Source organism: Gymnogyps californianus, chromosome 21 (genome assembly GCF_018139145.2).
Source record: "Gymnogyps californianus isolate 813 chromosome 21, ASM1813914v2, whole genome shotgun sequence".
Taxonomy (NCBI): domain Eukaryota; kingdom Metazoa; phylum Chordata; class Aves; order Accipitriformes; family Cathartidae; genus Gymnogyps; species Gymnogyps californianus.
The window spans coordinates 6,613,311-6,684,611 of NC_059491.1; the positions used below are offsets into that span (position 1 = coordinate 6,613,311).

General features: G+C 39.2%; 6 protein-coding genes and 1 pseudogene across 6 annotated transcripts in view; 6 read left to right on the forward strand and 1 right to left on the reverse strand.

Moving 5' to 3' along the window:
* The first annotated feature begins 1,280 nt into the window (after positions 1-1,280).
* Positions 1,281-8,667, forward strand: LOC127024692 (arylacetamide deacetylase-like 4). Its single transcript, XM_050909314.1, has 4 exons — positions 1,281-1,436; positions 5,789-6,005; positions 6,803-6,866; positions 7,890-8,667. The coding sequence occupies exons 1-4, from the start codon at positions 1,281-1,283 to the stop codon at positions 8,665-8,667; spliced, it is 1,215 nt and encodes a 404-aa protein (XP_050765271.1).
* A 6,422-nt stretch (positions 8,668-15,089) lies between these two features.
* LOC127024690 (arylacetamide deacetylase-like 4) lies at positions 15,090-20,369 on the forward strand. Its single transcript, XM_050909312.1, has 4 exons — positions 15,090-15,272; positions 15,656-15,872; positions 19,197-19,260; positions 19,595-20,369. The coding sequence occupies exons 1-4, from the start codon at positions 15,090-15,092 to the stop codon at positions 20,367-20,369; spliced, it is 1,239 nt and encodes a 412-aa protein (XP_050765269.1).
* A 2,908-nt stretch (positions 20,370-23,277) lies between these two features.
* LOC127024691 (arylacetamide deacetylase-like 4) lies at positions 23,278-27,867 on the forward strand. The gene is made up of 4 exons (XM_050909313.1): positions 23,278-23,454; positions 25,630-25,846; positions 26,254-26,317; positions 27,093-27,867. Exons 1-4 carry the CDS (start codon positions 23,278-23,280, stop codon positions 27,865-27,867), a joined length of 1,233 nt encoding a protein of 410 aa, XP_050765270.1.
* A 1,338-nt stretch (positions 27,868-29,205) lies between these two features.
* On the forward strand, positions 29,206-32,403 carry LOC127024695 (arylacetamide deacetylase-like 4; annotated as a pseudogene).
* A 1,565-nt stretch (positions 32,404-33,968) lies between these two features.
* Positions 33,969-38,332, forward strand: LOC127024819 (arylacetamide deacetylase-like 4). Its single transcript, XM_050909509.1, has 4 exons — positions 33,969-34,136; positions 36,143-36,359; positions 36,561-36,624; positions 37,321-38,332. The coding sequence occupies exons 1-4, from the start codon at positions 33,969-33,971 to the stop codon at positions 38,093-38,095; spliced, it is 1,224 nt and encodes a 407-aa protein (XP_050765466.1). The 3' UTR covers positions 38,096-38,332.
* A 266-nt stretch (positions 38,333-38,598) lies between these two features.
* Positions 38,599-41,991, forward strand: CFAP107 (cilia and flagella associated protein 107). The gene is made up of 5 exons (XM_050909662.1): positions 38,599-38,670; positions 38,755-38,895; positions 39,924-40,037; positions 40,924-41,101; positions 41,726-41,991. The coding sequence occupies exons 1-5, from the start codon at positions 38,599-38,601 to the stop codon at positions 41,989-41,991; spliced, it is 771 nt and encodes a 256-aa protein (XP_050765619.1).
* Positions 41,992-67,279: 25,288 nt separating this feature from the next.
* LRRC38 (leucine rich repeat containing 38) overlaps positions 67,280-71,301 on the reverse strand; it is a 14,494-nt gene continuing 10,472 nt past the window's right edge. The window contains 1 exon segment of the mRNA XM_050909596.1: positions 67,280-67,882. Within this exon segment, the coding sequence (XP_050765553.1) occupies positions 67,629-67,882 (254 nt within the window). The 3' untranslated portion in view covers positions 67,280-67,628.

Below are 71,301 nucleotides of genomic sequence, written 5' to 3' on the forward strand. Positions count from 1 at the left end.
ATTCTAAACAATTAACAAACAGTTTCTAAAGTCAGGAATCAAGTCTGAGGTCTTCTTTCCTATGCAGGTCATGGATTGTGCATTCTAAAGCTCTTAAACGCATTCTCTGCGTTTAAGTTTCGTTTTAATATACATGTCAAGGTCAGCTTATCCCTTGCACTCTTTTTTTTTTTTTTTTTAAGGAAAAATTTTACATACTCATTTTACTCATACTGCTATTTTACAGAGTGAGAATCTGTTGCCTTCACGGTTTGAGCAGGCTGGTAAAAAGACACTGTTCCCAAAGGTGACATCATATGAGCTGAAAAAGCTTTGCTTTACAGATTTTTTTGTTTCAGGTTAAATCTTATCCTAATGATTTGTGTACTGAAAAATATGTTAGTTCCAGAGGAAGGCACAGATCCTAAAGCTCACCACAGAGTACACAGAAAAGAGCAGGCTGCTGATGTCTAGTCATTGCTACCAGCACTGAAACCATGAAGCCCAAGTCTAGTTTTCATCGTATTTCTACCTGGAATGACACCTGTAAGTAATATATTCATGAGAAGACAGAGACTGCAGTACTGTAAGGCTCAACCAAGAGGCCCTTAAAAAACAAACACAAACCAAACAAACTTAACAGTTGGTACAGGCTTTTACCTGCTGGAGAAAAGCTATCAAGGAGGATGAAGCAAGATGCAAAGCACTGACACTTCAGGCTGCAGCTGCTTCTGGTTCCATTAGACTCAAAGATGCAACGGCATAGCAGTGTACAAAATCAGTCATCAAAGGTGATGAAACATGTTTGCGACACTGAAACCTCAATTTCATTAAAAGTCTGAAGCAGCAAGGTGTGGAGGCACAATAAATCAAGAAACTGAGCAGCTCTGAAGATGATTACTAAGAAATCCTGTTCCACAGGAACTCAGAAATAATACAGACTTGACTGTATTCAAGAAATAGGGAGAGACACAACAAGTTTTTGTCTTCTCATAACACTGATGCCACAAATGGTATATCAAGCACTGGTTCTATGGTGATGGGCACAGACTCAAAACATGTTAGCTGCAAATACGAAAAACTGCTTATGCAAGCCTCTCCCACAACTAATTGTTACTGTCTGTTTAATTGTACGGATTGCCACATGTTTTCATCTTCCTATTGGCATTTTTAAAAGCTGGATGATGGGATATGAAGAGAATTGTTAATCCTGCGCCTTTACCTTCAGAAATCCTTCAGAAGTCAGAGGGGGAAGGAAGCCACACCTGGTTCCTCCATTTGGCTGCTAACAGTACAGTGAGATGGAAATACTCCTAGCGATTTTTCTTGCTGTTTTAACCGTCTTTGTGGCAATGGCATTCTATTATGAACACCCTAAGGCAGAAATCCCTCATGGATTTAGTCAGCGTCAAAAGCTTTACATTTTTCATTACGTCCTGAACTTCGTGTTTGGGCTGGTAAGTAAAACTTGATTAAAACTGAAGTTTTAAATTTTATTTCTGATAGAGGGGTAATGGATTAGTGAGGGTTTTTTAGAATAAATTTTTAAATATATTGCAAATATGCAACTGGATTAATTTGGTGATGTGAGCACCACTGCAGATACCTTCAGCTCAGCTGGGTATAATAGACTCTACTGCTTGCTATACAGCACCAAAGGTAACAATATGGAAAAATAAAATTCTGCAGAATGTGTAATTCCCATTTTTTTCTGATGGCCTATGTTTTAGTTTTTTAATCCTGTTGCCTCAATGCAGTGCTGGAAGGCTTAAGAAGCTTACTGCACTATATATGTGGAACTTCTGCTCTGTATAACACAGTGCTTATTTAGAGAATGAGCAACTAAACGACGTCTGTGACCTCAGTTCTCTTCTACAACTGTATCGCTCTAGTTGTGAGCCATCTGAAAGACAGCTGCCACCTTCATCTTTTGCCTTTCAATATGACTTTCTGGTTTGAGATAGTACACATAATATTAAAGCTGTCTTTCTGTGTCATTGTTTTTGGGCACATTTTTGGTCCTCCCTTGTTTTTCGTTCCTGTTTCTCTTCAAAACTAAAATGCGATTTCCACTTGTCTTTCTGTTTTATCAATTATCCTTTCCTGAATTAATTGTTGCCGCTGTCATTTTAAAAACACTTCTTCTGTGATGCCTAAATCAAGCTTCTTTTCTTTTAGTTGTTTAAATTGTGAAAAAACCCTTCCGTTTCTTTGGCTTGTGCATTACATTTCACTTCGATTGCATGTTCTAATGTTATTATTTCTTCCTCCCTTTCCCTGCTACATTGCTTATTAAGTTTTGTTTGAAGTCAGCCAGTAAGCTCCTAAGAACATGACTCATCATGTCTCTTGAGAAGTGTCCCACCCAGGCCTGAACACTGCTACGATAGCAAAGCAATGCAATAAAACAGGATAGTAATTGAAGTCAAATTAAATTTTCTTACATCAACTACACAATGTGTGGACTTCCACATTTTCAAAACACCGTATGAATACTCTTTATCCATCAGACAAAGTTTTATCTTTCTGTAATTCATATGTAAAAAGCTAAACAGCAGAATTTAGAAATTTACTGGTGATTAATGTAGTTTTTAACTTCTGATCTTATAATTTTGTATCCTTTCTGCTGGCCAGTGAGAGGCCAAGCAACAGCACTGTACCACATCACCTCAAAGGAGCAGAAAGATAAGAATATTAATGTATGGTTATACAAAAGTTTAAATGCAGGTAAAGTCCAAGTCATGTAGCAACTCCTGGTATTGCTGTTAGCCCAATTACTTATGCCAAAGTAGCCAAATCCTTTCAAGGGATGACAACCCATGATGCCAAAACTGCAGGGAAAATTAGAGTTTACTAGCATATCCAGTCTTCAGCTGGGACAAAAGATGCATGTGAAGTCACTGGAGACAAACCAGTTTGAAGTAGTTGTGCCCAAGCTAATAGATATTATGAAGAAATGCTTGCATTCACCTATGAGGATATACTTAAATAAAACCAGCTACATCTTAATGTTAATAAAACTTCTTCATTGAAAAATCTATTAACTTATCTTTATTTTTCATCTAATATTCAGTCTATAAGAAGAAAAATTGACATATCAGTAAAGGTAAACAATAGCCAGGGGACTTATGACTGATCCTGTCTGGGAAACAGAGGGGCTGATTAAATTATGCTACCTACTGTGCTAATAGTTCTGTAAGCTTCTTGTACCCAGTTTATTCTAGTAATGATTTAGGTAGAAGGGCTGGCACAAAGTGCAATTCAGATGAGTGCTGGGGTGTACACAATAGGCCTTTGTACCTGTGTAAAGAGGACAAAGGACCTTAACACCACGGATAGCACAGCTCTGTCACATCCCTCCCACAGACATTTCTGTATGCATGTTGATGCAGGCCTTAGTTCTTCGCTTGAACATGTATCTGAACTCCCACTTCTAAGCTAACTCAGCTGTTACACAGCTTTTCTCCTGGTGCATGGAAATCTCCAGGTCAGCTGTTGCCAGTGGGATCAGTTTTTCAGTATTTCACTGTGAATGCCAGACACTGTTGCACTTAGTGTGACTGCAGAGGCTGAGTTAGACAATGCTTCAAATGAGGTCGCAGTTGTCTAGTCCCATACTTTGACTGTCTTACGCTACCTGTAAGTCTTTATTAATTTTCAAGCTGTCACGTCAGCTATAGTGTTAGAAGATCCTTAATCAATATGTAACCAAACTGTCCAATTACTGGTCTACAAATTATACTACTAAGCAACCGCACTTATTTACAAATGTCAAAATGTAGGTCATGTTTGACTGACTTGTGTAATCACCTGCAAAAGAACAAGCTGTATGAACATGAAGATCCTGAAAGTAATAAAGAAATCAGTGATGCATAGTCTAGCTATACTCTAAGTGTACCTTTATGTACACATAGCCCAGTCTTGCAGCTGTCATGCAAGTGATCACTTTTTTCCAGAAACTGCAGGCCAAAAACCGATACCTCACTGTGAGGGAGCATATATACTGAAAAAAAGGACTTGAATCAGGAAACAAAGCAAAAATGTAAATTCTGCTGGTTCTTGTAGAACTTCTATTCACAGGAACTGTACATTTTAAAACAATACAATTTAAAACAACAACACAAGATGAAAATTTCATTAGCATATTAACAGAAATAACTATGACGATTATGCGTCATAATGCTAATTACAGATGTCTGCCATAACTGTATGTTGTTGCAGTTAATCCATAGAAGATATTCACAGCTAACAGTGAAGTGACTGAGAGCAATATAAACAAATGCCAATCTCTGTGAAAGCTGACCTGTGAAACTACTGCAGGTTTAACAAAAATGAGATGTCAGACTGCCAACACTAAACACAGTGGTTGATAAGGACTCCTATTTTTTTTTAGTATTTCCAAGACAAAGATGATCTTTATATTATACACAAACAATATAGCTAATTACAGGTTTAACCTTTACTGTTACAAAAGTATTAGTGTGAGGGAACAAAATACCGGAGGGATTTGGGGTTCAAAGAAACAAAATTATTCTCCCATGGACATCATACAGGAGTTCTGTAGAAGGAATCAGTATGAGACTAAAGATGATCCTTCTTGCATATGGGATCAGCTCCTCAAATGGCCTAAAACAGGATACCCACATCAAATTTAACAGGACCACATTACTGAGCTACATGAGGTCTGTGAAATGTGAGGTGAAAGCCACAAGACTTATTGTGGGTTTTTAAGATACATGCAGCATATACCGTTGTAGATGCAATTCTTTTTGAAATACATATGCATGAATAACGGCAACACAACAAATTAAATTACTCATTAAAGAAGTCTACTGCTGAAGAAGAAAAGTACAAAATTTAATCCACTATAGTGGAAATACAGTGATACTGCCTCATATTTTTCATCTTGAGCAGGAATAGACTAGAGCAGACTACAACTGAAACAGCTTAAAGCCATCCAGATGCAATGAAGTAGACTAGCTCAGAGTGACATAAGAATCTTCAGCCTGAGTATTTAAGTAAGAATGACTGAGCTGTGAGAAGATCAAGCTAAGGTTCAAAGCTATTCTTGTTCAGGAGGCCAGCTGCGGTAGATGCTATGGAATTTTTTTTCTGCAAGTTAAAAAGTAGCGTGAGTTTGGGAAACTAAAGTATTAGCCAGGTTTCTTCATCCAAAGCTAAAGTTTAAAATGCTGTAACTACTCTCTCCTTATTTTGTTCAGGCACATGGCTACTTAAACACCTGACAAGTTGAAGTATTTGACACCTTCTTTTATCTACTATTAATAGTTTGATTTTTTTCGTACTCATAAAAACTAAAGCCAAGATTTCACCACTGAAGAATGAAATAATTTGAAAAACACCATGCTCTCATCTAACAATTCTAATATAATCTAGAAATTACCACCAAAGCTAATCCTATGTTCTGCTAGATAGTACTGGTAACATTTTTGCCAGAGATGTAAGATGGTATTAATGAGCAAAGTTACTGCTCTTCTGTGAAAGCAACTCTCAGGCGGGCTTTCCCACAAGCTCAAAGGCCTCGCTTTTGGAGAAGCATGGACACAAGGCAGCTACAGAAGATAAATTCATCCATTCCTGTCAAATCTACTGCTTTTTGAATTTCAGATTTTGGTAGGTATTACATTACAGTGAAGATGTATCCAAATCATCACCATAACTGGCCACTTCATTGTAAGAACCATCAGCAAAGCTTGAATTCACCATGAAATTTTAAATTTTTCATGATTAATCTCCAGGTAAGATGGAAATTTGCACTAATTAGTGGTTTCTTTCCTTTTATTAACAGGCAAGATTTTTGGATAAAGTAGGTATCACCTCAGAGGTCTATTTCCTCAGGGCTGTAATGGATGGAATACCACCATTAAAAGATAAACATCTTTTTATCAAGGACTTAAGGTTTGAAAAGGTTAAAGTAAGAATTTACCAGCCAAAAATATCAACCACTGGCCAAAGAAGAGGAATCCTTTATTTTCATGGAGGAGTTGGACAGTTTGGAAGCATTCGTAAGTAATATAAATAATATGAGCTGTAACTACAAATACTATGTAGTTTCTGATCTGATATGGTATTTCTTAAATGACAAGACGAGTTAGTAGGTTAAGCATTATAAGTAACAAAATTAATTTCAAGACAGCAGAATAATTTTATTTACATGCAGTAGGCATCATGTTAAATTAGCTTTATAAAGGTCATGTATCTAGAACTTTTATTCTTGATCATTTATAACACCTGTTTTCTTCCTTCTTCTCCCTCATGCTTACAAGAAAAGTTGAAAATCTCATTAGAATTTTATTTCTTATTTTAAAGAACCCAATTTGTGTTCACATGTGTGTGCAAGCTTGTGTGTATGTGTGTATACTGCTGTGTGTCTTTATAGTGGCAAAACAAGGAAAAACACGTTTTGGCATTTGAAATGGAAAGGCATAAGAGATTAGATGGTGGCTTATGCACAAGAAAAATTCTTGTGCTAGATTTAGCAGGGTTTTTTTGGTTTTGTTTTTTTAAATAACTTCTCATCTTCAATACCACTTTAGAAGTGGCAGCAGTGGTGCTTTCTATTAACTAACTTTTCAAAGGGGAGATTGAAACAATACATTGGTGTAAATTCCAGGTTTCTTACTGCCAAGAAGATTCCCACAGACATAATGAAATTGTGAGCAATGTCCAGACTAGACCACGCCACTATAAGAGAATTACAGCGTAGCATTAATCACATAATAGAGACAAGAATTTCAAAATATTTTCATTCAACTTATTTTTAAAGCAAGTTACAAATCCACTGAAATATTTTGTTTCACAGGGGCCTATGAAAGAACATGCCGCTATCTCGCTAGAAAAAGCAATTCAGTGGTTGTGTCTGTTGGGTAAGTGGACTCAATCCAGACACACAATATGATAGCCATTTGTGCCTCCTTCTAGGTTTGTAAGTCTTTAATGCATAGTCACCACAAGCCAAGTTCCTTGTAAAGTGCATACAGTACTTAAGTTTAATGATCACATGTGTTTCACCAGCACTAATCACTCTTAGGAAGAATTAGTCAACTAATCCCCACTTGCTTATTTCCAAATAAAATCCATTATAATAATTTTATAATCTGTAGCCACTGCTAAGAGGTGAGGATGTTTTTGTTTCCTAAAGTCATATCCAAACCACCTTAAGTTGAAAGCCAACACTGTGTTTGAAGTGTAACTGTTTCTGTTGCCCAGTTGCCCAGACTACTAAATACTCATTTTAGTAGTAGTTCTGAAAAACTGGGGGGGGGGATATCCACATTTAACTTGCAATCAACCTGAGATGAACATTCAAAATATTTTTCTGACGAGTTGTAATGCATTTTTAAAAGAACCAATTTCTAAAAGTTCAGAAAAATAGTTGGTGTCTTGGAAATTGATTAAAATTGCACTAATTACTATTTACATCCTAAAATACTTGAAGAACCATTAACTCTTATTGATTCTGTCTATAAAGAATTCAGCTTATCGAAAACCACTGAAAACCTTTCATATTTTCATTATCGATTTTCTATGCTCATATTCTCTAACAATTTGTTGGGAAATGTTCACTTCAATTTCCAACTAGAATTGCTGATACCTGATTCACACATACCTGTCTTGCCACCTAATTCTATAATAACGCAGCATGTGCCTTCAGTCACCTAAAAGATAGGTAAAGAAGTATTTTGCAAAGATAGGACAGTGTACTGATTCCCCCAAACATTAACAATAGTAGCAAATAATACATCACGAGCAATAATTACAATCGATTCTATTGCTGTAATTATAATCTCAGAATATCTTCCTATCTTCAGAAAGAAATATATGAATGAAAAGACAATGCGACCATTCACTAGATATGACTATGTTAAAACACTTTCACTCCTATTTAGGTATCGCTTAGCTCCTGAGCATCCATATCCAACCCAGTTTAAGGATTGTCTCACTGCCACCACACACTTTATGAGGACTGCACAAGACTATGGAGTAGACCCTTCTCGCATTATCATCTGTGGAGACAGTAGTGGAGGTACACTCACTGCTGCTGTTGCCCAAGCACTGGTGAACAGAAGAGATCTCCCAAAGCTGAGAGCACAAATCCTAATATATCCTTTTCTCCAGTGTGTGGACTTTAATTTGCCTTCTTATCAGCAGAATGAGGGAGTCCCCATTCTGTTAAAGGAACGAACCCTTGCTCTTGGTTTGAGGTATCTTAATAAAGACTTGTCAATCATGGAAGCAATATCTAAAGGCTGTCATATTCCAGAAGATTTGCAACTGAAGTATCAGAAATGGGTGAGTCCTGACTACATCCCTCATGAGTTTAAAAAAAGAGGCTACAAACCAAGTACAACACATCCATTCTCAAAAGAAGTCTATACACTGATCAAGCCTATGCTTGACAATGTTTTTGCACCACTGCTAGCTGAAGACAGTGTTATTGCTCGACTTCCTGAGGCTTTCATTTTGACCTGTGAATTTGATGTGCTCAGAGACGATGGACTGCTGTACAAGAAACGATTAGAGGATCATGGTATAAAAGTGACCTGGTGCCACCTGCAAGAGGGATTCCATGGAACAGTATACTTAGCTGTTTGTGGTGGGGTGATAGCATTCCGATCTGGAAATAAAGGCCTGGAAAACATAGTAAATTTTCTAAGATTGATGTAAAATTCCATTTCTTGCTTTCCTCTCCTGACTTCTATCTCTCATTGCTTGCAAAGATTTTTAAAAAACACCCTCAATTTTCCTTTCCTTAAATAATCTTCTTAAATTTCTGCATTGCGTCTGTCTTCTTTTTACCCAATAAATTGATTTGGTGATGGCTTTTGCTTCATTTTCTCTTACAATAGGCAAAATCAGGTGAACTTACCTTTCCTTCCTCTACCACCTCTTCAGAGTTTTCTCCTGTACCCATAAAAGATCTGGTCCCCATGGCAAGTGTTTTGCAATGCAATTTGGCTCAACAAAGTTCTGATAATATTAATACACAAACCATGATTTGAGGACAACTTGGGGCAGGTAACAGGGCATGAATCTACAGGTTAAGCGTATAATGAGCACAGTCAATGATTTATCAAAGCCTATATCTGGTGAAAGCTGCATTTGAGGCAAGCTTAAAGAGAATTGAATATAGCAGAAAAGATCCGAGCATAGACATAAAAGAAAGAAGTGGAAGGAAAGGAGAGGAGGTCAGGAAAAGGGTTAGGCTGGAACTACAGATGTTATAAAAAGTACTGGTTAAGGAATACAACATCTATTAAAAAAATCACGCATATACATTTTATATATAGATAAAGACATATGGGAATATACAGTAATATCAGTTACTTTACAAAGAGCTTGTATTAACTGTAGGCCTGCACTGTCTGAAGCAGGAAGCACCTTCTCATAGAGGAACAATGTAAAGTGGCAGTATATCACAAAGAAAAGGATTCAGGAACAGATCAGAACACTGTCAGGACCTGAAAACTAGTGAAATGCTGGAAAGTTCAGTACAGCTGGGAGGTCTTGACACTATTTGAACAGCTTTGTGTTACAGGAAGATGTTAAAAGAAATTAAGAAAGGGAAAGCAAATTGTTGTGCATCATTCCAATCACCAGATGTCAGTACACAACTGATTTTTTAATGCCAGCAGAATAACCTAGCAAACTTCTTTGTGCTCTGGGCACAGAATATGAGTACCTGAAAGACATTACAAAAGGTCAATCTGTGTTTTAGACTTAAATATTTCTACTGAACCTGTTGTTATGCCTTCATATACTAAAGCTGTATGTTTAATAACAGAGCACATTTTAAGCCATAACAATTTGAAAGTTAGATTACCTGTTCTAAACCAATCAAGTTACAGTGGTTTATTACAGAAGTCTACAACTTCAATTACCTTCTGCTTTGCTACCTTTACATTACCTCTTTGTACCACTCTAGTTAAAAGTCAATATACAACAGCAAGTATTTTGAAAAACAAGCAGGCAATTTATTAACTCTATTATTTATAAATAATATTATTTATTTAAAAGCATTTAACATTATTCTTTCCCTATGATGCACATTCTCTGTACTGCTCCTGAAATAAATAGGCATAATCCTGCAAACTATAGCTGCTTTTATTCCTGTCAATCTTCTTTCTCTGACTGTCCATTACCTCAATGATTCATTGTGTTTGCTGACTCTCTCATGATAGTGAAGAAATTGCTAACCTAAATATTTAGAGTAATGAATCTTAGACAAATCTGGCCACAGCAAATTAAGGCCAGTTGCAGTTCTTATATTTACATTCAAGCTATTTATGACTTAATAAGAATACATTTTGGTGTGGTGACCTGTCCTGAAATCCCAGGTGGATGTTCCAGAGCAGCTTATTTGTGTGGAGCAGAGTTCATCCATTCTGAGGAACAGAACTGCACAGCTACCAAGACACATATATCCAAGAACTTGTCCACATTTCAAAATGCTACATAACAAAAACCTTCTGTCGAGTCACCATTTCAAAAATGTACCTGCGCTAAATTGTACAGCACAAGATCTGAATTTCTATTGCTGAATGCTAATACATAATATTTGTCATCATTTTTATTTGATTTTTTTTTATACAGTACAGCTTTTTACTGCAGAATTTGTTAGCAGATGTTTAACCCAGGAGTCATTTGGAAGGGATAGACTTCAAAGAATAACTTAGAGGAAGAAAGGTTAAAATAAAGACTAAATGAAAGATGGTTTTCAGTCATGAGTAAGAGCAAAATGCATAGGGAGTAGCTACTAATTTGGGTGGGGAGATGGAGATAAAAAAAAGGGAGGACACCGAAAGGTAGGTAGGAGGCAGGCTAAATGAGGAAGTAGATAGATCAAGAAAATACATAGCACCTTTAAAAAACAGTATCATAGAGCACACACTAAGCTGTAATTTCTTAAAGCTTCTTATTGTCACTGTAAAGGGCATACTAAATCCATCTCACAGATCAGAAGACTAAGGCTTACACGTATGAAGAGGTCTGAGATGCTTTCAGTTATCTGTTTACATAAATACAAGAAAAGAAATGTGAACTGGAGGACAGTAAATTTCTTACATGCTCTACTTGGTAAAACCGAAGTTAGTTAAATTGCACTACCAAGTTTAACTGTCCTACTAAATTACCTGGAGTGGGAAAGAAACAAAAAAAAAGCACGCCAGGCAAATTATATTTACCAGAGTGCTTCATTTGGAAATGCACATTAAAAAAAAAAAAAAAGGAACATATCAGAAGCTATTATTTCTGCTTTTAATTCTTCTTTGGAATACACTATTTTTTCCTGTTTTCTTAGCTTTATGCCTTCCAGTTAGTTATTGAGCCTGGCTATACTTGACGGAATCAATACCTCAGTCATTATAGCTGGCTACTTTACCATGCTTTAGTTAATCCTTGTAGTATTTCCTGTATTACACATAGTAGCTCCGCAATAGTCAACTAACTATACGCTAACTGTAGGCTGTGTTTCCCAACACAGCCTACAATCAGAAGTGAAATGTTTTGCAATGTTTTAGAGAAAGACATTACAAGAAAAATAGTAACACATGACATTCGCATAACTCATTAGCACCAACTACCCTGATACTTCCGCCTTTATTAGTGTTTGGTTTGAAGGCTGCCTGCCTCTTATGCTGATAAGCAATTGATGTGAAGTTGATAAGTTTTATGCATTCTCAATCTACAAAGAGGTCTGTGATTCCACATCTACATAAGCCCTATAAAACCCGACAAGTTAAGCTGGGAGAAAAAACAGCAAAAATCATATTTCTTTGAATAGGTATTGTTATAATACTTCGCCTTCCCATCATTACTATGACCACTAGAAATATGCTGAAAAATTAAGAAAAGAGTGAGTTTTAGAGGTAACTAACTTCTTGCATAAACGGAGGCTCACTGATGAGAAAATGGGAAGAATTTACTGAATTATTGTCAATTCTGTACTCACCAACTGATATATTAAACATGTCAGTTTCCAGCAACACTAAATTCAATGAATAAAGTATCAATTTTATAAGCTCTGAGTAGCTGACTGTTTTATAAGAATAAAGAACCGTATGCGTATCCATAAGGCATATTACAATGCCAAACTCCAAGCTGCGTCAATTTTCTCCAGTTTAGTGGAATCTCTTGAATCTTCTTTAGCTAATGCAAGGCTGTTCTCATCTATGGACAGGTAAAGACTTTGTGCAAGCTGGGGTTTTGCAATGAGTTTGCTGAAAGAATAAAAGAATGGATGTAGCAAAACACATCAGCAAACACCTACAGTTTAAGGAGCCACTACTAGTAGCTTTTTATCCAAGATGGGTATCTATCTACTGCCAGAAAGAGAAAAAGCCTTTTTGTTTGCAAAGATGTAAGGTCCTCACTCCATGGAGTGGATTGAAAGGGAATAAAACATTTTTTTGACAATTTAACACCTCAAAAACAATTGGGAAAAAACAAACACCAAAAAACCCACTGACTGTTAGAAACGTGAGAGACTGACAGCGATCACAGGTATTTGTATCCATACATCTGCAGGTACAGGAACGGCTGACCAAACTGGAAATATTTGAAGCATCTCTGAACAAGCATCAGGAGAACAGTGACATGCAGCAACAGGATTATTTGAGTCACATGAGCATTTTGAAATATAAGGCACCAAATATCATGAAACAGTTGTGAATATGAGCATCCCCAGAAGGACTGAGTAGCTCTAAGACCATGGGATTTGCTCGATTCTGGAAAAACATGGAAACTGGTAACAGGACAGGGAGGAAGGACTGAGGTGCTCACATAGCATACAGTTAGAATATGCTCTAACTGAGCATACTCAGACTATGCTCTAAGAGTAAAATATTAAGATATTAAGAGATTAAGAGTAAAATATTAAGACTTATTCTGAAACTTTACTTAACCAACATTTCTTTAACAACAGAAGGGCTATGATGCATAACTGAAAGATTTTTGTTCGAACTGTCACGACTGTACAACAGATTCTTACTGAAGACAACTGCCAGGGCATAACATCAAAAAGCAAACAAACAAAAACCCCAAACTGTTCCTTTTTAAATTTATTTTTAAATAAAAAAGACAGTAAAGAAATATTCCTTCCACTCTATCAGATCCATCAAAGTTTCAAAACAGAGATGGCATCTGTGAGGTGTTTTGGTTTTGATTAAAGGTGTTTAATTATTGACTCACTGAACACTGTGAAGAAGAGACTCCTGCCAATATGGTGTCAGCAACAGCTCATACAGCTACAGCAGACATACATGTCCTCTTTGGTATGAAGCTTTCATAATCTGAACTGATCTATTCCAAATATCAGGTATTTAATTAAATTATTATTGGTTGCTCTTAAACGTTTCTTATTGCCACTGCAGTAATAAGTGCCTTTATGAGTTTGCTCTTCTTGTTTACAGGTTCTTTTGAAAGCACAGAATTTTCCTCCTCTGAGGATTCAAACATAAGAAATCATCAAGAATGCTGAAATACAATATTCAAAGCTGATCTCCATGTGTTAATTTATCTCAGGATATTTTGACTGATGGCACAGACATCAGAAATAAGCACTTAGTAAGAACTGTGTTGTTCTGCTGTTTTGCTGGGAATATATGGCAAAACAAATACTCAATAAAAAAACCCACAGGCTGTGCTATAATATCACACTACATAGAAACTATTTACAGAACTAATAACCAAAAATATCAATAGGATGACCCTTCTGTGTGGCAGGAAAAGCCCTATGGATAAACACTGATAAGCTTACGACAGAATGAGCATTGACAATGAGTATCTGGGTTTGGTTTCAACACTCTACAGTCCGACATTTGTAACTAACTATATTGCTAAATTTGTGCTCCATGTAAGGGAAAGGCGGCCCCAAATCAGCCAACCTCAGCAAAGAAAAAGCTCTTGCTGTGAACAGCTGATGATCTGCCTATTTCACAAATCTTGGTGCAAATTTACATTGCTTTATCCCACACGTTCTTATCTCCACAAGCTAAAATTGTGCAAATCAGCTGTCATGATTGCTTTGCTTTAAATACTGTGCTAATGAAGCTAAGGAATAATTCAGTTTTCAGACTGGCATTTCACTTTAAAAGCCAGGACAGGAAAAAAGTTTGGAGCTTTAACTTTAAAATTGTGTGGAAAATGAAATTCCGATAAGAAGAATACAAACCAGAAGAATTATTTCACCAAACAACTGCCACCATCTTTAATCATCCCTCACTAATACACATGTATTCATAATGCCTCTACATTGAACTACAAACAAGAATTACAATGAATATAAAAATCTGAGAGTTTAATTAGTGAAAAGCTTTTACCAGAAACAATAGTGGCTTAAATCTACAAACACACCATCATGTACCTGGAGAGACCTTAATGTATGTTAAGACTTGCACTGTCTAGCACTGATTTTACTTGTACTCCTACTCCAGGGCGAAGAACAGTTATCTATGCACAAAACATCTTGCGCAGCTAACGTAATGTAGACACACATCACATAAACAGAGCAAATCTTTCTGCCAGAGCGTACCACAGGTTATACACCGAGCAAATGTACTCTTATTTAAACCAAAATTAAAGCATGAACATGTCTGTGCATTCCACCATGAAACAAAGTTTATCAAAACAATGTGGATTTGAATATTTTTATTCTCAGCGAAGTGTATATCTCGATGACAACTTCAAGTAGCCCCACATCACTAAAATTTAACGCTACAACAGGAATGTCCATCTGTAATGATCCACAACAAACCAAACACAGACAATCTTCAAATAAGGGCCCCTCTCAATAATAATTTCTCATTGTTAGTGAAGAACTCATGATATAAATCAATTCCACATACTTTGAATTCCACCTTTTGTAAAGGGTAAAAACTTCCCTCTTCCTTTTTTTAGTATAACGAAATGTTGCCAGTAATATCATTAGCAAAAGAAGGGTGGAGAAAATTAGGGTATTGCAACATTAATAAACTTTTTATTTCTGCTTATGAACTGAGTGCTTAGTCTCCTGTGAAGACACATCAGAAACACTTGAAAAGAAGGCTTAAGACAGCATAGGTTTTTTTAGCATTCACTTCCATTGAAGTGAAATGGCATCTGTTTATACAACTTTAGCAATAATAGGAATGGTTTTAATTTCTCCTGTTATAATACCAGCACTGTTTTTAGGGGGGTTATTTTATGATTTTTTCAATTCAGAACTGCCACCTGGAATTGACCAACCTCTAAAGCTTCGTTTCTTCCATTCATTGCTGATTACAACCATGATCTTGGTAAGTTAACTTTCTTAAAACTGAGGATTTCACTTTTATTTTGGTAGGATATTTGGGAGCTGGAAGATAATGGCTTAAGAAAAAAAAGAAAAGAAGAAGCAGCAATTCACCCCCCTGAAGCCTGTAAGCATTGTTATATGACCCATATCATGTTAAATTAACTCATAAAACTGATATGACTAATCTTAAAAGCTTATTTAGATTTTTCAGTGCATCTGTCAAATTGCAGCCACTTTACATTGGAAAACTGTTTCACATGAAAATTAAAAAAAAAACCTATACGTATATTGTACCTATTGGACTGCATGTACATATAATAATGCTATCTATTCAGAAGCAAGCCTACATTACTCCTCTTCTTACGAATTCTTTCTTTTCAACAGGGAAAGATTTTGGAGAAGCTAGGGATCTGCAGTGATTTAAGCTTACTGCGAGTTGTGCTAGATGGAATACCACCATGGAGAGATTCAAAACTTCTTATCAAAGATATCAAAGTAGATGAGGTACCATTGAGGATTTATCAGCCTAAAAGGCCACCTACTGGCAAAAGAAGAGGAATACTATATTTTCATGGAGGCGCTGGCACATTTGGGAGCATTAGTAAGAAATCAGCAAGTTTTATTTTTAAAATCAAATCCAAACCTTTACATTTTTACCTTCAGACATGTATCAGTCAATATCTCACCTGTCCTTCCTAATGACAATAGCCTTTGCAATCTCAATACTAACTGCAAAGCACCTTGCGGAATTAACAGTCTAGCGCACAGTTAAGGGTAATCACATTTCTACTTCCCTTGGGCTACAGGAGAAGTTGATGAAAGCAGCTCCTAGCAGATGTGAGGCTTCTAAATCCAGAACTGTGATCCAGAAACCCCTCAATCAGCTGTCAGCTAACAGCAGAGGGACTCTGCTCCTCCTCCTGTTGAAGCTGTTCTGAGAAAGATTCAGTTTGTTGCAGCAGAGAAAGAGACACCATTAAAACAAAACACATATGCTTAGGTCACTGTGAGGGAAGTTAAGCTCACAGGATGTTCTTGTACTTTAACTAATGACTAGCTGAAAATAAGATACAGCAACAGTCCTGGAGTAAGGCTTGGAATCCATGTCTCTTCCCTCCTTCTCTGTTCTCCATCTTTTCTGGAAATGTAACTTAGAATCCTTTTAGGCTGATACGGAACTCAGCCTAGATCTGCTTTCTGGAATAATTACAGGATCATGAAAATGGCAATGCTGTTGCTAAAAAGAATACATTCTGGCTTCATTCTTTGGAACAATGCTTTGGTTACTTCTCAAGGAGAAATTTTTAGTTTTGGATCTCAACTGGACTAAAGTGTTTCCTGTAAACCTGGACAGACCCTCAAAGTGCAGAATTTAAGATATACTTCTGTGCTCAGCACTCAACTTTTGTGTAGAAACACTACAAAAGTCAGTGTTTCTCAACTCACAGTCCATGCATCAAAGGAGGTCTGAAAGATACAACATGGTCCAAGAAAGAATTTAAAGAATACACAAAAAAAAAATCTGTAAATATATTCCCATTCATGCAAACAAGGAATCAAAACGAAGGAAAATATAAACAATAAATGAGCATTAAAAATAGGACCAAATGAGGGGAGTTTGATTCTTGTGGTAACACTGCACAGAATACTTTCTTTCTTTTTCAGAAAGGGAGACAACCCTTTGATTGTCTCAGTAGCTGCTGGCTCCGCCTCCTAACTGTGCTGGATCTCCTTCTGAGCAACCAAGTCTATGTGTGCTTTGTGTGGAAGCCAAGGCACCTAACATGGAAATCTAGATTTCATTCCAGGGGTCAGACAGGGAAGTTTGTGGGTTTTGAATCCTTTACTGTTTCAAAGGGTAAGTCTCCACTAGCACAATGTTAGGCAGACTTCAGTTATCTGCAAATGAGTTTGAGAGTCTACCTAGCTTCGTTTAGCATCATGCAGAAACAATAACGTAACTTCTAGCAACTTAGGTTCCATTCTGCACTGTGGCAGAAATAATCTACCCTTGTTTTACTGCAGAGCACATTAGCCTGGGTGGAGTGATAGGCTGACACCAGCTGTGATGCTACTAGTTCTAGAGCTAGTTTGGGTGGCAGTGAGGACTCAAGAGATAAGCCTCTATGATCTAAGTGAAAGGTGAATTCCTTTCTCTGGAAGAAAAAAACACATCACAAAGTTGCATAGTTGTAGTTGTTGTTCACAACACAATTGCTGTCGCACAATCAGCACACTGAGCTAGCTATATCACATGCCATGGATTAATATAATACCCATACCTATACACTGACTGTAGTACGTGACCTTTCATTTGAATTCCCGTTGGTACTTGGTAACAGGAAAGCAAATAACATAATGACAAGTTTTTAAAAGGACTTGGGGAATCTACATACTAGTAAGCCTGAAGTCTGCAACTAGCAAATTAGCAGAAGTTACAATGAAGAACAGAATTAGTGGACAGATAAATATGACTTACTCCTTAAAATCCATACAAATGGAAGTCATGCTTCACAAATCAATGTCAGCTTTTTAAATGAGTCAGCAAATACATGAATAAAGGAGACTGAGTTGATAAAACCTACTTTGATTTCCAAAAGAGTCTCTTAAAGAGGCTACACACCCACGACACATGAGGGAAGGTCTTTCATTTGGATAAAAACTGATTAAAAGAGAGAAAAAAGATGGGTTGTGGGAGGTTCCTGTGAGATTCCCATAAGGAGGTCTGTGCTGGGACCCGTGCTAATCAATACATTCAAAAACAGAAAAGATGGTGAAAGCTGATATGATACCAAGTCCTTCAAGGTAGTAAATGGATGGCTGAAAAACTGCAGAATGTCTTTATGATAGCAAAGGATTAGACAATAAAATGACAGGTGAAATGGCGCGAGAGTCAAACAGATGAACAGAGCATCCTAACTTTATAAACAGAACAATGGACTCTAAGCAGACTACTCCCTTGCAGGAAGAAGATCTTGGGATTATGGTAGAAAATTGCCTGAAAATGTTGACTTAGTGCACAGTAGCAGTCAAAAAGCAAATAAAATGCTAGGAATTATTATTAGGAAAGGACAAAACAGGAAACTTCTTTATGCCACTGTAATAAATCCATGGTGCATCTAAATACAGTATACTGCTTATAGTTCTGGTTCTCATACCTCAAAAAGGATATAGCAGTACCGGAAAGACTCGGAGAGAGGCTGCATAGGTGAGAAAAGTGCTTCTGTACAGAGAATAAGAGAATAGACTATGACTCTTCAGGCTGGAAAAGACAGATAAAGACAGATACACTAAATGTCTACAAAATCATGAGAAGCAAGAGAAGTTAAACAGGGAATGATTATCCACCATTTCTTACAGTACAAGAGTTAAGGTCACCAAATGGACGTAGTGAATGCCAGGTACAAAATGAGCAAATAGAAATGGTTCTCTGCACCTTTGTAAGCAAGCTATGGAATTCTTCACTGCACAAAGTTAATGTTAAAATCATGGGCTCAAGAAGTGGTTCGAATAATTCAGGGAAGAAACATTAATCAAGGGCATTAAATATAAAGACACAGTTTCTGTCTCAGAGTGCCCTGAGCTGCAACTTCTTGTATGTTTCTATTCCTATACGCTTGTCCTCACCTTATGCTTCTCCTTAGACATCTTTTGTTGACTGCCAGCTGAGATGTGACACCAGCCTAGACAGACTTCTATTTTTACCTAGTATTACTATTCTTACATGCTTATATTATGCCCTAACAACCACTGACCAATAACCAGAAAATATGTTAACATGTAAAGACCGCATTGCATAGCAGAAGTTACTCATCAGTCTCATGTTGCAGTGCCTTCCACAGAGCATATGTTCAAGGATCTATGTTTTCATTTCAAAAGGATATTTGATTTTTAAAATGTCATTTCTGATAAACTTTCTCTTCAGGAGCCTTTGAAAGAATATGCCGCTATATTGCCAAAAAATGCAACTCAGTGGTTTTATCTGTTGGGTAAGTGCTACTTTTACATAGAAGCATTTATGGCAATACAGTTCACAGTTGAAACGTTTCTGAAAAATATGCTGAAAATATTTACTATTTTAGATTGTGGTCCCTATTTTTCGCTTTAGCCTTTCATTTAATTCAGAAATGTGCTTATAAGCATTCTAAAATAGCTGTAACACCATTAGTTTGTCTTTCCAATCTACACTAGTCAAAAACAAATATAATCTTCAAAATTTAGAAAAAAAGGCCTACATAACTACCATACCAGTCAATCATGAACAACGCAAATTATTTTTTTATAATTATTTTGACAATAACCACAGTATCTTTGACATTTCAGTTACCGTTTGGCTCCTGAATACCCATACCCAGGGCAATATTTTGATTGTCTCAATGCCACCTTATACTTTATGAGGAATTTAGAAGAGTATCATGTGGATCCTGCTCTCATCATCATTACTGGTGACAGCTGTGGAGCTAATTTTGCTACGGTTATTTGCCAAATACTGCTGAATAAAAGAGATCTCCCAAAAGTACGTGCTCAGGTCTTACTTTATCCAGGACTACAGGGGCTAGATTTTGATTTGCCTTCCTATCAGCAGAATGCTTCAGTCCCCCTGTTGTTTCGGAAGCTAGTTATCTACTTCTGTTTTCGTTATCTTAATAAAGAACCATCAGTTTTGGAAGATGTCCTACAAAATTGCCATGTTCCTGAGAGTATGAAACGGAAGTATAAAAAATGGGTAAGTGCTGACATTATTCCTGATGAATTTAAGATTAGAGGCTATGTACCACAGAAATCCACTTCATATAAACCTGAAGTTCATGAAGCAATCAAAGAACTTTTAGCAATAACATTTTCCCCACTTTTAGCTGAAGACTCCATTATTTGCCAGCTCCCTGAATCCTACATTGTGACCTGTGAGTTTGATGTGCTTAGGGATGATGGACTGTTATACAAGAAGCGATTAGAGGACAATGGCGTTCAAGTAACCTGGTATCATTCTGAGAGTGGCTTCCATGGAATTTTAGCCTTTTTTGGCTATGGGATTTTTTCCTTTTTATCTGGAAAAAACATAATGGATAATACTGTGAATTATATAAACAGTTTATAGAAGTATTTTTCAGAACAAAGATGCAAGTCTTACATTATCCTTGGCGAATTTGTACTTGGCAAAGCACGTAAACACTTCTGATTTATGTTTTGGATTTTGACTGCATTTTATACTTTCTAATTTCTCCTTCTGCAGTGCCTCTCAAACAAATGTTGAGATTATTTAAAGCACCACCATTCTAGAAAACATTATTATAAAACCACACCAATATGACTGAGATGCAAAAGCGAGGCACCTGGCACATACTCTTTCACCTCAACTCCAGCAATTCTAGTATCTTTGCATGACTGGCACAGATTCAAGGCAAGCAGCAAGAACATCTCTTCCTGAAGATTCTTCGACTGCCCAGAAATGCTGAAGACAAGAAGCGGGGTCTACTTTGGCCCTTGTGAGAGACAGGAGATGGTTAGGGTATTGGATGGAGAGCCGAATGACTGAGGTTCTGAGAAGTCTTATGTCAGATAGTGAAATTGCAGTTATGCATTTTAATTTCTAGGGTTAGTTTGCACAAAGACTACACTTTTCTTGAAAAAGTGTAGTCAAAAGAAAGGCTTCTGTCTGAAGCCGAAGTTCTAAACTGGAACTAGTATGGGTTTGATTTTGTTTGGAATCTGAGAAATGATGTTTTGTGTTGGAACTTGATTCTTAAACTGGAATCCCTAAACTTTAATGAGTGTGTACATGTTAGGAAAGTGCAGAGGTGAGACTTCTTTTCCTTTTTGTACTCTTTATTTTCCTTTCAAGGTTATCTTATACTCAAGACTACTTGTTATGCTACGTTTGTTGAAACAGTTCTGAAGATCACAGATGTAAGAAGGTAGAGATGCAGAACATTATATTATATAATATTATATTATATTATCACTGTAATGCTGTGGCAATTTTGTGATGCTTTCAACAACAACAAAAAAACAACTAGCACTTCAAATATTTCTGTTACAAGAGAAAGTTACATTTGCTAAACACATACTCACTGATAAACCTAAATGAACACCTCATGGTGAGAGGAACAATGCAACACTGGCAGACAGAGACCACAATCTTGCTAATTCCACCTAGTCAAATCTGTGCTGTGCACAGTAATTAATTTATCAGACAACTGGACTATTTAAGACTATTGCATATGATCACATAACTGTGGAAACACAATACAAACTGAAAGTCCAAAAACACCATTGGGTGGGCTACCTTTTTTTTTTAAATCTGGACTTGTTTTTAAACAAAATATTGCCTTCTACTTCAGAATATTTTACAATGACCATCTGCCCTATTAAAAACACTCAACTTCTCACTGGAAAAAATTAAGAAATTCCATTTTTTATAACATTTTCTAACTAAAATGACATAGTACTTTCCCCCCATTGCTTACAATTTAACTAAAAAAAAAAAAAATTATAACATGGCTGCTTAATGGAGTTAGATTTTTACGTCTTTCATTTCCCTGGGAATTTGCAATTTCAACAATGTTCTGACATCCTAGTTGTTTGAAGAGTTGCAGACGCAGATTCACAATTAATACCTCAAGCATCATTTAAACTACAGCATCTCTACATTAGCTCAATCCTGTTCTACAGCAAGAACAAGATGAAGCAGTTTGATTTGAAACTCTTTAATTGCTGATTACGTTAAGACATTTTATGCTGTACCTGTTGCACACTGAGAGTTACTGAAGTTTACCTGATAGGAGGTAACCTAATCATGAATCTAAACTCAGCCTCCTGTGTTGTTTTTTAACCACGTTCTTCTTTTAGAAGAAAACACAAATACTAAAAAAACTGAGCTTGAGGTAATGACATAATTTTATAGGTGCATCTTTCCAAAAAAACATTGGTGACAATCCATTTGGCCCTTTAGAGTGATAATCATCATATGCAGTGTCCTGGTTTTGGCTGGGATACAGTTAGTTTTCTTCTTAGTAGCTGGTACAGTGCTGTGTTTTGGATTTAGTGTGAGAATAATGCTGATAACACGCTGATGCTTTAGTTGTTGCTAAGTAGCGCTTATCCTAAGTCAAGGATTTTTCAGTTTCCCATGCTCTGCCAGCAAGCAGGTGTGCAAGAAGCTGGGAGGGAGCACGGCCAGGACAGCTGACCCAAACTAGCCAAAGGGATATTCCATACCATAGAACATCATGCCCAGTATATAAATGGGGGGGAGCTGGCTGGGAGGGGCGGATCGCTGCTCAGGCGTCGGTCAGCAGGTGGTGAGCCATTGCATTGTGCATCACTTGTCTTTTCTTGGGTGTTATTTCTTTTTGTTTGTTTGTTTTTGTTATATTCCTTTTCATTACAATTATTATTATTATATTATTATTATTATTCTTAGTTAGTAGTGTATTTTATTTTACTTTAGTTATTAAACTGTTCTTATCTCAACCCACAAGTTTTACCTTTTTTTCCTCCTGCCCACCCCACTGGGAGGGGGGAGGGGGAAGCGGCCACACAGTGCTTAGTTGCTGGCTGGGGTTAAACCACAACATGCAGGCTCCTACCTCTGCATACCCCTAGAGAAACTCTTCTTCAGAATAGTGTTTTATAGTGTCACAAACTCAAAGCACACAAATGCCCTGTGTCCATTTTCCACCTCGAATTAATTTAATATTAATGCAGTTTATTCATAACACTCTTCTCCCAGCTAAGGACTGGTTTCTTGCAAAAACTCCAAAATGCTGCTGGCATAGATCTTTTAATGAATTCAGGACTTTGACCAACTTATCTTTTGTGAAATAAAGGGAACGGGGCGAAAGAAAGTGGGAGAGGGAAAGTACCTACTAATGTATTCGTAAAAGGGGGAGAAAGGTTTTTACTAGAGCAACCTTATGACGAACAAAGAATCAGGAAGTAATAAGCCAAAGATATCTGGGAAAGTCAAATCAAAGACATTTCAGATCACTTTGCTGCTCAGCAAAATGGCAGTTGTATACACACTGCTGGTGTTATTCTTAGCAGTTTTTGTTGCTGGATTTATATTGTTGGTCATGGGGGCAATTAATTTTGATTTCTCCAACTCAGAAATTCCTCCTGGAGTGAATCAGCCAGTAAAGCTCCGAATCATTCATATAATTTTAATAAGCAGAGCTGTGGTGGTAAGTTAACCTGGTGTGATTTCTGGGGGAAGAACGGTGAACCTGTAGATTTTAAACTTAATGCAATGCTAGAACCCTGCTTGGAATTAATTTTCAGAGAGGAGAGCAGGGCATTGCTATCATGCTGCGTGTTGTATTTAGAAGCTCACCAGATTTTTTACACTACATTGCATTATTACAGTCCTGCCTAGCTCTTACATTAGGCAGTATGTAAATGCTAACGCAAGCATTTGAAAGTCTGACTGTGCTTCTACAACGAATTGTGCTAACGTAGCAATAATTTGATTAAGAACGCTTATACATGTTGGATCATTTACATTCTAGGTTCAGAATATATCAGATGTCTTTGGGCCTTGCTTTCAAGCTTTTCTTGGACTTGGGGATGAGGAGTTATGTATTTATTGTGAAGATAAAATTAGAAACTGAACATTTCAGAATTGGTTCTGGGAAGGGGGAGTTCTTGTCACACAAGTGACAAAATTAGGCAATGTTGCCCAAGAGGAGCTGAAGGAATTCCATCTCCCCTGAACACGTATTTATAACTCCTGCAGCAACTAAGCAGGCTTGTCTGATGGGAATGAGGGGTTCTGGCCAGCCCAGCTTCTTCAGGTGAACTGGTGTGTAAAAGAGTGGGAAGCTAACCAGGCCACAAGAGTTGAAGCTCTTACCAGCACTCAAGTTCTGGTGATCTCTGCTGACAAAGGATCTCACTGAATCAGGAGTATTTCCATGTAATGACATGTACAGATACTGTGATGACAGCATCTATATGACAGATGTATAGATGCTGAAGGTGTTAGAAATACATGAGATAGCAGAAGTTGTGCATCTATTTAATAAATTACTTAAACAGCTCCAAGAGGGACAAACTATTTAAAATGAAAAAAAAAAAAAAAAAAAAAAAAAAAAATCTGTCAGAAATATTCTAGATTATAGTGGACCATAATAAAGAATTCTAGCTATATATTCTCATGCTTTAGCTGCACACAAGTTGTAATTAGAAGAGATTACTTCACTTAAGCAGCTGGAAAAGCCAGTTCTCTTTTTATCATCTATACACTGCTCATTAGTACCATAAACCAGAATTGTATGCTGCAGTGTAAACAACACAGGATGAAAGAAACCAAACAAGTTGAATGTAAAGGTGAGAATATTCTTTGTTCCATTTCTGCTTGGAAAATATCAAATACAAAAGAATAAATCATTTTATCATGTTTACATACAATCAGAGACACTAAGACTAGTTTCTATAATTAATTAAAATCAGTATGTTGCAAAATGTATTAGTTTCTTCAGCCTCAAAATCAGGCATGGAGAACATTATAAATAGCTGGAGTCACTGAAGAAAAGGTCTTTCACAGGTAAATATACTGAGACTCATAACACTGTACTGACAATCCATACTAATGTGGCAGTCTAATAAGAAATATTCATAACAAAGTACTGAATATTAACAGCTCAATCCAAATCTTCATAAGGACCAAAGTACTGGTTTGGCATGACTAAATAATGTATTTCAAAACAGAGGTTATGCCTTTTTTTTTTTTATTTTGGCAAAGTTATGTTGGACCAGTAGCTCTCACTTGTATTCTTTTCATCTTCTGGTGCCTGGCATGAATATCACTACGGCATACAGAAAGAACAGAAGTTTAGGCCTACTAAATATGTCAGGATCTTCTTGTCAGTGCATCGCACACATCAGTGAAGACTTCCAAGATGAATCAAAAAGCAATTATCAAATATATTCTCAACTTAGTCAACTCTACTTTGGGCAAGTGTCCGTATCATGAAAATCAGCACCAGAACTATCATCTTTCGCTATGTTTTCACATCTTCTCAGGGGCAAGGACAGAATAACCAGTGAAAACCAAACTCATTTTCAATGTTAGGTAAAGGACCGCTCAGAAAGCAAAGGGATATATTTCACCAGTCTTTGTTAATGCTGCATTGTTTTGGGATTATGTTCGTTGGTGAACACTGCTGTTCATGTGACCTCTCATGATGCTACTGTTATTTGTTCACTTGTACTATACCTGTACAACTACTCAAATATTTTATGATTGCCCTAAAATATACAACTTAAGACATCATGAGTATACTGCCCATACAGTTCCTTTACTTCGGAAAATACAGAATCCCTTGAGTGAACTCCCTATTCTCTTTGCCTTTGAACAGGGAAAGATTTTGGAAAATATTGGCATCTGCAGCCAGGTTAGCTTTGTCCGGTACATGCAAGGTAGAAAGACTCTAGGAGTGGACCCGAAGCTCTTCATCAAGGACCTGTGGTTTGAGAAAGTGCCTGTAAGGATTTATCACCCTAAGGCTCCATCTGCCAGCCAAAGGAGAGGAGTTATGTTTTTCCATGGAGGAGGATGGGTATTTGGAAGTCTTGGTAAGATATCTAACAGAAAAAATACTATAATTTAGTTAAAGAAGTATCTACTTCAGAAATGGTAAATTTGATTGTTGCTTGATCTGTAGCAGTTACGAAGTTTGAGTATAACCAGAGATGCACTCTCCTAAGTCTTGCTGTGAGAAGAAAGTATCTGCTGTGCATTATGTGATTTTTCTTAAAGACAAGGACAATGAGATATGAGGGGAAAAAATACAGTAAGCAAATACTGAAATAGGAAGATGAGGGGGTACAAAAGATCTGAGGAGCTATGTAGGAAGGGGCAGAGAAAAGTAGAGAGTATTTTCTTCTTGCAATTCTTTGACTTATGCAATAGACAACATTAGTACTCCGGCAAAAAACCAAACCAAAACAAACTCAAACCCCACCAAATATGTTTCTTTCAGAGACCCATGAAAAGCTATGCCGCTCTATTGCCAGAGAAAGTGAATCAGTAGTTGTATCTGTTGGGTGAGTCTTTCCTCATGCTGTTTTTTAGAGATTATTTCCTATAGTGTAAATATTACTTTATAGCTTCCCTGATCATAGCAACAACCATTCTCAGAGAAATGTTTCTGTGGGACTTGTCAAGCATGCGATTTACAAATTCACTCCGCTCCTGTTTGGAGCCACTGAAGACTGACTCAGGCTAAATTTTCACTGCCGGACTACATCACAAATAATGCTTTGGGATATCTAGCTGGAAAATGAAGTCTTGAATGAATATTTTCAAATTCCAAACTCAAAACTGATAGTAAACAGATAGTGAGCCACATATTCTATTTAATCCTTATTCAAGGAAACTCTGCTTGATGCTTATAGAAGCACTACATGAATGACAAGCTAATATCATCATCAATATACTGACATAACGATTTGGATTATGAGGATATAGTTGCACTGTAACAAAGCCATAAAACAGAAGTCTTGTTATTTGTATCCGACCCATGGAAAGCTAAAGCGTAAAACGACTAAATGACTGTCAAGAAAACCTAGACATAGTTGGCAGCTGAGTACTCTTCTGTTGTTAAAGACCTGAGAAACGTCCTAAGCAGACGATATCCTAACAAGTTAACCTGCACCATCTAGTCCAACTAGCCGCAGTTTATTTATGATCCACCTGTGGAGAAAGGGAAAATTCTGAGGTAATCAGGGTATTGCTGGTGGCAGGAACCAGTATTTTCAGCAATACATTTAAAACTAATATTTCCTTCTTGTACTTTTGTTGTGTCCTTTTGTGTACTAGGTATCGTTTAGCCCCTGAACACAAATACCCTGCTGCGTATGAAGACTGTCTTCATGCCACCATACACTTCATGAAGAATATCGAGCACTATGGGGTGGATCCTGCCCGTATAATTATCTGTGGGGACAGTGCTGGGGGCAATCTAGCAGCTGCTGTTAGCCAGACCCTTGCAGGTAGATCAGACCTCCCCAGACTACGTGCTCAGATCTTGATCTACCCAGGCCTTCAGGCACTGGACTTCAATTTACCATCCTATCAGCAGAATCGGGGAGTCCCTCCCTTATTCCGAGAACGTGCCGCTTTCTACGTGTTACAGTACCTAAATGGGAATGCATCAAATCTGGAAGAGGTCTTGGAGGGTTCCCATATTCCTATAGATATTAAATTAAATTATAGGAAGTGGATGAGTCCAGATAACATCCCCGAAAAATTTAAGGTCAGAGGCTACAAACCACATGTGCTACTTGACTGTACAACCGAAGTTTATGAGACAGTAAAAAGATTCTGTGAGCCCAACCTGTGTCCACTGTTAGCTGAAGATGCTGTTATTCAGCAGCTGCCTGAGTCTTTCATCTTGACTTGTGAGTATGATGTGCTGAGGGATGACGGCTTGCTTTACAAGAAGAGGCTGGAGGACAACGGTGTTGAAGTGACCTGGTACCACCTCGAGGATGGATTCCATGGAATCATAAATTCATTTAATAGTGACTGGTTATCATTTTTGGCTGGAAAAAGGGGTCTTGACAATATTGTGAACTTTCTAAAAAGCTTATAGAAACAATTTTCTTTCCTTCTGTAAGAACTGCCAATTTTCTGTAGTCTTTTATGCTTCTAAATTCCATATAAGAGGTTTAGATAGATAGGACAATTTGTTCATAAGCAATTATGCCAGTGTGACCACTGAAAAAGATATTTCAAGAATGCTATGAAAGTTTCTTTTAGTGCTGTTTGAAGTATTCCATGTGCAGTCTGCCTATTTTAATGATCTATTTGGACTAGACACTTGCTACTCTCTCAGTGAATATTAAAGATGCAGTAAAATTTTAAATCAACATCTGGTCTGACCCCTTTTATTCAATTATGATCTATGGTTTCATTCTTCCTAGAAGGCTAAGTGTATTTTGGCAAAGGAGAAAGATACTGATATTACAATGCTATAATGCAGTGCCTGTGCTATATGCTACACGTAGCATCTGAGTCTAAGATTCCCAGTCACTGACTTGCAGAAAATTTCTATGGGCTAGATAACTGGTATTTTAGACTTGAAAAAATGAAGTCAAAACTGCAACTGTCCCCAACAGAGATACTCTATTAACAGCTTTGTGTAAATTGCAATGGAGGAAATGCTCTAAGTGTTTTCCTATGTTTATCAAACATACGAGTATGCTGAAAAACTTGTTCCTGTGCTTAAATACTCTAACAGCAAAATAAGATTGATGCATTTACTTTTGTAGAGCACACGTTAGCTTTTTTCCCCCTCATGTTAGTTCCTGTTTTCTTTTCTAAATGTCCTTGTTAAAACCATATATTCCAAACTACTCAAAGAATGTCCACAATACAGGAAGCAATATGTTGTGGCTGCAGATCAGATGCAAGAGACAATTTAATCTCCACATTAGTTGGCTCTCCTTGTAAATAGCAACCCGTCATAAACTAGAACTTCATTCAGTACTTAACTGCTATCTCAGAACAGTCATTCATATCATCCGCAATCCAAGAATACCATGCAGAATACCAGGCCCTGTATCAGTCCCACAATTAACGTGAAGCTAAACAGGAAATTAAACACATTCTCCTCTGCCTCTTCTCCAATGTGATGCATGCTGGCACCTTGCACAACATTTCCAAGGACTTTAAAGTGTGTGGCACCCGAGAGATCTGTTGTAACTTGGACTGCTCTAAGGTTTACCGTTATCTGAGAAAGTTAAATCAAAGAAAGGCGTAAAGACACCTCACCTTTACTTAAGTGAAATGGCGGGTTTTTTATATACTGCCAGTGATACTGCTGGTGATTTTTACTGCTTCATTCATACTAGCAATTATGGGAACAATTCAATCTGAGTACTCCAATTTCAGTATCCCTTCTGGAGTGAATCATCCTGGAAAGCTTCAAATTGTCTTTGCTCCTATGATTACTACATCTGCTACGGTGAGTTACCCAACCATGATTTCTGCCAGAAATGTGGTTTAGGTGTTATTTTTGTAAGGTTATATATGTAAATACCAGAATCCTGCTGGCTGCATTAAGACTTAAATGAAGGCTTTCCTTTTGGGGGGGGGCTGACTTTAGGGGACAATTTTTGTAAAATCATTTCTGTTAGACCTCAGATAGTTTCAGTCAGGTTTTCCCTATTACATAAGGATGAAGCCAACCATAAGAGTCCAAGCTTCATCAGCTGAGCTTCCCTAATTAAGTTTAAATTAATTATTTATAGAAAGTGAGATTGCTTTGATTTCCATTTTAGCGAAGCACAGATGATGTTTTTAGGCCATTCTTGGGGCTTTCCAGTAACACTGATGGAAGGCCGGGTGCTTCTTAAGCAGATAAAACCAGAGACTCACAGGAAACATCAGAGGGGAGGCTGGTATGAAACCGTATGACTTGGTGACGCTGAGATGGGAACTCCTTTGTTTATCCCCTAAGACATTTTGCCTGACAGAGTGTGAGTTGGATGCGTGGGCCTACCTGCTCAGGCGCACGGTGCCAAAGCAACCCCGCTCGCCCAGGCGCGTAGCCTCACAGGGGACCGCTACAGCTCCATCTTCTCCTGTGCCAGCTTTCTGGTGAGGACCAAACCGGAGCGGCCGCTAAAGGCGAGGGTAGAGGCGAGCGGCTCTGGAGCAGGCTGAACCCCGCCAACACGAAGCCTGGGTGCCCTCTCAGGCCTCGCAGCGGCCGGGGGAAGGCCAGGCGCCGGGTCTCCCTCACGGCAACCTGCTTGGCGTGGTGTCTCGCAGCCTTCCCCGAGGCGGCCCGCGGCTGCTGGCTGCCCCCGGGGAGGCCGCCCTCCGCTCAGCCGGGGTCTCCTCCCTCTCTTCGAACAGGGGAAGATTTTGGAAAAGACGGAGGTGTGCGGCCAGATCGCCTTCACCCGCTACCTGCACTCCGGGAGGAAGCTGGGGCCGGACCCGCAGCTCTCGCTGGGGGACGCGCGGTTCGGCCGGGTGCCGGTGAGGGTCTACCGGCCCCGCGCGCCATCTGCCGGCCTGCGGGCAGGCGCCATCTTCTTCCACGGCGGCGGCTGGCTGTACTGCAGCATCGGTAGGGCGGGCCGAAACGTTCCCCCCCCCCCCCGCCCCGCCGCAGCGCAGCTGTGCGCTGCCGCTGTTCTCTTCTGGAGGCGGGGGGAATAATTCTGCCCCGAGACCTGTCAGAAGGTCTGAAATCTGGCTGAGCTTTCCCGTCATCTTCGGCCAGCTTGGTGCTCTCGGGCAACCACTGCTGCCTGCCTTGAGGAGAGGCGGCAGGGCTGAGGGGAAGAGGGGCAAGGGGAGGTGAGGTGGCGTGTGAGGGTCGGGAAGGGCACGGCCAGGGCGGGAAAAGGAGGCTTCCACCTTCCTTGGCTATTGCATCTGGAAACGGAGCGGGCAGCTAACAACCCCCCAGTTTTTTGCAGATTCCCATTAAAAGATCTGCCGTTACATTGTCAGAGAAAGCGAGTCAGTGGTTGTGGCTGTTGGGTGAGTTATGTCAGTACTACCCTATGGAAGTCTCTTTGATTCTTTTCACTTCTCAGCACCAGTGTTGCACGTCTTGTGGGAACACTCCTCCTCAGTAAACCATTTCCCCCGTATCCCAGATGGTCAGACAGAATTTCAAGGGGACTATTTTCATTTCTCCCCCCCCCGCCCCCCCAATCTGCTAATACAGGGAGAGTGCAAACAAACCCCCAAAGTAAGGTTCACGTATCTCACAACACAGAGCTATGCTGGCACCACACAAAAAGAAGGAATGCTTTCCAGAAGAGTTTTCTAATGTGTTGAGAACTGACTAATAAACAAACTTGGAAGGTGGTGATTCAGTGATCTGTTTAATTAGATGTAATCACCCTGTAAACTGCAAGGAGCATTCTAACAGTAAGAATCAAATGCTAATATATTTTAATACTAATAATACAAAAAATATAACTCTGTCCCAGTTATTTAAATAAACAAAGAAAATTAAAATAAAATAATTAAGGGGAAATATCCTAAGTAAAGGTGAGGTGCACACTGATTAAATTACTTCATCCACAAGCCAGATGCAGTCTACACCAGAAGAGCAAAATGAACTTGTATCACTTAAGTTCTGATCAGTGCTGTTCTCAGAAGAAGATCCCAACTATGCTACGTCCTTGCAACTTCATCCTACTGGCTATCATTTATCTGTGATAACTTGCTGGACAAATACCTGTTTAGCAGATAATGACACCGTTTTTTTTTCTGAATGAAAAATACTGCAAACAACACAGGGAAAGCCAAGGTGCTGTAGGAAATTTGTATTTACAGTTATGACATTTCCTTCTCTTACTTTTGTGGTCTCTTTTTGTGTACTAGGTATCGTTTAGCCCCTGAACACAAATACCCTGCTGCGTATGAAGACTGTCTTCATGCCACCATACACTTCATGAAGAATATCAAGCACTATGGGGTGGATCCTGCCAATGTAATTGTCTGTGGGGACAGTGCTGGGGGCAATCTAGCAGCTGCTGTTAGCCAGACCCTTGCAGGTAGATCAGACCTCCCCAGACTACGTGCTCAGATCTTGATCTACCCAGGCCTTCAGGCACTGGACTTCAATTTACCATCCTATCAGCAGAATCGGGGAGTCCCTCCCTTATTCCGAGAATGTGCTGCTTTCTTTGCTTTGCAGTACCTCAATGGGGATGCATTGCATATGCAAGAGGTCTTGGAGGGCTCTCATATTCCTCCAGATATGAGGCTGAAGTACAGGAAGTGGGTGAGTCCAGATAACATCCCTGAAAAATTTAAGGTCAGAGGCTACAAACCGCACAAGACCGACGAATTCAAGGCTGAAGTTTATGAGACAGTGAAAAGATTCTGTGAGCCCAACCTGTGTCCGCTGTTAGCTGAAGATGCTATTGTTCACCAGCTGCCTGAGTCTTTCATCTTGACTTGTGAGTATGATGTGCTAAGAGACGACGGCTTGCTTTACAAGAAGAGACTGGAGGACAACGGTGTTCGAGTGACCTGGTACCACCTCGAGGATGGATTGCATGGAATCATAAGCCTATACAATTATTGTGGTTTCTCATTTCCAGCTGGGAAAAGGGACTTGGACAGAACTGTTAAATTCATAAAAGGCCTGTAAAAACAACTTTCCCTCTTCATGCTTCTCCCACTAATGTCTCTCTTTAGGCTACCAAACCTCAGGTAGTATTTGTCAGCAAAAATGTGATACCTTTTGATGTGTAAAATACCAATTTTGATATTCATGAACTTCAAATACTGTCTGAACACTGGTCTTTGTCCTCATAAGACTATTGACAGTTCAATCTTTACAGTTTTAATATTTTCCACATGCTGTGTTTCAATCCCTTTTCTTTCAAATCAGCATCTGATTGATTCCTTGTATTTAATTACCGGATGATTTACTTTTATGTAAATAATGTCTGTGGAATGATTTGGATTAAATAACTCTTGTGAATTACAGGCAGGATCTTTGTGATGTCCATTTGATAATCTCCAAAGCATGACTTTATTTTATTTAGCTAAAAAGTACAAGTTAGGTACGTAGTGAGCTGGAGGGAAGACTTAGAGGAAAGCTCTGGAAAAACAGGCAGAGATCAAGGACTCAGTGAGGAGATTCAACATTCAGTGGGCATGGCAGAACCACATCTGCAAGAGCAGCAGCACAAGGCCTGAGTTAATTGAGAACACCTTGCTGGAGGCAAGTAAGGGCTGCCCCGATTTTGAAATAACCGTAGCTCTACAAACTCCTATTTAATTTTGGGATGTCTCCATTATGCCCTGAGCTGAAGCTCAGGGCAAGAGATACTGGTTGAGAGGGAACACTTACGTCAGGTTTTATAAAGACAGTAAGGATCAGTGAACTGGGCTGTTCATCTGTGTATACCGGAAGGTTTAGCTTAAAGAGAGAGAAAAAATGGACCAAAATCTTTTCATGTTCTTTCAGAGAGTTGTTCCTTAGTATTATTTTTTTAGAATTTGTGCTGTGAAGTTTCTCCTTGTTTTCAGTTTTCCTTACAGGACAAGGCAGTATATGCCTTGACATGATACCCTTCATTATACCCTGCTGATGAAAGCAAGGAAAAACAGCAGTGAGCATACGCAAAATAGTAAGACTGAGGAAACGAAAATCCTAAGGAAAAAAAAAAATCCCAAGACTGAGGAAATCAGAAATTTTTACAAAAACAAATGCTATCTTCCATTTAGATTTCACAGTGCAAAAGCAGCCCTTCCTTTAGCTTCCTGCAGGCTGTCTTCAAAGAATCCCTAAATTTAAGGGCAAACGACATACTCCCGGCGATCTGAAGATGAATCCGTCAGGAACGCAGGTGCCCTGCAGATTCTCCGGCTCTTTCGCAACGGCGGTACCAGCCCCAAAGCCTGACCTCCAGGCTCTCCGCAGGACGCGGCGATGAGCGCCTTCCCGGAGCGCCCCCGGTGCTGCGCGCACAGGTCACGCACTGCCTCCTTGAACCGAGATTACACCGCGCCTCAAGCCGGCAGCGCGGCCTCCCCCCGGTGCTCGCTGGCCGCCCGCACCATGACCTCGGCGGCGGCTTTGCAGAGCTGTCACAAACGGCCCGTGACGCCGCCGGCCCGGGCCGCGGTCGCGGCGCGGAGGGGGGCGGTCGGCCGCTGCCGGGCCCCGCCGCGGGCCGGGGAGCCCCGCGGGGCCGCCGCCGGGCCATGGCGCTGCTGCCCGCGCTGCTGCTGCTGCTCCTGCCCCTGGCGGCGCTGGCGGCGGCGCTGGCCACGGTCCTCCTCGGCCTCCCCAGCTACGACATCCCGCCCGGGGTGAATCAGCCCGCCAAGCTGCGCCTGGTCCTGGCCGTCCTCCTCGGCACGGCGGCCCTGGTGAGTCGCGCCCTCCGCCCCGCCGCCGCGCTTATCGTTTCGGGGGGCGGGGAAGCGTTTCCACCCGAGCCGCGGCGGGGGGAGCCTACAGGGTTTCGCAGGTCCGCCCCACGCCGCAGCCGCAGCCGCCCGGGCCGGGGTCCCCCGCGGCGAGGGCGGGCAACCGCCGCCCGCCAGCGGGTTGCACGAAACCCGGGGCGGCCCGGGCAAGCCCCGGCCCACGGACTGCTCTAGGAAGTAAAAAAAAAAAGGAGCCTGGATTAAGATCCGCGTGCCCCTGCCACCCTCATGTGATGCTTGCGGCTCCACATCATGGGGGGAGTGCTGCGGCGGGGCACCTTCAGTCGGGACGCTGCTCATGTCACGGGCAAAACCCATTTCACGTTCAGAAGTAGCATGTTAGGGCATGGTAGGAGAGATTGCCAAACGGTGGTGCTGATTTAAGTCTCGAATTCAGAGCTGAGCTGCTGTTTTGTCTGATAACTGCCCTCAGCTTTAGGCGAAGTCACCTTGCACAAGGAAAACTACAGCCCTTCAACTGCTCCAGCCACGGCTGACATTTATGGTACAAAATCCGGTTAGGGCTGCTTTACTTAATCCCTGGACTTCCTTTTACAGCATTGCATAAACAGCATTAGAGCTCTCCGAAACTCTTCCTCTGTCACTTGCTGTATCTTTTAATTTTTTTAAATCTTCAATTTTCTCCTTCCCTCCTTTAGCCACAGCATCACCTTTGCTATCACACAGACCTTGTTTTCCTCCACACTGTTTCTTGCACCATTTACATCCTCTTGAAATGTACTGACAAAGCTACCCAGCTCTCCTGAATCCCATCGGCAGGTGACAACAAGGGAATGGATAAAGAAAGACTCTCACTGGGCATTTAAAATTGGGATCTTGTTTAGTAACTGAACTGTAACAGTTTATTTGATTCCATTAATTAAATTTGGTTCCCAACTTCTTGTTTGTTCAGTTATTAAATCAGATTTATATTCTAGCTTGCAAGATCATTGGGAAAGGAAGCTTCTTGATTTTGCTCAGTAAATCTGTCGTGCAAATAAAAAGCACTAACTTGCACAACACAACTCAGCACTTAAGATTTGCAAATTCACTGAGTTTTAGGGTCTAATTCAGGGATATTAGTTTATGCAATGAAGAACTATTAAAGCTTTTATTGCTGTTTCTATATACAACATTTCATTGTTGTTATCAAGTATAAATGAAGCAAGAATGAGCACACAGGTGTGCAGGACAATACTGACAATTAAAATGCATACTCGAAGACAGCCAATTTGGATGGCCTATATAAAATTTCTGATGTGATATTAGAATGACACTGGATTTCAGTAATGGAAGTAAATTTTTTACAGTCTGTAGGATGTGAGAGCTTGGGAAAATTGTTTTTCTCAAATCAGAAAGCTTTATTTTTATCAGACAACAGGGGTGAAATTGCTGTATGTGAAGCCTAGATTTCTCAATCTGATTCTTCAGATTCCAGCTGGTATGATAAAAGCTAGAACTTCTCCTTTTGGTAAAACTAATCTAGGCAAACTTAAAACAAATATTGTTTTCTGACTCTATCCTGGGATCTCTCACTTTCTTAGGACTGGGCATTCCTATCAAGAAAACCAGCTGTGGAGTTACTTTTCCTCAGTGTTTTCCACGGGTTTATTAAGGCAAAACCCCAGGACTAAACAACCTATTAGAATGAACTCTCCTATCAGTAACTAGTAACAGGAAGCCATTTAGGAAGTCCTTGCATAGCCATTATCATCCTCTATGAACAGTCCTCACGGGAGTTATTCTAACTTCTTGTGCTGTTGTTATTATATCTTCTTATAGTGTATTCATATTTTACAACATTACCACTTTTTTTTTTTTGGTAAGCTCTGTGTTTCTTTAAAATTTCCCTCAAATATAGTTCAATGTAAGTATGATGCAGAGTTTTTATACCTTGGCTAACTCAAGACTTTTAAAGAAGCCTTAATTTCTTTTACCTTTAACAGGGAAGGATTTTGGAGAAGACTGGACTTTGCAGTCAAATCACTTTTGGCCGATACGTGCGACAGGGACGGAAACTAGGGTTGGACCCAAAGCTCTTTATCCAGGATCTGCAGTTTAACAAAGTACCTGTGAGGGTTTATCAGCCTAAAGCTACCTCTGATGGGCAAAGGAGAGGTATCATCTTCTTTCATGGAGGAGGCTGGGTATTTGGAAGTCTTGGTAAGATATTTGCTGGAGGAATTATAGTAATGTAGAAAGAACATTCTCATCTTTTTATAAAATTGAAATAAGAGGAGGTTTCAGCATGTGATTTGGGAGGAAGTCTGAAGACAAATACATGCCTTTCTGGAATGAACATTCTCTAGCTGTCTCAAAGATTAGGGCAATAGCAAAGCACTAATGAAAATATTTCTTTTCCAGATACCTATGAAAAAGTATGCCGCTACATATCCAGAGAAAGTGAATCGGTAGTTGTATCTGTTCAGTAAGTGAACCCTACCCAGTTCTGTTGTTTGGAGATTATTGTTGCTGTGGTGCCACAGCAGAGCTGCACTGGTTTTGGAGATGTTCTTTTTTGCAGAGAAATTTCTATAGAATTCAGTGAAGTCCATAAAGAGACAAATAGTGATAATGGAGATTTCACAGCTCTTAACTGTTCATGCCCTGATATACTCAGAAAGACCCAAATGGAAATATTTGGCACACTAAGAAAACCTATAAAAGCCAATCAAAAACTTAGGTAAAAAAAGTCTTCCTTGTGCTGAACATATGAACATGTAATAAGATGCTCCAAACAATTGTGATTTATAGAAGAAGAGAGAATAATCACACTGTATTACTCCCATTTTACACATAGGAAGCAGAGGCACAAAATTATTAAATTATCTTGTCAAGAATACACAGGGAGTTTTCAGCACGACTAAGAAATGTACGAGGTCTCTGTCAGACTCTTAATCAGAAGACAATCCTATTTTACTGAGTCCTTGTGATTGAATACACAATTTACAGCTTATCTGCAATCACTAACTGAAGAATGTCTGCTTAGGAGGTAATGAATATCCTGACCTGGAGCAAAACCACCCCAAAATGATAGGGCTGGAAGACAGCATAGGATACCATTTCTGATTAATACTAATGACATTTCCTTCTCTTACTTTTGTGGTCTCTTTTTGTGTACTAGGTATCGTTTAGCTCCTGAACACAAATACCCTGCTGCATATGAAGACTGTCTTCATGCCACCATACACTTCATGAAGAATATCGAGCACTATGGGGTGGATCCTGCCAATGTAGTTGTCTGTGGGGACAGTGCTGGGGGCAATCTAGCAGCTGCTGTTAGCCAGACCCTTGCAGGTAGATCAGACCTCCCCAGACTACGTGCTCAGATCTTGATCTACCCAGGCCTTCAGGCACTGGACTTCAATTTACCATCCTATCATCAAAATCGAGGAGTCCCTCTCTTATTCCGAGAACGTGCTGCTTTCTTTGCTTTGCAGTACCTCAATGGGGATGCATTGCATATGCAAGAGGTCTTGGAGGGCTCTCATATTCCTCCAGATATGAGGCTGAAGTACAGGAAGTGGGTGAGTCCAGATAACATCCCCGAAAAATTTAAGGTCAGAGGTGTGAAGCCACTTAGGCCCACTGATTTTATAGCTGAAGTTTATGAGACAGTGAAAAGATTCTGTGAGCCCAACCTGTGTCCGCTGTTAGCTGAAGATGCTATTGTTCACCAGCTGCCCGAGTCTTTCATCTTGACTTGTGAGTACGATGTGCTAAGAGACGACGGCTTGCTTTACAAGAAGAGACTGGAGGACAACGGTGTTCGAGTGACCTGGTACCACCTCGAGGATGGATTCCATGGAATCATAAGCCTATATGATTATTGTGGTTTCTCATTTCCAGCTGGGAAAAGGGGATTGGACAGCGTTGTTAACTTCCTAAAAAGCTTATAGTAAACATCTTAGATTCCACGAGTCTGTTCATGCCTCAACCTAGGAAAATATCTTTTTAGGATATTTAGTATCAGGTGATGGGTAGTCAATCAAGGGCAGCCCTTAACAATGATAAACAAGCCTCATCAGAACCTCATTCCAGCTGTTAGTTGGAACATGGAATATGCAAACCTTATACAAGCTTGTACCATGCTGCAAGCCCTTATCTTTAGCTATGTCAATAAAGAACAACATTATTTTGAATGGACATCCTGGTTTGTCCCACTTGTTTAAAATAAAATGTGTCTATGGAGAGAGGCTGTGTGTCTTGCAGGTATGTGTGGTGTGTTGGTATAGAGGAGTATGTCACTTATATCACAATGTTTTGAGACATACTCCGTGCTCTGATTCTGAACTCTATTAGAGAAAAAAACCCAGCTGACTTTAGTGGGTTAGGAGCCACTGTTTTGGTCAACCGTAAATATGATGCAGCCTAGAATGTGGTTACTGGAACAACAGTCACCATGGGGATAGCAAACACAAATGGTTCCACGGCCAAGCAGTTCCACACATCACCCACGTTTCTCAGCACGCAGGCAGGCAGAAGTGGAGCCCCTTTCTGCCCTAGTCTTAGCACTGGGCTACTGAGTAATGTTTTACCCACATAACTTGAAGGACAGTTCCAACAACCAGGGAGGGCAGTGCTGGTGAGACAAAGAAATGCGATGGCATCGCAAAAAGATGGACAGGATTGGTGGAAAATTGAACCCAAATACTCTACTAAAGTTCTCATTGGAAACTGGCTGGAAGAGAGGAAAAGGGTAAGATCAGGAAAGAAGTGTGAGAGCAGGAACAGAGTGGGTCAGAACCAATGCTGTGGAGGTAGTATACTACTGCAGTCGTAAGCTAGAGTCCAGGCTCTTCTCGGAAAAGTAATAAAAGGGAGAAGGATAAGCATCTTGCTTGGCCTACATTCATTCATTTTGTTAATGATCTGCCATTCTTCTCGCTAAGCCAGGACAGAAGCAATGCCTGAGGATGGGTTATATTGTATGGTTCACACCGGACATCATATTAGCCAATTAAAAGTGCTATAGCACTTTTTATGGCAATCACTTCAGACTGCTATACAACTTACATACAACTATACAACAATACATACAACTTAATAATGTATACCAACATTATACAAGAGAGGCTTCATTAACCCATAAGTTAATATTTATTATTACTTGTATCAGAGGATCTTTAATAATTTGAATATTGGTTTCATTTGCTTGTATAAATGAGCATCTTTGCTAGCAGAGCTGCTTGATAGATTGCATGCCCTGCTTAAGAGCTGAGCAAAATTTTATTATTAGACATTTAACTTTGTCAGAACATGCCAGTTAGGTTCAATATTGGAGCTGTTAGGGCAAATCCTCCTGACTCTGCTAAAATTACTTCCTTCAGATTTTTTTTTTTTTGCTGGAGCAAAATACTAGACTATATTGCAGACACTAGCCTGCTGCAGCAGAAGTAGGAACAAAGGGGCCAAAAAAAAAAAAAAGGGCTCATTCATCCTTTTCAGATGCTAGTTCACATGGCAGGTGAAAGTATTTAACACCAAACCGTGAATAATTTGTCAAGGGCTGTACAGTATCTTATATTTACACCAAGGAATCAATCCAGAATTTTACAATGGCTGATTATACCAGCTGACTTTACCATCTGAGAAAAGCTACCGTAGCACAGACTTCTTTCCAAATAAGTGCTTTTAAAATGTGTAGATGAAGAAAGCAGCACTGGAACAGAGCTTCTGTAATTATCAGATTGCCTTAGCTATACTGAGTGTTGTATATCTCTCTAGTTTATAAAAGACACTGGGAAACTCGGCAGCAGCATATACGGAACAGACTTCATTTGCTTCCCAGATCACAGGCCAGACCAAACGCTAAGGAGAACCATGATGGAAAAATTTGAGGTAAGTAAAAGAAATTTCAAATGTAGGGCTGTATGTGCCAACATTCCAAACAGCAATGATCTTTGACTAATACTTAAATCATATTTTATATCCTTAAACAACTATACGTGTGAAAGAAGGCACTGCAGCTCCGTGGCCAGTTTACAGGATCCAGAGCTCCCTCCTATGTTTGATTAAAGTAGGATGCCTTTCAGAGGTAGACAGATGGCACATAATTCTTGGTACTCTCTGGTTGTTTCCCAGTCTCTGCCTCGGAGGGGGACCAGGGCACATGAAGAAAATTAGCACGTTACTACCAGCTAGGACTGGGTATTGTGTCTTCAGGACATTCCAGGGGCTATAATATGAGCTGGCTGGTAAAAGAGGGTTATTTTCATCAGCACACCTCTGATTCATAGGAATGAACTGCACTTAAATGAGTCCCAGATCTTTCGCAACAATACTTTTCCCACAAGTATCATCTGCTAGAATGTCCCTTCCTCCAAGGTGCCTCTCCACCCTCAAATATTTTTACCATTCTCTCCTGACAGACAGTTGGAAGGTAGCATAGGTAATGCTAGTGCGCAACGAACCACTTAAGCAGTACAAGACAATCAGCTTTTCCTTTGCAGGCTTCTTAAAGGTATCTGCAAATCCATGATGTATGTGTTGAAATCAGACTAATCAGATCTCATGACACACAGATGTAGTTGCTTAATTTAACTGGAAATTTACTTTACTTGAAATGCAAATGCCCTTATTTTCAGGGATTAAATTATAAGTGATATAAGTACTGACAAAATTTTGTGATATCATTGGTAGTACAGTCTGACTCAAAAGCGTGCTAAGCCATCTGAATGCTATGTACAAAGACAAATAGCATGGTTTCACATACATCTCATTTCAGGGCCTGCCAATGCAGCACTTCTTCACCCACCATGAGGAACCAAGATGCCGAAATTTAGTATCAGAGTATGACGATAAATACAACAGACGTGGTTACAACCCTGTGCTGCCTCTCCTCTGCAGCTGGAATGGACGCAAGTTTGCCTGGATTCCTCAGAAATCAGATTTCCCCATTCTTGGTAGTTTTTCGCATTATTAATTCAATCAGATGGAACATGGTGCAGTGGTCAATATATAGACTTAGAGCCAGGAACCTCCTTCTGTTTTAATTCTGAAAATGGAACTTGTGGTGACTTTTGGCTACTTTCTTACCCAGTCAGTAGCTTATTTTTCGGATTGATAAAGTGGAAATGTTATCCGTACAACAATACTTCATCACCACAGGAAGCAGTGAAGGATAGTGTCAATGAACAGATTTCTCTCCCCTATGCAATAATGCAAGACACCAGCTGAAAACAAGGAGAGCTGTGAGACACAACTAGCAGGAGAATTCATGGAGTATTATTATGTTTCTGAATTTAAGTGACATGTACAGCTCTTCTAACTTTTTTAATATCTACCAGAGAGACTATGAAGAATCAGGACTCCTTACATTTATACCGTTACTGCTGTCTTATATCTAACAGTGATTTTCCCTTCCAGCCAGAGGGTAGACACACATGCCCTGGGAACAAAAAGATCAGTTTTGTCCTCAATGTGCTGTCAAAACAGTACAAATATTCCCTATGACAACTGCGGAGTAGAAACACCAGGACCAAAATTTAATTCTATCATTTCTAACATTTAATCGTTTCCTGTCTCAGAACCACCCACCAACTATGGCCTTCTTGAGCACCTGATGAAGAAATGGCACGAGAAAGAAGCTGGAGTGATGAACAGTGTCTACACCATTTCCTATGGAAGCCCACCGATTTCTGCTTTTGCTACTTGTCAACTGAGACAACCAGTCCCTTTGGGACATCTTCCCCAAAACGTTAGTAGAATCCTGGACTATGAAGGGGGTCAGAAATACCTGCAAGCCATCAGCCAACTGGTGAGAGACAGAAAAGCGAGGGATGCCTCTGTGTAAACTGCTTAGGGTGATCTTAAGTACTACTTAATATAGCTTGTTGCTCATGTACGTGAGAGTAATCTGTTCCATGCAGAAGGAATGAGAAGTAGGTTATATAGGTGGAGGACTGTCTACTAGTTAGAACAAGTTGCTGGGTTACATTCTGACCTGCAGAGGGCTGGGAATATTTCAGAAGATATTAAATCACTGAAAACAAAACTTTAATCTGTTGGTTTCTAGTCAATGAATAGTTGCAGTAAGGAAAAAAACCCAGAGTGGGACTGAACCTGAAAGGATGTAAATCTCTTACTTGCTTTGTCCTTAGTTGTTTTTTCATTTTTACACAGCTTGCTATACATTTCTTTGAAGAAAGAGTAGAAAAGAAACTTGTGTTATTCCATAATGTGTCTGAAACATCCAAGAATAAAGTCAACATATGAAATGGCTGCATACCTAAGGACAAGGTGAACCAAGGTTTCTCCCAATGCAGTAAGCAAGCAGACCTTGATTGCCCTTGGCTTTAAATACTGAATGGCACTTAACGGTAGATAAGCTGCAAAGTGAACTACATTAGCTGACCTGACATTACCAAACAGTAAACCTAGAAGAAATAGCTGTAGGCGGCCTTTATACTGCTGGATAGGCCACCCTGATACTTTACTCAGTTGAGAAAGTATGTGAATGACCTATGTAAAAAGTGCTGACAGAAGTCCAAACTCTTATTGCACTGATGTGCAACTTCTGCATTTAAATCACATTTGGTCCAGAGGAGATATTTGCAAGGTTCAGTTGCCATTGGTCTGAGGCTCAACAATAAACTTGCACCAAGTTAAAGGCTTAGATTAAATATATCTGGAATTAGTTCAATGCATATTTATCTCTTCATCAATTTTGCTCAAGATTAGCAATAATATAATTATTTTTAGGAACAAGATAAAGCATATGCCTTAGTCTTGGCATAGACAAGCCTCTGGCCATAGTCTGTACAGAGTTTTACCTCTGCAACATTTTAGTCACTGTGATTTAGGTTTGCTTTTTCAAGGTTGGATTTTCAGCTGAAGGACATTGACCATTCAGACGTGTGTGTAGAGCAACAGTAGCACCTATTGGCAAAGTGATTCTTCAATAATCTGTGAGACATCCAAAAACGTCTGCGGGAGAGGTACGCAGACCCTCAGCTGGTTGCATGAATCAGAAAGCAGCATTGTTAATGAAATCTTTTAGAGATGCAAGAGCCCTGATAATTAGATAAGCATTATACGGGGGTTTTTTGGCTTCAAAGCCCCAGGGAGAGCAAAGGCAATTAGCAAAAATTGAAAGCAAAATAGGTGAAAGCAGTCACTGAAACACAGCCAGCTATTAGCACTCTGTTATAAAAACCACATTCTCTTGAAAAACCATCTTTGAAATAATCCATAAAGAAGGCATGCCTTACAATGGAATGAAAACTGGCAGATACAGAAATTCTTGTACCCACAAGGAAGTCCATCCAGATTAATTTTTATTGCCAATACGACTATAAAAATTGTGTTTTTCTGTTTGTTACCCATGTGCTAGTATTTTTAATGAAAATACCAATCAGGCATGCATCTTAATAGCACAACAAAGCCCATATAATATTTAGAGTACAGCTTAGAAAATTATACAAAGGTAGTCTTCATTTCACGCAACTCCATCAGTTTACTTAAAAATCTGGTCATCAATCATTCATAATTATTTAATATTTATAGTAAATGAAACATTTATGGTTATTATCTGCTGTGCTTCTAAAACCAAAGCTCATATGAGGAAAGAAATGACCAGCTTGATGTACAGGGAATTACTGAGATGCACAAGTACCACCTATGAAATTTGTAAGAAAACATTAATTCCAAATCTGCAAGCTGACTGGGCGGGGTTCCCCGAGCACAGGTCTAATCTGTTCAACTATTGAGCCATTTACAAGTAAAACATACAACTACAACACCCAAAGGAACCAAACAAAGCGTGCTAGCTAACTGCATGAAATGCGTTTTGATAGAGAGCTTCTTAAATAGAAAAATGCACAACTCCACAAGATACGTCAGTTGTGATTAATAATACCCGGTAGCAAAATATCTGCTTTGAACTGTTTAACTGATTAGCTGTTTTAACTTCAGCAATGCTAAATATGCATCACAGATATTTAGCTAGCTTTTTGGTGACTCAAGCCTCACGCTGAACTCATGACAGAAAGAGTCCAGGCTTCTCCATCTCTTGATCAGAATCAAACACCAACCAGCCAGTAACAAAAATTGAATGAATGCATCTTTATCTCAAACACATTGCTCAAATATTCTACAAGACAAAATTTCAGACAGAATAGCACTGATCAAGCTTTTTCCCCCCTTTTTGTCCTACAAAATGTAGTTAACCTAGATTATTCCAGACAGAACCCCCCAAAACCGTAAGGTTGAACCATTGCTGAAAGCAGTGCTGCAAACACACGGCTACACCAAGAATACCTCTTGCTGACCATTTTGATTAGGTCATAATCCTAGGTTCTGATCCTGTACATCTGTTTTATTGCCAATAGGTAGAGGTAAGCATATGAGCAATTTTTTCTAAGTACTATACTGCATTTGGCAGAAGTGCATTGAAGTAGGAATGGCAGATAAAAATGAAGGATACCCACGCCTATAGTTTATAGACACTAATTCTTGCTGAGACAAACAATGCTGTTTAATCAGTTACAATATTGCTGTGCTAGAGATTCCTTTAATAATAGATACCCTTGTTGTGTCTAACACAAATACATTTCCCAACTCCCTCGAATCTTCAGAAATTACAATGACTTTTATTCAAGATAAACCCACTAAAACAGAGGTCATTTTGCCTGTGCTTCAAGAACAGGTAAAAACTGAAACAATTAAGATGTTCACAGCTGCCATGGAAAAGAGGTGAGAAAATCTGAAATGTCATCATTAAAAAATTTGCAATAACTCAGAAATCCATTTACTAGTAAACAGAAAATGCAGCCAACTAATGAAAATGTACAACAGAAATGCTGGGTTACACTATGAAGATGTACAGTTTTCAGGAAGAGGGGATATTAATGATGAAAATAGCATAATCTTACAAAGAAAAGAGATCAACTTGAAATATAGACCTGGTGATAGAAACTCTTGACCTTGAAGACCTCTGAAATATGGATCCAGTTCGGAACTTAAGTACATTTCTATCAAACAAGTAAATAGGTAATGTTTATTCTGGTACACTCTGATGTTGTAAGGCATAATTCATTAACATACAACAAGCACTTTGGGACTCCTGGAAATCATTATAATATGCAAAGGACTACATTTTGCTGATGTGTCAGATTTATCCAAGCTTTTTTTGAGAAACTTTTTTTTAGTCTCAGGGCCTTGTGGTCACTTGTGACTGGAAAGGAAGAGTGCACCAGTCTCTTCAATTTTTCATGCAGCAAATAGATGTTTTGATACAACTCTCTGTTATGAAAACATTCTAGACAGTCTTGATTGCATTAAATCAGCCTCATATTTGAACTTCTGTGACATTAAAGAGACAAAGTGGTAGTTAGAATTGATGCACATCTCTCAAAGCAAGCATATTTCTTGCCTTGAAGGAGACTGATGTCAGCCTAGATCAGCTGCATAAACAAGAAGATAGATTCTTTGGACTGAGAATCTCAGGCAGGGCTGGGACTCAGACAAGGAACACTGATTCTGGCTGGCAAGTTCTGCAGTAACTGGGGACTGTGGATGCCAGCTGTGAAGTGAGGGTGGTCACAGAGACTAAATGGCAGGGCTTCAGGGAAAAGAGAAGCAGGCTGTTGACAAGAGGTTGTTCACATGGTCAGGAGGCCTCTTTCAGAAAGTTATAAATATTCCTTGGAAGGTGCTTAAAAAGAGCTATCCAAGCCAGGTAACTGGTAAAACAGCTTCACTGGCCTGAATTTGAGCACTGCCTAATGGGGACACAATGGCTGCCAAGTCCTGTCCTCCAAACCTGCACATTCCATTGCACTGATTTCTTTGAACAGTACCTTTAAGCACATACAGCTCCCTAGGACTAGGATTCAGACTCACCCTGCTCCCATAAGAATATAAAAAAGTTTTCTTTGATGGCAGTTACACAAGGCACACATATCTGGCAAAGCCTGTTGTATATTTAAACACGTATTTTTCATATTGGTGATGAAAACATCAAATTGCCATTAGTAACTAGCCTTTTCCTTTTTTAAATTTTTGTACTGTTTGTTGAACTGAGCAGCTCTTAAATGGCACCATCTTAAAACCATGCCATTGATGCTCTTTTTTTCCCTGTAAGTCTAAGCAGTCTAAACAGATTTCATTTGCAATACACCTATGATGATAATCTTACTGCCATATGGGGTGATAAGACTTCAGGAAAAAATTAATTTACTAGCTTTTAAAAAGAATTCATATTTGGTCCTTCCTTTCTAGACAGCGCAGCTTTCCTCGTAGAAATACTATTGCACATCAGCAGGAACTACAGCTCCCATCAAGATTTTCATCAAACAAAGCAAATACCTAAAACAAAGTGCTGTACCACACAGCTCTCAAAAGTGGCATAGAGGACCACGTAGGGGCACAGTCCCACTGATTTCAGTACAACCAAGTTAACCATTAAGCAGGGTTAGGCCCTGCTTACTCACCCGAACAAAGAGTGCATGAACTTCCCCAAATGGGACACATTCTTTGCAGAAACCTCTTACTTAATCTATACTCCACATTCACATTTCAAAGCAGCCACTTGTCTTCAAGAGCGGCTATAAGCAACAAAAGTGCAGCAGCATGTCATGAATCTGATTTGTGCTATGAGCGGTCTCTAATGAAGACATTGCCTTTGTTATTTTTTTGGGGTCTTGTTTTCTCATGATTTAAAATCTACACAAGTTCAAAAGGCCGTTTGTGGGAATTACTTCACAAAGGAATAAGTCCGGGATATTGAAGAACTGCTGTAGAATAGAATTATATTTTTCTATATGTAACTGTGAGGTAGCTCCTAAGCTTGGTGGTGTAGAGAAGAACTCCGTCCTGACAGCGTATAAAGAAAATAATTTTGTAGTTGCAGTGGTGGGGGCATTCACTCTGGGTATGGAAGGACCTGAGTTCTATTCAACAATGACCCATAAGGAAATTGTTATATAAATAATATACTAGTTGTTTTGGGGCAATAACATTTGCTAAGAAGGAAAAAATCTCTAGGCACAGTCATTTTGTAGGGAGTTGCTCTTTATTGTCACATACTTTTATTCTTTCAATTGCAACAACCCCTAAGGATGCCAGCCTCATTGTGCAGAACTCGGTTGTAAACAGACAATACAAAGACAGCCCCTGGCCCAGAGAGCTCCCAAACCTAGGATTGTTTAAATATTCTGTCAGGATTAAAAAAAAAAATACATTGAACAAGCCAGTCGATTTTTTAAAAATAAGAACTCAGCATTGGCTGCATAAATATGTACTTACCTGCTTCAGTGCTGTAAATATGTAATTTAGGCTACTGCCTCATGACGTATTTTGTGTCTAATTTAAGGAACTATATATTTGGACAAGAGGGTCTGGATGCCTGTCAGGTAAATATTACAAGCTGTAAATTTTCACAGCAGATTTAACACTAAATTTAGTTAGCACTATATATAAAGAGAACATTGACCTAATGGTAGCTCTTGTCCTTGACAGCGGTTGGCCTGAGAGGTAGTTAAGGATCCCTGAGGAATGCCGCCAAAGTCTCCCTAAAGTTTCAAACAACTACATTCTGCCATGGCAACCCTGACATCCTTTATATCACCACTTTAGCAGCTTCAGCTGGCATGGAAGCTTATAGCCTCGTCCTCCCTAGTTCACCTCAAGGTGGGGAACACTCACACCAGACAGAAAAGTGCTCATGGAGAAGAGGCTTAGAGGCTAGGCATTGCCTAAGCTTCTTGTGTGCCTCAGCCTAGCAGCCAATAAAGAGAAAATCTTGGATTTTTAAAATTAAAAATAAAGCAATTTTGAATTCCTACAGTGATACAGAAGCTACGGTTTTGCACATACTAGTTGCTGATAACTGCCCACAGAGTCAGCTTTCTAATTTAAACTCTTCACTTTGAGATATCTAGAGGAATGCTATAAAAATCCACTGGTTTGTACAGGCAAGCCGGCATTTTTCTTCTGTTCCTTCAAATGCTTGAGCTTTGAAAGGACCTTTAGTTGTGGCAATGCTCTCACTGGACAGCCCACTCTCCCTCAATATTCCTGACATTCTGTGTTATCAGCAATTTTAAATATATACTTAGCACAATCCAAGTATTTGTTTTTGTAAAACAGGTGTGGACATTCTTCACCATGTATATCACTACATACTGCGTGGACACTTTTCATTACTGCTGTTACTTATAAATACTGAAAGCAAATCATTGATCTAGCCTCTCAAGTGTTTTAGGCTTAAATATAGCAATCCCACCGGTAAACACAACCTCAGTAAAATCTCAACCAGGTTAGAGCAGACCAAGGCTTAGTCTACCCTGAAAATAAGGGCACTGTAGACATGTGGGGAAGCAGCAGGTGGCAGAATTCGCTCTGGTTTAGTACTCCCTGAAGACTGCACCATGGTGCCTTGGGTTCTCTGGCATGAACAATTGCTTATGAGGAGCCGTCTCCTGGCCTCTGATCTGTGACACCCCCACCATCTGTGGACACTGAGGCTCGCTGCACGGTGTGCCAAAGTCCGAGCGCTAACCAAAGGCCTGCTGGCAGTTGAGATCTGGTATAGTTCTCAGTGGCCTAGAGCCCCTCTTCAATTTAAGGGAAATGAGTACTGCCTCTTTCTTATGGGGAAGGAATTTCTACATGTTCCTTAAAACAGTGCTGTACCTCTGTTCAGAGGATGCAGCTTTTCCAAATGTTCTGAAATTCCTGGAGATGAAAGGTGCCATTGTTACTATTCTTTATTTCTACTACAGTAGAAATGAGGTCACAGCAGGGTCGAAGGTAAACTGTGCTTCGTTTTATGCAATCAACGCAAAAAGCAGACCTTGGCACAGGTAGCTGCTAAATGGTACATGGCTGATAGACAAAGTAGCAAGAGGTCTTGCTCGCCTTCATGAATGGTATTTTTTTTCTGGAAATAGTCAATGCACTCACTACAGGGTACGTGGAAGACAGAAAATGTTGATACAAGCCAGCCCAAAATTACCTGCAGTGTTTTAACATGAACAATTTGCATTGTCACACAAATTTGTGTGATTTACACACTGGCCACTTTCACCTTTCGCACTCCATGATGTAATTTTTGAAGACATTGCTATATCCAAGAAATGTTGCTCCCACGGTTTGCAGGGGGAAACCAGCCCTTTGTCAGTAATTAAATTACAAGGATGCAAGGTGATTTGCCTGCAGCTAGTCAGCAGGAGAGCTGGAGAAACACAGGCATTTTGATCCTTATTTCCATATTTTAAACACTTGACTAAACTTTCTCCCCACAAAATGTTAGCGTAGACCAAACTGTTCTGCTTGATTGCTCAGACAGCATTGTCAGCCTGTGTTTACATGATCAGTGTTAGGCAGGGTTGTTGGTCTGTACCCGTTTCCCTGATTAATGAGTCTTTTCTCTAGCTGGTCATTTCACAGAAACACCTTCTTATTTTCTATTTATAGGGACTATTTGCAAAGCCACCTCAGTCAGTGGCACTGAAACCTCATAATCAGCAAACTGCTACAGGGAAAAATATGTTCCAATTAATATTACATGAGAAATGTGCTAATTTTTTTTCCTTTTTCAGACCTGCTAACAAGGAAAATGAAAATAGCATTTCCAGTGAACTGGTGACAGATCTAAGGTGTTAAAAGTTTAAATCTGAACACAAACAAAGCACTCTCAAGCCCCCAAATACCAACCCTGTTAATGGGAAAATGTCAAAAATGCCTGTGAGGTTTCAGATGGCCTTTTAAAAAACTGAACACTGGCACCAAAACCCCGAAATAATGGACCAGCTTGTTACCAAGCCGGAATAAATTTCACGGTTAAGGTGAATGTAGCTTTGGTTTATGGTGCTAGTTTGACAATCTTAAAGATCACAGTCATCTGCTTCTGCCTCAAGCGAAGACAGCAGGCGCAGAGGCAGGATGAATTTATTCAGAGTGCTCTAATTTTATTCAGATTTGTTAGAATAGAAAAGTGTATTTAGCTTCAGACAGTGAGAAATAGCAGCTTTTAAATCATGTCTTTTACAGAGATTACCGCTGTGGAATCAAAATGGGAGAATTTGCCAGCTTCATAGTTAAAATAACATTTTTCTTTCCTTAAAACATATTGAGTCATAGCAAACTTCCAGATGTTTTTAAGGCCTATTTTAAGGAGACCCACTATTGCCAATTATTTTCTTCCCTTTAGAATTTTGCAACAGTAATTATTTCCTTATTTTCACGTATGTGATGGAATTCCTGTGTCAGGCATACAACAAATTGCCTTTATAAAATAAATATTGGCATGTAGATTTACTGTAATATCAGCCACTGTATGACTAAGTTGAAATACCTAAGCAAAAATTTGCTGTGAAACTAGCATTTATCGTTGTAGGTCCTTAAACTCTGCTGGAAATAGCATCGTAATATATATAACACAGCAGGGACCCAGACTATATTTCCAGGGGGAAATTAGGAATTCTACAGCATGAGATGCATTACATACAGTATGGTCCAAAGTAAATTGAAAACAGTGGAAAGATTTCCAGCTGTCTGTAAAAGATTTATGGTCAGGCTGTTAATACTTAGTTCTTAGAACTGCAACTTGCAGTTGCAAATAATTCTATTTCTAGACCACGATGATTCACGAGAAATCCCCCTTTTCTTGTATCCACTTGTCCACTTGGACTTCAAAGTTTTGGGGGACATTCTTCCCTCCTCCCCCCCTTTTTTCTTTATAGATTAAATCACACACTGTCCAATTAGCCAGTCTCAACCTTGAAACCAAGAACTGTCATTATTAGATTGTGGTGGCAGATAGCTGCGTAGCACCACCAGATGTTTTTTCTTTGGTTTCAGAGGAAGAGTCACATTGTGAAAGCTGGATCCCCCCTGCACCCTCTTCTCTTCCCAAAATGTTGGGACTTTCCATAAATGATCACAAGACGTTTTAGCAAAAGATACCGACTGCAATTCATCTGTCTTTAATTATCCAAGAAAGCGTGCTGACATTGATGTAGACACGGGTGGGTCTACAAACAAGCCACTGATACGAGTTCAGTATTAGGAACACGGCACCTTTCAAGTAGCAAACCTGTGCGCTTGTGGCAGTCTAGCTATAGCGCATGGAGCTCAACTTTTTGGTGAGTTTTGCAGCTTGTGCCACATGCTGTGCAGCTGTGATCAGACAATTTCTTTGCACCTAAGCTAGTTAACACTGCAGTCACAATAGTGGTATGTCTTTGATCACTGCAAATAGTAATAGCACTCATCCTCCCAGCTTGTATACAGCAATATAGCATTACCAACTTCAGCATCAGCATTTCTCTTCTCCAGAAACTTAGGTGACATTCTGGCCCCACTGAAGTCAGAAGTAAAAGTCTCATTTATCCAAATATCTGTTAGACATGCAAGAAGATCCCCAATTTACCCTTTCTTCCCCTTTCCCAGAGAGGAAAAGGCAATAACTGTCCATTCACTTGCATCAAAGCTTTTGCCATCACGAGTCTGATTTCAGAGACAATTGCCTTCAGGCCTTACAGCAAAGTGCAAAACACATGTTTGAAGAGGTTATTTAAACGCTTGGCCTCTCCACAGTACAACATGCCACCCAGGGAAGAAATTCCAAGGACACGTGCCTTTAAAAAATAACCTTTAAAAAAGACAGCTGTTGATTCTACACATCTAACCTCAGACATTTGGGAGGTCAGCTTAAACCTATGACAGGCTGTGGCCACCTACACATGGAAGCCATATTCCATCATCAGCTAAATATATTCATATCGCAATAGGGGCAGAATACAAAAAAAACCTGCAAGTCTACCCTTCCTAAACTAAGGGATCAATTCCCTAATTCAGCTGGGAAAAGTAATCAAAGCAGACTGGAATAGTCACATTCCAGCCAACAGACAAACACGATTGTATTGTGTGTGTATCCCAAAATAAACATCACGTGAATTCTCTACCTGGCCAAGAAAATGGAGATAATTAGGAAAGGGAATCATCGCCTTTTGTATACTGATCTATTGATTGACATGTTTTGCCCTAGCTTAAAAATGTGCTAAAAAGTGGAAATTACAGGTGTTCGGGGCCTTTTGGAAACAAATTTTACTCCTTTGCTGTTCAAAAAACCTCATACAAACCTAGAGGGTTCTAACTAAACTTCAGGGGCTTTTATGTTTTGTATCCATACTTACAGCGATCAGGTGTATTTCAGCCGACATTTAGGCAGTTCCTCAGTTAGGGGGGGAGCGAGGGAGGAAGAGAAAGAGAGAGAGATCTGAATTTCGCAGACATCTAATTTTACCCGCCAGGGTATGTTTGCCTGAGCAAAGGCAGACATGCCTAACGAAGTAGCTGCCTCACTGAATGAAGTGCAGAGAAATTGTTAAAATTCTTAAATCTAGAGCATGTATTTATTACAAACTTGCTTAAAACAAAACTTATTTGCCTCAACATCTCAGAGCTATAACAAGTCCAAAATCAGGGACGCTTAAAAAAAAATTGGGGGGGGGGGATTGTTTTGCTTTTGTGGGTTTGTTGGGTATTGGTTTTTTGTTTTGTTTTGTTTTTTTCCCAATTCATCATCCTAATCAGATTCTTATGCATGCTGAGCTCTTTACTGTATCACCTTGGATATAATACAGCATAAAGAAGTGCTCCAAAACACTGCTAAAATGTAGCAGAGACCAATATTTCTGTATTTAGCGGGGCAGAATGTGCTTGAACTGAAATTTAACAGGAATGCTAAAGCTTCCCAGTACTCTTAGTTCTATGAGTGAGAATACAGAGGCACTAATTAAAATAAGCAGTCAGAATATTGCTTATGAATACAGTAATCACAACTTGCTGGTATCGTAATTAATAAAAGCAAGACAACCAATTAGAGATTTATCTGGGTTATCATAACTAAAAACTTCATCAACAAAGTCTAGGAAAAAAATAATCATCATATTTATTAGATAATTAAACACAAACTTATTTCACCATGAAAATACCTTGCTGCCCACTGGTGTGATAAAAATCCTGCTGTAAACCTGAGCCATTTAATGCCTGCTCTTTTTGATTTTGCTGGTTGTGTTACTCCACAAATAACTTTAAAAGGAAGGTGTTTGGGGCAGGGACAATTTATCTCCATGTTGTAACACACCCTTGGATGCTGACAATAATTCAGCAGGTGGGTTACTGCTATTTGCATTTTGCAGATATGCTTCTTTTACTGGCAACTTCCATGCTTTCTTAGCCCATAAATTGCCTATTTCTCCTCCCACTTCTGCTTTTGTCACAATTTTTTGTTTGCATCTTTTTCTCCTTTTAACTTGGGCACTGTACAGACATAGGAGATCCTGACTTTTGACTGGAATGGGGAGGCAGTTCTGGAGAGACAGAACACCCGTAACCTCCTAAAGTGAGGAATGTCAAAGGGGAAGGACAGCCTCAACCTGATGATCCCTTTTGAGTGAATCTCTAGCAAACACATTTCACCAAGTCACCAAAGGGGAAAAAAAAAAAACCAACGTAAGAATTTTTGCTGATAATTTTTTCTCCTTTCATTTTAGAAAAACATAACGCTTGGCTAGATATACTCAGCCAAATGTTTTATGAATTGGGAATCTCCCAAGCTCTTTTATTTAAAGAGCTCTTGATATTCTTTTCCAGTAAGCCAGCATTACTGCAGTAAACACTGAGCCTCTCATAACCTTGCTATGTGTGATCCCTTCTGCAAAAAAGTCACTCTGCAATCAAACATACTGGGATTTCATAATACTAGTTTGCCACGCTGTCAGAAATAGGCTTATGCTGCTGTCATTCGTATCATGTGAACATCACTCCGTATGCTGTGCCCTTCAAAAGAGAGCCAGTGCTCTGAGACAGTAGTAGAGAGAGAAAGAGGGGAAAAAAAAGGAAGAGTAAGAGAACATTAACTCTTTAAAGTCAAGTACAGCCTCTGTCTGAAGGAGGAAGCTGCAGAGCTACTGTCTATAGTGTGCACCTGTTTAAACATCAGTAATATTGACTGGGTAATAAAGTTGCATTTTTTTCCAGTCCACCTGAAATCTGATACATCTGTTTCGTTGTCTCTCATTCTGTGGAGTGTAGCATCTACTAATTTCCAATGCCACTAGAAAGACATCATTCCCAATGCCCACAGGCTGTTAGCAGATCTTGACTAGTTGTTCAGGTTTTAAAAATATTTTTCCATCCTTTTCCTTTTCTGTTTTTTTGCAAATGTTTTTGTGAGTAGTTTCCTAAGCTTTTCCTGTAAAAAGCCTTAGAGATTTGGAATTCACAGAGCTTTATTTAAAGAAGCAATAGATAACATCCTTTAAAAGGGGTTCTCACCTGCACTTACACAGCTGAAACAGTGCTTTTTTCGAAACTCTTTCTCCTGTAAAGTCACAAACCCAGTAAACTCTTTAGTCATTTCTACAGTTGTGTCAATGAGTCGGGGAAAAAAGAATCATCATGTAGCTTAGATTGACCAAACCAACTTGAATGATAGACACTTGAGTGGATTTTTGCAGTGACAAGTGTCACTGACTGATGTGGTTGCTCTTAAAGATTATCCAGAAGCCTAGTTTTATTGAGTAGAGAAAAAATATTAGTCTGGTCAATTCCATAAATTCTAGCAACAAGCATAAACTACAGGCTTAATACTGCAGGATTGTTTGGGCTATGGATTAGATGCATTGTGCCTGAAGAGGATATATCTTTGTGGATAAAGCTTTAACCTTCATAGCTCTTCAGGTTATTTCTAAACAGCATGGGAAGGAAAAGGAAGTGGAAAAAGAACTCACTAAACCAACAAAATCCAAAGCCATAATATTGGTAATGGCTATAATGTCTCAGGTTACATTTTCAAACTTTTTTCTCCACAGGAACTCGTATTATACAAGAGACCTGGTCTTCAGGTAAAGAGGTAATGCTAAACTTAAGATTTAGGATTTTCAAACATACTGAAGTTATTTGGATACCTCCAGTTTTTAGCATTTTCCAGACAGCAGGAGCTCAGAATGTTAAGGTCAAGTTCCTTGGCATTTCTCAAGTTGCACACTCAGTATCGGTGGTTACTTTAGAAAGTGTTTGCTTAAGTCATTCGATTGTTTTAAGAATTCATTTTTATAAATTGTCTGAGACACCCACAGTGATATTTAGATGCTTTGGGGGGACTTCCCTGTGAGTGAATCAGCAATGTAAAATAATCAAACTAATGTATTTCTAATGTCATAAGTTTTGACACTCAGTGTGGACGTCTCTTCCAGTAACGCTTTTTGTTTAATTTAGACCACTCCAGTTTTTTATCTGGAAAGTCTAATTTTCTAAGTGACTCTGAAAGAGAGACAATAAAAATCTTGTGAGCTAATGATTGCATCTCCTGTAATAGCTTCATATCACATTGAGGGGTGTGTTCTTTATGACCTTATTTATCTACAGACTCAAGAAATTGCCACAATTTGGTCCATGGAAGTTTCGGGCTGTACTGTTCTCCATTCTTTTGTAAAGAATGCACGTGTGGTTTGAGGTTCTGAGAAGGCACAAAGAAGGAAACCTCACAAAACTACGTATACAGTCACTTGCATAGCAGAACTGCACTTCAAACATTGCACCTCCACTACTGTGGAAATGAACAGCAATTACAGCAATTTTGTGTGGTTTTTGTGCCTGCAAAGCACACAGTGTCAAATTTGCTTAAAAATATTAGGTAAGATTTGCATACTGTAGCATATATTAGGCAATCTGTTCAAATATAATTAATCGTTGGTTTCTATGTCTGTTGGCTGTTAAATATAAGCAATTATATTTTACTGTAAACATAACTCCTGAATGACTCAAGTACTTTATTAGTAAAATTAAGTATTTTAATAATTATTTCCGAAACTGTTGGAGGGCATGGGGGTAGAGAAATAACATCAAGGATGATACCTGGTCATATTCCATGGACAATCAGCCTGAAATGTAATGCCAGGGCCTTCTACAGAAATTATTCATAACGAGCTCCCCATGAAGGTGTACCATTACTTCCCGTTCTCTCTCACGGACCCAGGAAATCTGTTTTGTTGATAGTAGTCTACTTTGGTTGTTATAGAAATGCCTTCAACTATGTTGTCCAGTTCCTTCTGATCCCGGGGTTAAATTAACTCAAAAGACTGCCTGCCAGGATAGAGGTCTGAGCTTGTGTCAACATGTCTTTAGAAATGCATTAACAAGTTGCTCCACATGTATAATTAATAGGGACGAAGGAACTCTAGACTGTCAGAAAGTCTGTACTCCGTCCCAGTACATCTCTTATGCTTCTTGATACTTTCTTTCCTCTGTGATGTTATTTCTAGAACATTGATATAGTTCACCATATATTACTCTTGGAAATGTAAATCTTATAAAAGCAATAATATCATAATAAAACTATTTTGCCCCTCCGTGCATCTTTAATACAGTGAGCTCAAAGTGTTTTAACAGAGCTTGATTAAAAATGTACAGCTGCGTCAGACGGGTAAGTAGTATCATATCCATTTTACAGATGGTTAAACGCACAATAGAAAGGTTAACTGCCTTGTCCATGGCTGCTCACTGAGTTAGCTGCCCTGTTAGGAGTGAGAACCCAGACCTGAATAAATAATCAATTTCTTGATTTGGTAGCTGATGCACAAGTCAGAGAAATGGTATTTTCAGTTTCACTAAAAAAATCTTTTCTTCTAATGGCTCTTTTAAGTAAGTGAGATACAACTAAAAATTTAATTTTTGTCAATCAAAAGATTTAGTTTCATCTCAAAGGAAATCATATTGAACTCTTCTGCTAAACTTTATATAAAGCTTAGGTCAAAGTCAAAGAGAAAGCTGACATTTTGAAACCACAAGTTGTTTTCTGAGATGACTCAGTTAGACATAATTTGTTTCACCAGTGAGTTTTGACAGGTGAACTGGCTGGTACCTGGAACTGCTTTGAATGATAGTGCTAGCCCAAAAGTCAGCAGTGACAAGTTTTATTTTTTCAAAGCAACAGCATTCATGAAATATATTTGACATAGTTAATATTCAATCCCATACTGCTTATAGAAGTTCCTTCTTTCTGAAAAACAGCACTACAAGCAGCAGGCTCAAGAAGACAGGACTTCTGCCTTCAGAGCTACTTTTCCAACATCTAGAAAAACAGATTACAGCTGCAAAGCAGGGCATTTTGGAAAGTATAATGCACTTGTATAAGTATATGCAAATATAGCAATGCACTGAACAGCACATTCCTACCTGTATCTTGCATGTAGGGAAATAAAAGCATGTACATAGGCTTAAGCCTGAGCTCTTGTTCCTTCCTGATTTTGGGACTTTAGAAAGCATGTTGTTCCAGGTAAGGCAAACTCAGCTGCACAGTGCATGCTGTGCTGACAATTCAGGGAAAGAGATCTCTCCCTCCATGGCTCCGACGGAGCCAGCTATGGACCACAGGAAAGCATCCCTCTGTTGAGTGTATGCTGTGGTTTTGGTGAAAGGGCAGAAGGTAGAGAAAACAAGTGCAGCACTGTGGAAAGTGGGATTTGACTGAGTGATTAACTCTACCATCCAGCTGGCGGACACAACAGCTGTTACTATTACAGTCCTGAGAGCATTTCATTTATTTTAAAACCCTATCTTAAAGCTTTAATATCCCATCCATTTTAAATCACTTCATCTGAAGGTGGCAGCAGGGGAGATCATCTAGCAAAGAACATGGAAAAAAAGACAGACAAGTCTTACACGTCACTTTGAGATAAAGCTTTTTATACTTTTCCATTTAAGATTGGATGTCCCTAATTTTCTAGTGCTGCAACAGAAGACAGACAAAAATCCTGGAGACTTGACAAAGGTTCATTTTTGCTAACAGTAGGTAGGTGGAAAGCAGTTTTATAACCCCCAAATTATTTCCATTAATGAAGTGAGTGCCCTCACTGACACTTCCCCTTTCTGAGCCGTCCTGTTAAATAGAAAAATGGACAGTTGCCATACGAGTTTAAGAATAAAGTCTCAGGAAATCTATGGTGATATAGATATGAAACAGGCAAGGAGAGAAGTTCATCAAGAACTGCAAAGGAAGGTTTGGAGAGGTAGAATAAGAACTGGGTTTCCCCTGTTGCCTGTAGATGTGGGCCAGGGTCTTCGTCTTGCTGCAAAAGAGCTATGTGATGAAGGCCTGCAGGAATAGAGTATCTTGCTGATAGTGAAACCTCAATTCCTGCATCTAAGAACAGAACAGATGGACTTCAGGACGGGCAAGCGGGCAACTAACTGAATGGCAGGCTTTCCTTAAATAAATACATAGACCATATGTCCTTGGAAGAATCCAAAGGCATTTTGCTTGATATCAGTCAAGTCAAGTCAGATAGTTGCCTATCCAGTAGGGAGTCAGTGGGGAGTCTTCCCTTCAGTAGCCGTATGATTTAGACCAGGTTCTCAAAGATTCGAAGTGGTAAAATAATAGGTAAATTTGAAATCTATTATTTTCTGTTGAAACCCAGCTTTGGAACTGATTCCCTGTGTGACCATGGGTTTTACAGAGAAACTATGCTAAGCCTCAGTTTCTGTGCATGTAATATAGTGAAAGGGGTATGTAAAGTACTATATGCAACACTATGCCAAAGCGTGCTACCTTACATGTGTACTGCATACGAAGTGCACCCAGTGATGCTGCAGGGATGAAAATGAGGTAGCAGTAATGACCTCATATCTTAAAATCTTTTCCACTTATATCTATTAAATCAAAGATCATCTAAAACCAAAACAAAACCAAGCAATCAGTCTGAAATTCCTATCATTTGATATAACATTTGGAGAAGTAATAAATTAAACCAGCATGGCAGAGATACTTCTCCAACAGCTTAGTCCAGACAAAGCAATTATCTCCGATTTTTGTTTTAATCAGATCATCAATCCTATGTGCAAGAAAATCCCTCCCTTCATACACCATAGAAGTTAAACATTCCCATACCTAACACATCCCTCAAGAGATTAGCGTGTCATCTCTCTACGATTCAGCTGACAAGCAGTAATGCTAAAGTTTGGTGCCCATGTTCGGTAATACCTAGCTCTGAAGTCTGCAGTAAGAGGGATGCAACAGAACAGGAAACATCTATCTGATTTCTCTGCCCTCTGCATTTCAAGAAGGCTCACTGAAAAATGTCTGCCTGTCTCTACATAACTTTACCACCAAGAAGATTCTACAAATGACCCCTCCCAAGCCTAGCTAACATAATCACTACTCCAGCCTTTTTTACAGCCCCTGTTGAGGACATATGTATGTCTATACTACTTGCTCTGACAAGCCTTTATTTTCCTCAGTGCAAAGGTTATTATTGTATTTGACTGGTGCTCTCTGCAACCTGTCTTTCCTACTGGGCATTCACACTGAGCTAGGTTACAATCATGCTTTATTCTGGTAGGAGTAGATGACTCACTATTTGTTCTGTAAGACTACAAGGAGACACCTTGAAGCAAAAAATGCCTTTGAAGTGCCAGCTTGCTTCACAGAGCAGATGGCTGGGCTAGGCTGAGGTTAAAGACATTCATTATAAATCCATCATCAAACTAGGACGTAGATGTACAGTGATTATCAGATCGAGGGAATCTGCTTAGAATGACAACTTCTAAGTTCCTGCCTGAGCTACACAAGACTGCAGTCAAGTTTTGGTAAGTACGGTCAGACCGTCCTTTCACAAAGCAGAGAGCAATACCACCGAATCCAGAAAGAATCTGGAAAAGCTATATGGCCTCTCTTCGCACAGAATGTCTGCCATCTCCAAATAATGCCACCTATAATCCTAAATAAAATTAGCATTCACCCTCCAATGCAGAAACCACAAACTCAGGTTACTAACGTACATGCAGATCACCACTACAAAAGGCCCACATAGAGTTATTTTCTTTCTTTCTCTATGAAAATGTAGAGAATAAACCCACACACATACACGACTGCAGAGTTTCTGTCGTCCAGGCAGTATCTTCATTAGGTAAATCAGCATATCGCAGTAGTAAAGTTAAGGGAGCCCTACCAATCTTTACCAGATAAGGACTGGAACCCAAATAATTTAGTAGTGAAATCAGAATCGAGGCCAACATACAACTACAATTATTTTTGACAAAACATACTGCAGGTTAAACAGAAAGTAATTACTTCCTTTGATGCACTCACAGTCTCACAAAACCCACACTACTCAGTGGTGGGTAACCTGCATCCTATATGCCAATATTGAAAAAATCAGCCTGCATGAAATACTTTCCTCTCAAAACAATATGAACTTCTCAATCTATTGACTGCTGTTCCCTCAAGGAATAATATAAATTGGACTATGTTAAATCTGTAGTCATTTTCCTGCCACACAGTATAATGTTAATGAGTTTATGGTTAGAACACTTTCTGCTTTCATTTAAAATCCTGCATTGCAGCGTTTATTTTAATTTGGTTGTTAAAAAAAGCCATAGCTGACTGAATAATCTCTAAAGCAGCTTTTTCTTCCAATTTTTGTTTTATAGAAGATTTTTTTTGAAGATGTGGACAATATATCTAACTTTGCACTCACAACATTATACAACTCTTGGAAACATAATTTACAATTGGATTTTGAGAATTTCCAACCTCAAGTTACTCTATGGTAAAGTATTTCTAGCATATATTTATATATCACTCCCCTGACACTTTTTACCAAACTGCTATCTGAGATCAGTAAACACAGTGACATTTAGGACTTGTCACAGGAAGAAAGCAGTGAATCCACTTACAGAACTTTTCCTTGTTCTGTGTGTTGAAGATGCAAACTAGGGTTTTTTGGTTGGGTTTCGGGTTTTGGTTTTTGTTTTGATTTTTAATTAATACAATCACAAGGCAACTGAATTATTCTGAACAAAGCAAAGGTCTGCGTAGTGAATCAGCATTGAAAGGCAGATGTTTCAGGTTATTAGGACACTGCAGCTCTAAACCCATAACTAGTGCTAATTTATAGCCAATATTCCACACTTCCCAACAGTATATAGGCTTTAACATCACCATGTTGAAATTAAGGTAAGTACTCAACAAAGTAACTAAAAAATAATGGTGACCTATGAAAATACTAGGCAATCTAATTATGCATCAGTTTCCTTTTTAATGATATTTACAATACATCTGTCTCATCTCTTTGGTGAGCTTTGTATTTTTAAAACCATCAAATGCCATATTTATATGGAAACTTTTGGAGTTCAGAGGAGTGTTTTCCCATCTTCAGGTATACAGTTCATATTGTTAATAAGGGCATCTCTACGCATTTGCCCAACTGACCAAAATGACCTTAAGGGATTTATTCTGGTCATTTCCTCCTGACCCAAATTCACATTTGAAGTCAGATCTTCAAAGGATAAAGAGTAATACTTAAACCCACTGCAGACTGCAAACCTAATCTACTCTTAAGAGAGCGACAGTTTCTCAATTTGAGAAAAACTGGTGGGCAAAAATAGACTAGAATTGTTTGTCAAATATGTTCACAGTCATTTCATTCCCTGTTAAATACCATGAAGACCAAACATTATTTCTACTGCAAAGTCTTTCAACACTCGCCCTAATTAAAGGGCAACCCCCACCCCCCACCCCCACTAAGCTATGCCTTGGAATGTCAGTTAGCTGGGCTGTATCACACATAGATTTTAAGCAAAGGTCACAAAGCTGGCTTTCCTGCTCAATTCGCAATTCTTTTTTGCTCATTCTTCCAGCTAAGGGGAGTTTCTAAGGTGCTGTGCAATGCCTGTATCTTGTACTTCGCTTAGCTATCGGTGAGTAGCATGACCAGGCAAAAAAAAAAGGAAGAGTCAAAGTCCAATCGCTTATATTCCAGTGATGTCAGCTTGGAAGAATGACCTCACATACTGAAACAACTGAAGCATGTCTTGCTAGCACCATTGTCTGGATGGACATTTTTTACTTTCTCAGTTCTGAGCTGATAAGAGATTTTTATACAGCCTACTAAGTGACACACCACATTTCAGATTCAAATTAAAGCTTTTAAATAGGCAAATGGTGCTTTGGCAGGGAGCAGTAAACTTTAGAAATTCAATCGACATCAATTTCTGCTTTAAATAGACTATACTGCTACATACCTGGGTGTGAACTGGCTAACCTTTAGACCTCACCATTGCTAACAGAAATTGGTGAAAAAGCAGCTCTGAGATCAAAACAATGCTGCTTTGAAGCAAACTTGACTCTACTGAACAACTCTGGCCCAAGCTGTTTCACTCCTTATTTGCTGCTTACCTCTCTGCAAACTTTTCACTTCCCACAAAACTAACAGTAGAAGCCTGCTCTGAAGTGTTTACTCGTATGTTTTTTGACAACCCCCAAAAAAGCACGTTAACCCAATGTTACACAATTTCACACGGCTTCATGGAGCTCTGGGTGGGGTGTGAGAGCTGATGGGAACCGGAGAGACACATCATAATTCAGGCATTCTGCTTTGCAACAGAAGGTCTCCTGTTGCGCTGTCAGCTTAAAATCGAATAGTTTTTTTCCTGCTAACTCTTTACAATCATAGATAGATGGCTGGTCAGCATAAAACAAAACTGTGTTTACCCTTGTCTGTTGGTTGGTTATATTGCTGTTGGTGATTTGTATTGCTGTACCATGCAGAGATAGTACCAAACGCGGCTTCTGTTGTTCTAGATACAGTCAAGATACGATGATGAGGAAACCAAGACAAAATGGGGGAGATGACGGCAAGATGAGAGTGGGAATCTGATTAGAAAACCAAGTATTTTTATTACAAAGCATCAGCTATCATTAGATGATGTATTTGAGGTTCTTCCACAGCTATTTTCTACAATTCTATGACAAGGTTGTACTGCTCCAGTGTTAACAGATAGGACATGAAATAAATGTTTCTGGTGGTTCATGCATATTACAGGCTGCTTGGCACTCAGTGTCCATGGCAAATCTTAGTCTCCAAGAAATTTAATTTCCTAACGCATATTTCTGGTTTCTTTTTGGAAAGAGTACGCAAGGATTCAGCATTTCAACATCGCCTTCACCACAACGAATCACAATGACTTACCTCCACAGTAAAGCATCTCAGTTGCCACCAGAAGTCGGTAGAACAGGTTACACTGCAAACAACATCATGGTTCTCCGAGAGGAATGGTCAGATTCGGAAGCTATCAAAACCCCTGCTCCTTTATTTTGGGGGACATGAGCTGAACTTAGAAATGTGCCAGCTAGCCGCCCTGGAAACTAAAGTAATTTACTCACGTAGCATGTAGGCAGCACATGCTGAATCAGTAAGAGGTCCTGCATGGAGTTGCTCCCGTGGGTTTGAAAGCCAGCACAGAGGAACCTCCGCTAGGGATGAAGGACTGTCTCAGGCTCAGCATCCCCATCAGGCTTCAGCTGTTCCACTGAGGCTGTCTACAGGGGTGATAGTTACAGCAAGCTCTAGTATTGTTATACACACACCTTCTCCCTACCGCACGAGTGTGCGCACCCTATCCAAATATATAGGTGATTGCACACAGTTCTTCCCACAGCCGAAAAACGAGACCATTTTTGGTCACCTCTAAGTATGTTAGGCTAATTTTAGCTGTCAGTGTACAATGGTTCACACCCTACTATATATCTGAGGTAGGCAAGCAGTATGCTCCTCTTTATGAGCTTCCAGAACCGTGCCTTCAAGGTACCTTCCCAATGCATTTTTATGCTGCTCTAAAATATGATCCATTAATATTCACATCTGACTAAGAATCACAGCAGGACTGAAGCTGCCTCAAAAAGATGCTGGCTGACTGAGGATGAAATGCTAGGTTTGGACAGTTGCTTCAGGTGATCTTTATTTTAATATTCTGTGGATTAGAGGTTTTTTTAAACCAATGCACACACTTCTAAAAAGTCAGACTCTATCTCGATTACATCATGCAGATTTGCTTTCTTGCACATTTTTTGGATCCTCACTCATACCAAGATCCAGCATTTCATCAAGGAGACATATCTGCAGGCAATGTGACAGCTGCTTCCTGGCTCTTTTAGCCTGCAACATTTTATTTGGGTCACGCATAGTATCTTTCCTTCCCCTTGAAGGAGGTAAAATGTCTGCTCGTTTCTGACAGTGAGAGATACCACCACTAAAGTAAAGCCATTTTAGAAGGAAAATCGTAAATGAGGACAAACTTTCTGCTGCACATTTATAATCACCTACAGGCAGTGTTTCTTGAGCTAGCGATGTATTGCACAGGGAGCTAAATCCAGCTCTTATACTTGGCACCACTGTAACTTCACTAATCTTAATGAAGGTTACCGCAGTCCGAGAAGGGAGTGCATACTTGCTAGATCCCACCCACAGCAGCATCCTCACATGAGAACACTTCCCATGTCCATAAAGCTGGAGATGGGATTACCTCCATGTTAGTACCTTTGTGGAGGTAAAACTGCAATAATAATGCAGCCTTCAGGCCACTTCTATTCATGATGAAATATGCTTTCAAAGTTTTGCAGGGGATCGTTATGGGGATCACTAGTTCTGGCAATATTCTAACAGGAGAATGTTTTGCTCTGAAGATTACATAAAGTAAGAAAAATCCCAGTAAGAACTAAACCCAAGTTCTGTCTCATTTACTAGCAATTAGAATTATGCAAAATCAATATTAATAGTAGGCAACTGATGATGCTTACAATGAATAAACATTACTAACTGGATGAGTTCAATATTTATGAAATATACATTACTTAGTAGGGGAAATATCATTAAAGTTTCTTATCTGGAAAAAAACATACATTGCAAAATCACTTTGATGTGATGGAGTATCCAGAATGGCAGCTTCATAAATAAAGCTTTACTAAGCCTTGCTCTTCAGCTTGCACTGGATTATGTGGGTGTCAGCTTGGTCTGTTCCTTGCTGTTCTGAGGGGTGCTAAGTTCCAAATTTAATCAGGGCTTTATGTTGGGTTGAACAAAAACCTACAAACTATAAACAAATCTAGATCTTCATTTTGAGGCACCACGGTAGGATGAACCTGCAAGTAAGAGCAGAACCCAGTCAAAATAGTTCAGAGTTTGAGAAGTGACCTCTGCAAAATTACTCAGCCTTACAGAATAATGAAACAAAACCATAAATTCATTACCAAAGGAAGTGTAGATATTTGCTGAAACATTCACTGATGCCTCACTGAAAAGTTTAGTAGGACAAATAATTTTGCTAACTGGTTGCACGTTTTGAGTCCATAATAAAACTTGCAGACAAAAAAGTGTGACCCAGTTTCTTGTTCCATGACTGAACAATTTGCACAGCTCTAAATATAAAACCGTTGATAACATATCCGTATTAGTTGCAAAGGGAGCATACTTCATGAACTGCACCGGGCAACAAGTTATGTATTTCCAACCATACTGCAAAACCCCGCTTATAAATTATGAGAGAATCAGGCACGTTTTTTTCTCCTTTTTTCATACCCACATACAAATAAACATGAAAGCCCATGTTGAAATTATAAATATATTTGTGTTATTTATAATCATGGCACTACACAGTGAAAAGCATGTAATTTCATTTTTCTTGAAAGAATCAGAATAGAATAAGACAGTATTGATACAGAATATCCTCTCACTGTCCTGCTTAATTCTGTTTCAATGTGTTTTCAGAAATAATAATCTTAACAATGGTAGCATTAAGTCGCATTGAATAAGCTGTAGAGGTAACAGAAATAAACACTCTTGTCCTGGTTTTGACCTCAGCATGGTGCAAGCTCCATTGCAAATTCTGTTAGCCAATGGAGTAACTCCACTGATGTCAGTGAAGTCATACTGATAGGAGATCAGATTAGACCTACTGCATAACATATGCTTCAGCCTAACGTATATAATCATTACACATAGCCCCAATATAGTGCCCCCCCATTGCATATCTCAAAGCACCTGAAAAAGATAAATAGTTATTATGATCTTCATTGTATAGGTAGTGAAACTGAGGCACAGACAGATAGCGATTTGCTGAAGGTCTTCTAGCTGATCACTGTTAGATGGGGACAACACCCAGGAATCTTGAGTCCGAATCTTGTACCCTTTCTACTGGACCATCTTACCCTTAACACACACACTGTAATTCACTCCTGTCTGCCTGAACAATTAGCACAACAGATACAAGAGATTTGGAACTAACTGTCCATAAAAGAGCATTCATATTAACTGAGCAAGGCAATATTTTAACCAAAGAGTGTTTTTTAAGAAATAATAGCATTTACAGTATTTAAATAGATGCTACTTCTTATCAGATCTAATTATTTTATAATAGCATACAGTCCTTAGATTTTTATCACTATGTTATTCATTACTTTAAGCCCTCACAGCTACTCTAGATAATACTTTAAATACACAGAGCTTTAAAAAAATATTTCCATTACAAATATTTTAAAAATATACTTATCCTAAAAAGCTGTCCAGCACTATTCCAAAAATCTCTTGTAATAAATGTCTTTTTTAATTTTAACAAAAATATCTACCATTATATAGAAGAGCTCAAGTTTTGACAAATGAGTAATACAGTCAGAAACATCTTGGGCCTGATTCCACTCTTGTTTATACAGTTGCCAATTCGGATCATGGTGTTCACTTCAGTTGTGTTGTGTCTATTATAATCAGGAGCAGAATATAGCCCCTAGTATTTTAAAATTACTAAATGGACTGGATACTGCAACAGTTACTTGTGCCTAGCATTACAGGGAAGGGAAATCCTTTACTTCATTGCATCTAAAAATGCAAAAGAATGTTATATTTAGTATTTGTGCCATGACCAAAGAGGTGCCAGGCAGCTGCAGTGGATGACTCAGATCTAGAATCATATTCACTTATAGAAAAAAAATTTTTTGGCTGAACGATGCCTGCAACTGCTGTCATTAAATGGAGGATGAATATTTATAGAGAACATTTGCAGAGAGAAAATGCCAACCTTCCTATAATGCTTTCTACAATTCTAGGAATCATTTTAATTGCATTTTGTTACTTAGAAAGTTGTGTGAGCTTAATAGAATCTCCCACTACTTAGATCTAGGAAGGACACTATTTTAAACTGCTTCTGTATTTTCCAGCTGAAATGCCTCCATCTGGCCAGTCCTTTTCAAAGTGCATTTAGAACAAGCTATTAAGCACTTACAGGAATCTGCATCTCATCAGAAGCACAATCTGGAAGCTGTGAGTTAGTCTTTTAAAACACTGGAACTTTTTTTTGCCTTTCCCCCTTTTTCCTCCAATCTTCAAATTTAAATGCAGTGTTTGATTAAGCATCATAGAAATTAACCCGGTCTCATTGCATCAGGTTACATACGTAAGCAAAGCTAACAGTCTCAGATGCAAACTACAATTCCTACCTGTGACCATCATGAGATTAGAAGGGATCCTTACACATTGTGATTTCATTTAATTCATGTTTAAAGCTTTTACTCTACTTGTTTTCTTCCTAGACTTTGGCTGATGATCTAGTAACTTATAAACCAAGGAAACTTAAGTATATAGACTAAGTTCAGTCCTCACTGTCGTCTTCATCATCATCGTCATCTTTACTGGGAGCACATCTTTGGAAGCAGTGTACTAGAGTTGCTAAGAAGAAGCTTGATAGAATAGCAGCAATGGAGACTGCGACTCCAGAGAAGATGATGATAAAAAGGTCCGTCAATGACAAATTAAATTTGCATTCACTAAAGCTGACCTCAGATAATTCATTCAGAAAGATTCTTCTATTTTCTACAGGCAGGGAACACTGGATTTCATGGAGACCTGCAAAGAAGAGGAAAGGGAAACAAATCAGTGGAATATTGAACCCTTCTGTTGCTCCGGTCAGAGATTGAATAGCTGAAGAAAAGTTTTAGGGTTAATTCTAGGTTTATGAGTTTGTACAAAATTCAGGGAAAAATGGAACAAACAAAATCTGTCAATATCCAAAAGCCATTACATAACCCCCTTGAGTGGCTCCTAGCAATTAAGTTATTTCACCTTCAGTCTTCCAGGAGGTCAGGTATGACCTAGGACCATGATTTTGAGGATTTAAAAAAGTGAATGTTGAACCCTGGATGCATCTGAATCTGGAGACCTGGAAGCACTTCCCAGCTACTCCGTCTGAACACAAATTCAGACTCTAAAACAGGGTAACAGGGATACTGAAGTTCCTTCTACACCTTGGTGCCCTCTGCACTACTTTTTCCCATGTAGTTCCAAAACTACAGTTGTCTTTTTCTTCTGGTCAAAACAACAGCTTCGGGTTAATGGATGCTTGTTTGTCTATGACCTGCTTTCACCTTTTCCCTGTGGCTGTCATAAGGACATGCAGACTAGCAGGTATTATTCCTCCATGCGTTATTGAAGAATGCCTAGAGCTGGGTTCTTCATAGTGAAAGCAAAAAATCCAAATTTAAAAACTGGTGGGAATACAGTCTGATACTGGACAGTAAGAGCATACCATTCACTGCGTATACCCAACTGCCTCTTCATTCACAACAGGGGAAATCAGGAGAGTGTATTAGCAGGGCCAGAATGGAACAAATAATGAAGTGAATTAAGCCTCTATAGCTATTGGCAAAATAGCTTTTATCTTGCTATTAAGGATATGAATGTAAAGGGGAAATACAAGAATTGTGTATTAATGACATGAGAACTGCTCCTGGTTTACTTGATATGCTTTTGCTCTTTGTCTGCTAATGATCACAGAACAGACTCCCAGTTTTTGACTCCGCGTTGCTGTGTGCACACAGTGTATAGGGCGTTTCTATCACACAGCTCTACCATATAACCATTATGTCACTTTAAATAAGGAATGTATGACGATAAGATTTCCTCTGCTTTTGTGAATCCCATTTTTCTTGTGGCTGAATAGCTAGTGGCATATGATGTTTTACTATTAAACCCAGGCTCCTAGGGTTAGTGGTGCAAACCTGACTGGTTATCTAGATCCAGCCTAGCTGTTATGTTGATTTGAGAGGGAGTTTTAGGTAAGTCTGCTATGGATCCAATTATCACCCTGACTTACTTCACCTTGTAATGATGATTGTACTAAATTTTGATCCCTAAAAGCCATCCTGTATCTGTTCTATTTGCCTCAAGTTCTGTTGCCTTCCCTCTTTCTCATGCTCCTCTCACTGACAACATAATAAAAGCTGCCAGCAGAATAGAACAACAGTCAGCATGCCCAAGGCTGAATGGTTTCCTCTAGGCAAACTGCCACCTGAATACATGCGACATTTTTTCTCTGAGCCTGGAGTGCACTGACAACGTATACCAGATGGTGAGGCAACTTGCTTTGCAGATCTTTGAAACCTCCTGTCTATGGAACTGGCCCAGAAGGTAAAGGAGCCACACTGTTTCAAACATCCTCTGAGACTTTTGGAAATCTGGAACCTGCAATATGCATATATATCATATCTTGTATACAAGCTGACATACTGGAGCACTTGAGTTCGCCTGTGACTGCACGGATGGCTAGAGGAAGTACATACTATTGCATTCCATAGCTCGTGGTAGAGCCCTTTGTACAAACCTTTCTACTGAAAGAAGCGAGAGTTGTTCACCAAGTCCGTATTTTCTTTTCATCAGACTTGGTAATAACCACTCTAGGGGTTAATGGGAGTAACAAGCAAAAGAGGACACAAATGGATATCCTTCCCTATTCAAAACCATGAGAAATTAGGGAGGAGTGAAAAGCCATAGGCTGGAATTCCAAGACCTGTGTCTTTAATCAGATTTAAAAAAGCAAACGGTTTTCAATACATCAACATGATGTTGACAGTAATCAAAGCAGTTACTGCTGTTGTATAGAAACAGCAAGAAAATGAATGTAACATATTGCAAATTCATTTGAAGAGAAAGTTCCTTGCTAATAGGAAAAGATCATTGCAGTATTTTGGCAGAAAAGCCTGGTCCAAGTGAATATGGCACCTAAACAAATTCCATTTCACTTGTAGCAAGCACAAGAAAAAAACAAGTTTCTATACAACTGTGTTTCTGTAAAACAAACTACTGTAATAGCTGTTGAGACCTCATAGAACTGCTGTTCTCACAGCAGCTGAGCTGTGCTGGCAGCATGTCTAAAGAAAGGGTGCACAGGTGACCATAAACAACTCTACTTTTTCTGTTTCTGACCAACCGCAAAAGAAATTCTCTAGTGTCCTCACCTGCCAGCTTTTAAAATTACCTCTGTGCTGGAGTGGCCTATGATGAGCTGGAGTATCAGATCTATGCTTCCATAAGGAAGTAGAAAAAGACTATATTGAAAAGAAAGAGACAAAGCAAAAAGACTCCAAAAGAGAACTATTGTTCTAAGCAGCTCCCCATACTGCAGCCCTTGCCTCTAGAAATAACTTACTATGGCAGTGTTTGCCCAGGATCCTAGAGATGGAAAAGTAAGAGCCCACTTACTCATTACCATTACCAACAGCAGTTTTGCCACGGATCAAAACTGAGCCTGTAGACTGTGAGCTCTATTCCTGTCTCCCAGATGGTTTCACCCAACATCACAACACACAGAATACAAACAGAAAAGAATCTGCAATACACCAAGTCACTTAAAGGGTGTTTCTTGTTACGAGAATCAGTGTACTGTAATGATTTTTGAGTCTGATTGTACAATAACAAGAAATAAAAAAGCTCCTCTCCATGTAGCCATGGGTACTGGAATCTAGGTCACGTTCTCAAACCAAATAGATTAGATAGGAATTTTCTACTTGCTTTATTCTGTGACACTCCAATGTGCTAGCTTAGCCTAAAGTTTTTACAGAATTCTTAGTCATTGAGAATAATAGATGCCAATAGGCAAAATACAGCATCATAAACCAGGGGCCAGTACAGAGGCCTTGCTAGCTCCCAGCTATAGTTTCAGCCACCCTGTGTATGCACCATCTATTTCAACAAGACACGAATGAACTGATCTCTCCTATCCACACACAAGGCAGTCCCCTAAATTGTGCTGGAAGCAACCTAGAAGGACTGCAGAGCTCGGTGGAAGCACATGCCAGTGACTGAGGGAGAGAGGAACATTTCTTAGTCGATCCTGTCCAGTGTATGTTTTTCTTTGCTGTGTCGTGACACTATTGCAAAAGCCAATACAGTTAACGGAAGCTTTTCTTTCGACTCCAAAGAGATTTTGGAACAGACTGTTCATTTGTAACAGTAGTAAGACTAGCAGCTATCTCTCTGGTGGCACAAGG

Bases quoted from the DNA above. Each gene is read 5' to 3' on its own strand.
- CFAP107 (XM_050909662.1), top strand. From the start codon at position 38,599: ATGGGGATAGCAAACACAAATGGTTCCACGGCCAAGCAGTTCCACACA. The intron at 38,896-39,923 runs GTAAGATCAGGA...ATATCTCTCTAG, and splicing joins GGCTGGAAGAGAGGAAAAGG to TTTATAAAAGACACTGGGAA. The intron at 40,038-40,923 runs GTAAGTAAAAGA...ATCTCATTTCAG, and splicing joins CCATGATGGAAAAATTTGAG to GGCCTGCCAATGCAGCACTT.
- LOC127024690 (XM_050909312.1), top strand. From the start codon at position 15,090: ATGGCATCTGTTTATACAACTTTAGCAATAATAGGAATGGTTTTAATT. The intron at 15,273-15,655 runs GTAAGTTAACTT...TCTTTTCAACAG, and splicing joins TGATTACAACCATGATCTTG to GGAAAGATTTTGGAGAAGCT. The intron at 15,873-19,196 runs GTAAGAAATCAG...CTTTCTCTTCAG, and splicing joins TGGCACATTTGGGAGCATTA to GAGCCTTTGAAAGAATATGC.
- LOC127024819 (XM_050909509.1), top strand. From the start codon at position 33,969: ATGGCGCTGCTGCCCGCGCTGCTGCTGCTGCTCCTGCCCCTGGCGGCG. The intron at 36,360-36,560 runs GTAAGATATTTG...TTTCTTTTCCAG, and splicing joins CTGGGTATTTGGAAGTCTTG to ATACCTATGAAAAAGTATGC. The intron at 36,625-37,320 runs GTAAGTGAACCC...TTTGTGTACTAG, and splicing joins TCGGTAGTTGTATCTGTTCA to GTATCGTTTAGCTCCTGAAC.
- LOC127024691 (XM_050909313.1), top strand. From the start codon at position 23,278: ATGGCAGTTGTATACACACTGCTGGTGTTATTCTTAGCAGTTTTTGTT. The intron at 23,455-25,629 runs GTAAGTTAACCT...GCCTTTGAACAG, and splicing joins TAATAAGCAGAGCTGTGGTG to GGAAAGATTTTGGAAAATAT. The intron at 26,318-27,092 runs GTGAGTCTTTCC...TTTGTGTACTAG, and splicing joins TCAGTAGTTGTATCTGTTGG to GTATCGTTTAGCCCCTGAAC.
- LOC127024692 (XM_050909314.1), top strand. From the start codon at position 1,281: ATGGAAATACTCCTAGCGATTTTTCTTGCTGTTTTAACCGTCTTTGTG. The intron at 1,437-5,788 runs GTAAGTAAAACT...TTTTATTAACAG, and splicing joins TGAACTTCGTGTTTGGGCTG to GCAAGATTTTTGGATAAAGT. The intron at 6,867-7,889 runs GTAAGTGGACTC...ACTCCTATTTAG, and splicing joins TCAGTGGTTGTGTCTGTTGG to GTATCGCTTAGCTCCTGAGC.